The sequence below is a fragment of the Hyperoodon ampullatus genome, assembly GCF_949752795.1.
Source record: "Hyperoodon ampullatus genome assembly, contig: scaffold_416, whole genome shotgun sequence".
Lineage (NCBI taxonomy): Eukaryota > Metazoa > Chordata > Mammalia > Artiodactyla > Ziphiidae > Hyperoodon > Hyperoodon ampullatus.
In genome coordinates this window covers 1-71,621 of record NW_027641067.1, presented here as the reverse complement: position 1 = coordinate 71,621, position 71,621 = coordinate 1, and the positions used below count along the sequence as shown (strand labels likewise).

At 43.9% G+C, this 71,621-nt stretch overlaps 3 protein-coding genes and 1 pseudogene across 8 annotated transcripts in view; all 4 read right to left on the bottom strand.

Annotated features, from left to right (window-relative positions):
• LOC307069976 (spermatogenesis-associated protein 31A6-like) overlaps positions 1 to 226 on the bottom strand; it is a gene marked incomplete at its 5' end in the record, with an annotated part of 2,250 nt that extends 2,024 nt beyond the window's left edge. The window contains 1 exon segment of the mRNA XM_079728602.1: positions 1 to 226. This exon segment is cut by the window's left edge and continues 1,382 nt beyond it. Coding sequence (XP_079584728.1) covers positions 1 to 226 — 226 coding nt within the window.
• Positions 227 to 14,566: 14,340 nt separating this feature from the next.
• On the bottom strand, positions 14,567 to 42,288 carry LOC307069980 (centrosomal protein of 78 kDa-like; annotated as a pseudogene). The gene is made up of 14 exons: positions 42,265 to 42,288; positions 41,869 to 41,941; positions 40,702 to 40,811; positions 38,294 to 38,468; positions 36,182 to 36,295; positions 34,079 to 34,192; positions 31,080 to 31,274; positions 29,842 to 29,891; positions 28,298 to 28,428; positions 18,965 to 19,042; positions 17,331 to 17,497; positions 16,106 to 16,277; positions 15,736 to 15,783; positions 14,567 to 15,197 (listed from the first exon to the last, which is right to left on the bottom strand). The product of its transcript is annotated as a centrosomal protein of 78 kDa-like (transcript).
• LOC307069978 (BCL-6 corepressor-like) lies at positions 42,140 to 63,013 on the bottom strand. Its single transcript, XM_079728603.1, is given in 16 exon segments — positions 42,140 to 42,632; positions 44,062 to 44,218; positions 44,377 to 44,454; positions 44,896 to 45,041; positions 46,192 to 46,358; positions 51,245 to 51,478; positions 51,482 to 51,499; positions 51,830 to 52,011; positions 52,597 to 52,764; positions 52,767 to 52,844; positions 52,847 to 52,924; positions 53,255 to 53,500; positions 58,903 to 59,089; positions 59,555 to 59,608; positions 60,479 to 60,868; positions 62,408 to 63,013. Coding segments are annotated over 16 exon segments (2,439 nt in total). The 5' UTR covers positions 62,411 to 63,013; the 3' UTR covers positions 42,140 to 42,379.
• A 331-nt stretch (positions 63,014 to 63,344) lies between these two features.
• On the bottom strand, positions 63,345 to 71,307 carry LOC307069979 (interferon regulatory factor 6-like). 5 transcript variants are annotated; one of them, XR_013811510.1, is made up of 5 exons: positions 71,096 to 71,307; positions 70,501 to 70,789; positions 69,935 to 69,974; positions 68,997 to 69,230; positions 63,345 to 63,797 (listed from the first exon to the last, which is right to left on the bottom strand). XR_013811510.1 is itself a non-coding variant. In XM_079728604.1 (4 exons), the coding sequence occupies exons 2-4, from the start codon at positions 70,595 to 70,597 to the stop codon at positions 63,530 to 63,532; spliced, it is 405 nt and encodes a 134-aa protein (XP_079584730.1). In that variant the 5' UTR covers positions 70,598 to 70,789; positions 71,096 to 71,307; the 3' UTR covers positions 63,345 to 63,529. The 5 variants fall into 5 exon arrangements, 2 of the variants coding, with proteins under 2 accessions (XP_079584730.1, XP_079584731.1); XR_013811509.1 differs by having other exon boundaries at positions 69,935 to 70,789; XR_013811511.1 differs by lacking the exon at positions 70,501 to 70,789.
• Between the last annotated feature and the right edge of the window lie 314 nt (positions 71,308 to 71,621).

Genomic DNA, 71,621 nt, shown 5'->3' with positions numbered 1-71,621 from the left:
AGGGTTCCCAACCCTTCAAGCAGTATCTTCCACAGGCTCCAGCAGGCACTACTTTGCACATCTCACCAGGAGGGTCTTGACATGAGAGCTGATGAAAGTTGCCCTTGCCAGGAAGCCTCCCCAGGCAGCTGTAGGAGAGCAGATGGGGCCAGGATGGCTGGACAGGACAGGCAGGGGTGGGCACCTGCAGCCCAAGAACCCTCCTCTGCCCCCACACTGACTTCATAATGCTCCTGCTCTCCCTCACCCTAGGGCTTTAGCCACGCCCTCCCATGGCTCCCCCTCCCAGGGCTGGGGTCACATTATAGGCTCTGGGAGGAAGGACGACCCAGGAGAGAAGGGGAAAGATTCTTTACCTTTGCAGAAGTGAAACCAGGTTGTGAGTCCCCTCCAGTTCTTCCAGGCAATCTCTGCAAGCTGGAAATCAGGAGACTGGGTCATGGTGGTGAAGGCAGAGGCCTAAGAGTCTTTCAGGAGGCTGAGTGCAATGGCCCTTTAAGGGAAATCTTTGGAGGATTAGACTCTGGAGCCCGAGTATCAGTGTCCAAGGCCACATGTCCCTGACAGTGATGGTAAGTCTCACTTGAAAAGGGTTTGTCCTTTGCAAAGTGCCTCCACGTTAATTAACCCCTGTAGCCCTTACAACTGCCGTGTAGGGGAGAAAGGTCAGTGGTCATCACACAGAGGAATCTGAGCAAAGTTAAACAACTTGTCCACAGTTGGACTTGGAGGTCCCACTTCCCAACCCAGGCACCAATGGTCCACCACAGTCCACACACCCCATTTCTAGGTCCTCATGGCTTCATTCTAAGCACAAATTTCTGGGAAGTATCTGGGCTCTGATCTCCTTCCAACGAGCCTTCCCAAGGCTCTGTTTCCTGAAGAATAAGCTCTGCCACTGGCATCCTCAGAGACCGTGAAGCTGGGCCCTCAGGATTAGGAGAGATGGAAGCTAGCTCTCGGGGGCGCGCAGGGCTGAACGGCAAAGGCTGACCTTTCAAAGATCCACTTTTCTTCCTACTCCTGCTCCTCCCCTTCAGCTCTACTTGATGCTGAGAGAGAAGAAAAAATGAGGGGCTAACACCCAACTCTCACTGTCATCTATCTAGGCAAGCTGTGTTCATGAACAACATGACTTTCTACATTTAACTAAAACTCTGTGGGGTTTTTTCCCCTTTTACTTATTTTTAAAGTGGATAAAAATATTTTCAGTTTTTCTTCTTTGAAGAGTGCAAAGAAGGATTTTTTTTTTTTTTTTTTTTTTTGCGGTACGCGGGCCTCTCACTGTTGTGGCCTCTCCCGTTGCGGAGCACAGGCTCCGGACGCACAGGCCCAGCGGCCATGGCTCATGGGCCCAGCCGCGCCGCGGCATGTGGGATCCTCCCGGACCGGGGCACGAACCCGCGTCCCCTGCATTGGCAGGCAGACTCTCAACCACTGCACCACCAGGGAAGCCCAAGAAGGATTTTTTAAGTATTAATCACCATAGATTTCTTCTGTCACTGTTCCTCTGATCAAGAAACACACACATTCTCAGACCTAAATGCCCACGTGAGCTTTGTCAGATAGGATTCTGCTTCCCAAGGCCAGACCTACACTCCAGCCTCTTCTCTCAGGCTCTCAGGGGCTCAGCATTGCCCTTAGATCAGCCCCAACACAGAGGAAGGTCTCACTTGAGACACCCGCTGTGGGAAGGTGGCTGGTGAACCAGGGCTCAGGGGTCAGCCTTCCTGCAGAGATTGAACTCTTAGTAATCCAGTCCTTAACCATTAGTCACTGCACTGGGGACTTGCCCTGGAGCCCTCTACCATACCTGAACTCCTGGTCTACGATCTTAGGCTAGAAATCCTCATGCCCACTCTAACCCCTCTCTGGCCTGGCTTTTCCCTAGAAGGATGATGTTCTATACTTTTCTGAGAGTTCCCATCTCAGGAGTCTCTCTAGGTGGTTTAGAAAAGTGGAAATAAGAATAAGAAAAAAAGAGAGAATCTCTGCTGGGATTAAGCCAAAGGTTTCTTACCTTCCTGATGTTTCTATGTTTCCTAGGTGGTGCTAAGAATGGATTACTCTGGAAGCAGGGGAGTAACATTAGGAAGAGCCCCAGTCCACACAGGATCCCAAGGATGATATCAATCACCCAGGAAGTTGGGCTGGATCTCAGCCAGATAGCACCAATGTTTTTCAAAGAAAAGAGATTCTCCATCTTCTGAACTGCATTGCTGCCCTCAGGCAACAGAGCACTGGGAGTTCACTTGATGGCAGAACCCCAGGCCTGCATCACAGAGCTGTGGCTTTGTCACAAAGGGCTCCTGAGTGTGGGGGAGGGGCAATAAGAGAAAGAGGCTGAATCACTACCCCTCCTTCCCATCCAGACCCACAGACACCTGCACCCTCCTGGGGCTTCCAGATCCCTCCTTCCAACTACTCTCATCCTGTCAGAGAGACCTTAGCCAATTTTCTGTTCATTCCATCTGGAACCTGGTTCCTTCATCCATTAGAGACCTTTACTTGAGGCCCACCAACTTGATAACTCTTGAATATCTTAAGCTGACCCTGGAAGACTGGCTGTTTCACAGACATTTTTACTCAGGATTTCCTTTGTCCTCAGCTCCAACTTTCCCACATCATGTTTGTGTCTTGTGTAAACCCAGGGATAGAACTTGAATTTTAGTTTTGTGAATTTTGAATAGTGTATGTTTTGCCTCATTTTCTATCAGAGGGAACTACACACAAAAATTAAAATAATTTATTTTTCAAAATTCATAAGTATGAAAGAATTATAAATAGTTATGTAATAGGGAAGAACAAATCTGACTCCACATCAGATCTTTTTTACTTTAATCTTTATGCTTTGTTGCCTGAGCTAACTCTGTCCATCCCTGTGACCCAGGCTGGCTCTGCACTTTTTGTAAAACAATGTTGCCTAGAGCCTGAAATATACAGGATAGCCTATTTCTAAGGCTCTGACTTTTAAGAGCCCATTCATGGAGAGAAAAAGTTGCAGAACAGAGAATAATAATTGTTTTGTTGGAGGTTTACAGGAACACATGACCTGACCAGGATCTGACCCATCTGGCCAGCTGCTAGAACAAAGGATCCAACACCAAGATATTTGCAACAATTAGCCATGCCCCTCCCTCACCTTGCCTTTAAAAAGGCTTTGCTGAAAGCCTTCAGGGAGTTTGGGGTTTTTCCTGGGCATGAGCCACGTGTCTTCTTGCATGGCACTGTGTAAACCTTTCTCTGCTCCAAACTCTGATGTTTCAGTATTTAGCCTCACTGTGCATCAGGCACACAGACTTGCATCTGGTAACAGTTAAACCTTCAAATGATATTTTTGTAAGTTTGTAGTGTTTATAATTCTGGAGTTAGTAAATCTTTAAACTGCACAAAAACTTTTGGGACACACTGCAAACACGCACACACACACGTACTCATTTTCCTTAACCAATCTAGTACTTTCAAGTCCAATAATCCATAATTTTCTACGTAAAAAAAATCTTTCCTATGTTGTCTCAACCCAACTTCTTAGTTTGCAACGATAAGACAGTCCCCACTCTCCAGATAAATTTTGAAGTATGTGGTCTTAATCCATTAGGGCTGCTATAACAATATACCATAGACTGGGTAGATGAAAGACAACAGACATTTATTATCACAGTTCTGGAGGCTGGGAAGCCCAAGATCAAGTCACCAGTATGGCCACCTCATAGTGAGAGCTCTCTTCTTGGTTCACAGCTGGAGCCTTCTCTCTGTATCCTCATATGATGGGAGGAGGCTAGAGATATCTCTGGAGTCTCTTTTATAAGGCACTAATCCCATTCATGAAAGCTCATAAGCACTTTTGCATGGCCCCGCCTCCTATCTTTAAGAGGTAGGATTTCAACATGTCAATTTTGAGAGAACATTAACATTCAGACATGTGCACTCATTCTATACCCAGAAGCTAGGAATGGGTTAGGGTGAGCCAAGGTCCTGACCCCAAAGGGCTGTAGGGTGAAGAGTAGGACTAGGGGTCAAACCCTTGGGGCTGAGCCAGGTCTTGAGCAGCCCCTTCAGATATCCCTAGTGTGTTATGTATGTATTCTCTTTTCTGAGTGCGCCTTGCCTTTCCTGCCCCATCCTCCCAGGCCCCTGAAGCTTCAAGTCCAGCCTGAACCATAGAGAAAGGGAGCTTTGAGTCTTACACAAAATTCCCTTATGACACCACTTCCTATCCCTTAGCAGTAACACAAGATTCACTGAAGGATTCACATGGTAAATATGTCTTAATGCCCCATGAGGGCTTTAAAATAATGTGTATTCTCTGCTTGTTGGTCATAATTTTATACAGTTTTAGTGGGAACGTGGGCATGTGAGTTTATTTGGCTATATTGCCATGAATGTGCACTTTCACAAACATATCTCCTACATCTACTATTTTTCCTACAGTCTTTTCCTCCCATATGATAGTCTCACCTTAATTCAACCTTTTATCAAAATTTAGACTTAGGTCTGTCACCATGTGGACATGCTTTGTAACAAAATAGCTTCAACCGAGGAGGTCAGTGGAAGGCCTGGACCGGCTATCTTGGTTCCATGATAGTAAGCAAAGGATCGCAAACTCCCATGTTAAGCTTAAGCAGAAAGCAAAGTTTAGTTAAGCATAGGTACACTCTCAGAGAGGGAGAGAGAGAAGGAGAGAGAAAGAGCAGGCTGTTTCTGAGAACAGGCTATTTCAGCGAAGTGAAGCAAGCCCAAAGCAAAGTATATGGAAGCAAAGGTACACTCTCGGGGTGGGGGGGATGGGTGTACTGTTTCTGCAAATTGAAAGCAGCATTCCTATAAAGGCTTACGGGCGCTTTTAAGGAGCATTTTGCAGAGAGGTGGGGGTGAGTGACAAGGATCATTATTTGATTGACAGTCCTGAGCTATGGAACAAGTTTTCTGCTGCGCATGCTCTCATCCTTGAATCCCCAAGAAATGCCTACTGGGTGGGGGGAGGGGCAAAACCGCATGTAATTTATTGTAATTATGGTCGAATGAGTCTGGATTTACTATAGGTTATACGCCTGTCTGGTCTGGGCATGCACAGCCTGGAGAAGTCGCCTTGTGTTACTGTGCCTCTCTTTATCAGGATAAGCTGCCCACCACCCGACCATAGTTTCTCCCGTTCTGGGTGGAGTCAAGGGAGAGTCCCCAGATGGCTGGGTGTGACTCAATTTCTTCTTCTTGTCTTTCTCACCACTGTCACCTCCTTGCTGCTAATGTCTGACTTAACTACCTAACAGGTCTTCTTTGCATTCATATTTGCTCTCTAAATTTTCTCTATTACTTTATTTTCAATATGTTTTGTTTGATGGGGTTTTTTTTTGAAATTTAAAAATCTTATGATAACATTTACCTTGATTTATTTAATTATTGTTCTACTGTTATTGATTTCTGCCATCTTATTTTATGCTTTATTTTCTACATTTTCTTTATTGTTTCTTTTTTTCCCTTCTTTGGCATCTTCCATTTTACAGGTCAAGGGTACTTATGTTTGTTTGACATTTGGGAATTTTAGTATTGTAATGGTTTTATATCTTGAATTATGTTAATTTTCTCCTCAATTTCTTACCCGTGGATGAAAAATGTTCCCTGCCATATCAGTAGACAAAGGATGTTGCAGTCATCAAGTCAGACGTCAAAGCAGGAACCCTCAACTGTGCACCTTGAGGGGATTTGGGATGGAGAAAAACAGGGTACTGGTTCTAGAGTTAAGGTGCATATCAAAGGAATGATTTCACGGAGCCCAGATTCTTTCATCTTTTCATACATAGAAAAGTGCTAAAGTCCTTAACTTGAGAGGTCTAGTTTTCTTTAATTAATAATAATCTTTTGATGTTCTGACTACCTGGTTTTTGTTGACTCCTCCCTTAGGTCTTCTGAGCAGTTCCTCAGAGTGATCTGACAGGCTGTGTTCTGGGCTTAAGTCCTCAGAAAATCTGCCAAATAAAACATAATTCTCCTTTTGGGTTGTGCATATTTTTCAGTCAGCAGTCTTGGCAACCAATGAAGGGGCCCAGAGCAGACTTTTCTTCTTTGCCTGAACTCTATGAGGATCCAGAGTCCTGGCACCAGCAGAGGCTTCTTGGGCCTGTCCGCTTTCTCAGAGAGTCCAGACGAATTTGGGTGAGTATCTCCTGGTTCTTGGATCTCCAGTTTTGGTTGATGATCCTAAGTTTTATTCAGTGGTGTTAAACTCTTCTCTTGAGTAGTAGGTTATCCTTGAAACTTGGTTTCAAGAAGAAGTACCTGGGTCATCCTCAGTGAAAGACACTGGGAAGATTTTTACTCAGTTTAAACACTGAGAGCTTAACCTCGGTAGAAAAACACTGGGAAGACTTTTGCTCAAGTGGGTTAGCCTCACTTAAAAGACACTGGGAAGATCTTGCTCAGTTTAGACACTGCGTGGTTTATCCTCAGTTGAAAGACTGGGGAGACTTTGCTCAGGTGAAAGACACTGAGTAAAAGTTGGACTGGGTAATTAGGTGGAAGACTAACCTGTCTTCCTTGAATTGGCTACTTTAATAGAGTTTGTCAAAATAAAAGTGATCTTCACAAATTGAACTCAGAATGGGGAACTTAGCTTTCAATACAAAAAGAAAAGGAACAACAACAGATTTCCAGCCTCCAACGGATATCCTGGCCAGGTTTATGTCCATACAAAATTTACATTTACAAGTGCTTACTTTCTTGGGACTTAAAGAAAATCTTGCCCTAAAAATGACTAAGATAGGACTCTTTTATTGCATATGCAGTTAAGTTAGAAAAAGCTGGCTTGATAAAAACATCTTTTCAGAATTCTGACTTCAAAAAAACAAAAGGCTTTCTAGGGGAAACTTGCATTTCTCTTCCTGTGTCTTTGAAATGTTAAGTGTTCTGATATTCTTCAGTGTGTGTGTGAGTGTGTGTGTGTGTGTGTGTGTGTGTTTTGAGAACTTGGTCACTACCATCCAAAAGTACTTATATGGTGTACATTTGCCAATTTCCTCACTTCCATTGTGAAAGGAGTTCCCTATTCCTAAGAAAATGGACCTATGTCCGACTGACACAGAAGATGGAGATTTATCCCAGTGCATTTATATATGTATATCTATTAAATTTATGTATATATATATATAATGCCTAATGGAAACATCTCAGATGTTCTCTTTGGTATTTTTCTTTAATTTTACTTATAAAATTGTGACCGTTTTTTAACTCAAAAGAGGAGAACCTTAAAAATTAATTAAGAAGACATCCTCAGTAGTCTAAGGTTCAGAGTGACTTGGCAGAGAAAATTGCTGAATGGTTAGATAATAGTGCTGGTATGCTTGGCTATTGTAACACTTTACATTTGAGTTTCTCTTCCTTGAAATTACAAGAACTATATGACTCAAGACAAAGAATGATAATTAGGAATATTCTGCTTGCTTTATTTTATTTTATTTATTTTTTTTGTTGTTGCGGTACGTGGGCCTCTCACTGCTGCGGCCTCTCCCGTTGCGGAGCACAGGCTCCGGACACGCAGGCCCAGCGGCCATGGCCCACGGGCCCAGCCGCTCCGCGGCATGTGGGATCCTCCCAGACTGGGGCACGAACCCGTGTCCCCTGCATCGGCAGGCGGACTCCCAACCACTGTGCCACCAGGGAAGCCCCTCTGCTTGCTTTTTATATAGCCTATTGAAGAACATTTTAATTATTTGGAGGTCATAGGAAGGAACCTTCATGATCTAAGTTTTGAACAAGTAGTGTTGCAACACAAAGCTATGACTTAAAAAGGAAATTTGAAATGACCTATTTCTTTTGGCATCTCAATCCAGATATCTGTCAGTAAAATGAGTCACTTTTCGGTCAAATGGGTGCTCAGCAATATAATTTTTTATTGGGAAGCTGAAAGGCACCATTGCCAAGCAGAGCACCTGCAGTGTTAACATCTATATTTGAGCATCTTTCGTTTTCCCAAGGGGTGCAAGTGAAGAGAAGGCAGGCAGAGAAATGCACTTGAATAAAGCTTTTCAAGATGGATAGAACAGAGAGCATTCCCAGAGGCAGGTTAAGTTCAACCCAAGAACAACTCTCTCAGTGCTTTCACAACTAGGTAAAATACAAGACCAGTAGTAACTCAGCTCTCAAATGAGTGCTGAAATCCAGCAGAAGGTTGTTAATATTGATACGGTTAACATACATCAAATAGGATTACTGAATTTTCTGAATCCAACTGAACTCCCAGGATTGTTTGGTTTCAAAGGCTGTTGGGCTCAAGATGCATTTGCTTTTAAATAATCCTTCCTAAAATGTTCAGCTTTCAGTCTAATATGATTGAAACCCAGCTTGAGTGTGTCTTATAATACACTGAACTGGAAAGACTATGGGCATTGAATTATTCAAAACATGGCAGGCAAAGGAGTGATATGTGGGGAGGATGTGATCATAGAAATGAGTGAGACTTGATATGTCTTGTTATCTCATTTGATTTACCTGTTAGAATTCTTCCAAATATTAGAGGAAAGAAATCAATATCAATTTTCACCTGTCACGTTCCACACTTCAATGATTAATGAATGTCAAATTTGACCACAGTTTTCTGTACCACCTGCTCTGAAATAATATTTCTGGGCCTTTATTAAAAATGTAAAATTTTCATTGAATTTCCAAATATGATTCTGCAGTGGCTAATTCAGCTTGTTTTATTAGTAAGCAAGTTCTGATGAGTAATACTAATTTAATAAGCCTGCATGTGAGGTTAAAGTGTAAACTATTCCTGCCGAAGGTGATGAGATATGACTGTGATGTGGTGGTAGGGCACTCACCTTCCTGAACGAACCCTGCGAGCACACAGGTCTTGGGAGAAACCAGTACAAATCTGATATCATTTTGCATGTCTCCTGTAGCAGTGGAATGCACACACATACAAACATGATCATGGGTGAAAAAACACACATGCGCACCTTAGAGGCTTACATTAATTTCTGAATATAGTTCTCCGGAAAGAAAAAGCTTTACTGATGATTTGTATTTTTATAGTTTATTGTTTTATCCATACTAAAACACTTCATGAAATCACTTCCTGTTTTGTTGTCCATGGAATCCTTTCAATTTTGAGATGCTAAATATAAATCGAAATAATGATTATAGTCCTTGGCCATGAAAGACTAAGTTACAGAGAACCCGGTGACTGGAGGTCAGAGCTGACACGGAATTATTCTCTGCTCCAGAGGCCATCAGAATATCACTGTGTACCCACTTAAGGATAGAATGCTGCTATTGAGAAACGAGCTCTCTTTTATTTCTACTAAAAGGAGAGAACAGTAGGGGACCTTGGCTGCGCGAGTGTATGAGACTTTCTCTGTTTTGGACAATAAGCCAAAAACAATACATGAAATAGCCTCACGCCTTTTGTCTTTTGTACCCAGCTCCTTCCTGTATTGCTCCTGATCAATTACACTTACATCAACAAGAGTTGCTTGAACATTTTGACAGTTATGTTCCCCATACCCTGAAGCATTTTTAAAGGGTTACTGAGATAAAGCTATTTCAAAAATACTCCCTCCAAATTTTTTCAGGGTGGCATCAATGAAAGTAACTTCTGAGAGGAAAAAAACTTGAGTTCCTGGCCTACCACTCTAAGGCCAGGCAAGCATAAACCTTCATAGCAAAACCTAAGTTTGCTCCCAGTTGAGAATTTGGTTTCCACGGTCTTATATAAAAAGTATATGGAGACTTTAATTCCCTATAAGCCCTTTCCAAAGAGTGAATACAGTTCATCATTCGTAAGAGATGATGGAAGTTACAATTTTGTTGAATAGGTGGAATATATATTACATATAATATACATATTTATTTTTAATATATACATAATATATATATAAAGTTACTATTCAGAGTCCTAAAACGTGGATTTTTCTTACTTATCAAGAATGAACAGTAACTTGATCTCTAAACAATAAAGCACCTGGTCATAACAGAATCATAACAAATATTTGATATCAGAATGAATTCACTGTTCAGGTGTAAAGAGGGAATAGCTTCAGTTTTCCTCTTTCGTGCACCCCATTATTGCATCCTGGACAGAGGGGATTTTCTTGATTTTAATCTAAAGGAGAAATGGTCACTTTTGTTGAGATGGAAATTGACCACCTCAGTAGGCAGAGGCACTGTTTTTATTTGGCTGAATTCATGTTTCTAGTGATAATTCAAGGTGTAATAGGGTTTTCTCAGCCACTCCAAAATCTGAAAATGATAAGCATCTCACCAGAGTTTCAGGATGGCCCATTACCTATTCTGTGGAAAGGATATTCAAAATACCATGCTTCATCAATGTCTTCTTTGACTTATTAATGAATGGACAACTACTGAGTTAAGACAGTGTCTTATCCTTGCTTCAAAAAAATAAAAACAAAAAACCCCCACAAACACAAAGAAACTGTTAACAATGAAAACTTATTATGCCAGGCCTTAGTATGGCCTGACTTGGAAATTTAGTTTCAGAGGCTTTTGTGAATATACCAAGGAAAGAGGACCTAGGTGTACCTTATTCTCACAGGCCGCCAATAAATATTTGCTTAACGGACAAAAAATTAATATATAGTATAGGAGAGAACCTGACAGATGCTTAACATTATTGAGTGATAGCAATGCCCAAACTCATCTGTGATCAAACACTATGAAAGTATCCTCCTAAGGATAAACTTATTACAAATAAGAAGTGAAAGTTCAATTATGCAGATACTTTCAATGTCAGCTCTGATATGCAAAAAGCATGGAAGTTGTCACTGTATCTTGTCCTTACACGATAATGCTGTACAAAATGAAAATCAGTGACTTTTCTCAGACGTGATTAATAAAACATGTAAGTATGAAAGAATTTTCAAACGGTAATTATGTATGTGTATATATGTGTCTCTGAAAAATCTGTGTCAAAGAAAACTGAGGCTATCAGTATAAACTTATTTAACTTCTATCTCTTCTTACCTTTATTTCCTCCCAAACTTACCAGTATCCATCCAGCTCAAAGGATACAAGTGATTTTTATATACTGTGCAAGGTTTTTTTTCTTATTCATATGTCCATGTTTCCCCAATTCTCTAAATTATCTACATCTTCAGGATCTCCTTTAATGGTTCCTTCATTTCAACATATAAAATATAAGTCCTTCTCATTCTAAAAAATTCTTTTTTGCTAATTATTTTCTCTTTTCATCCAAACTCCTTGAGAGTAGCCTATTCCCACTGTCCTCACTAGCCCCGCCTGGCCTGACAGGCAGCCCTACACCCTCAGTTTATTGCCATCTGGCTTTTTGTCCACCACTTCACTGAACTGCTCTAAGGTCACTGGGGACCTAACTGCCCAAATCCAATGGACACTCACATTCTCTGAAGGATGACACTGTCATCTACTTCCTCCTGCTTGAAACTCTATCACCTCTCTCCTTCCCAGAATTCTTTCTCTGCTTATTACTTAAACGTTGTCAGTACTCACAATTCTCTGAAATCTCATCCATTTTCATGATTTTAATGACTGCTGCTATGTGCTGATGACATTCAAATTTTTATCTTTCCATGTCTTCACGTGCATGTCCAGTTATCTACCAGTTTGTCTTCTGAATTCTACAGGTGCTTTAAAATTCTACATGTCCAGAACTAAAGTCTTTTCCCCACTTCAGTTCTTTATCCCCTATTTCCAAACTCAATGATACCACCACCCAACCTTAGTCACACAGATGGGGGTTCAGCCTCCGCCTCCTACTTCTTCCTTACTTCCCAAGGTCAAGTCTTGCTGCTAATTTCCTAAATACAATTAGAACTTATTTCCTCCCTTCATCTATACCTTATTTCAGACCCCTTTCTTCTTGCTATTACCTGGTCTAGAAGTTACGAAATTGCTGTTTGGTGGAACCACTTGTTAGACATTCTATTAGAAAAGGACTCTAGGGTCAAATAGCTTTGAGGATGGCTGTGTACCATACGCCTGCTGTGACGATCCAGAATGAACATTAGCCTACAGCAGCCCCGAGAAGCTGTACAGTAAAGGAACCTGATTAACTTTACTTAAGCCAGGTTCTCCCTTCTGCCGGTCTATAAACCTTTCATTAGGGACAGGAGAGGAGGTGGCAGCGTGAAAATCCCACTTGAAAATATAAAGCACTGCTCCTCAGAAGAGTGGGGCATAATTATCTCCAGGCTTCTTCAGATTCCTCATCCATTCTGACGTCAGTGGTCTAAAATGCCACCTGAACTTGTCCTTTCCATTCTTAGCTATTTTCTGAGGAAACCAGCTCCACGCACATGGATGGTTAAGACCTGCTCTCCTCCTCCTCGCTGCCTCCTTTAGGGGCACTTGCCGCTGCCTGGGGACACTGCACTGATCCTCCAGAGCCTGTGCCTGTGGCTCTGTAACACACCCCTCGCACACTCACGGCTCTGGACTTCCGCTGTCCACTCTGCCTTGAGTATCCTTGCCTTTCACCGGCTGACTCACCAGTTTCTCACGAGTCCTTTAAGACTTAGCTTAGGGACTGCCTCTTTTGACGACTTTTCTTTGCCTCACGGCTCCCCCTCTTCTTCCACAAACACTGACTAAACGCCCTGAATATGCCCGTCACAGCATGTCACGTGCAGGATGAGACATCTGCTGTGCGTCTTCCCCTCTCACTCCACTGCTAAAGGGCCAACAGTACATCTTGCTCGTTGTTTCACTCCTCTAACACTCAACCCATGACTAAGGAACTAACTAGTACTGTAGTAGCCCTCTTAGTAACAATCAGGCAGGACCTTCTACAAGAAATCTGACACTCCAGCTTTTCTCTGATCTCACCTTTCACTCTGATTGAACTAAAGACTTATCTGTACATGTTTTACCAGGGAGACATCATTTAATCCAGAGATGTGTCATCACATACTCTTACATACTCTGCCATTTAAAAATTCTGCTCACGATGGGGGAAGGAGACAGGTGTGCTTTCTGACAGCCCCACTGTTCTTGCACTTCTAGTGGTCACTGGCTTCTCTCTCAGTGCCTTCCTTAAACCCTTCTTCTCTTAACAAGGAAACAGGATAACAAAGTAATTAAGAGCCTGGTTACAGCCTATGTGTGAACAGAAACATAACCAAGGACATAGAGAATAGACTGGCGGTTGCCAAGGAGGAGGGGGTGGGAGAGGGTTGGATTGGGAGTTTGGGATTAGCAGATGCAAACTGGTGTATATACAGGATGGATAAACAAAAAGGTCCTACATGGGACTTCCCTGGTGGCGCAGTGGTTAAGAATACGCCTGCCAATGCAGAGGACATGGGTTCAAGCCCTGGTCCGGGAAGATCCCACATGCCAGAGAGCAACTAAGCCGGATGTCACAACTACTGAAGTCCAGGCACCTAGAGCCCGTGCTCTGCAACTAGAGAAGCCACCACAATGAGAAGCATGTGCACCTCAACTAGAGGAAGCCCGCGTGCAGCAACAAAGGCCAAACACAGCCAAAAATACATACATACATACATACATACATACATTTATTTTAAAAGAGTGCATGTATTTAAAAAAAACCCAAAAAGGTCCTACTGTAGAGCACAGGGAACTATATTCTATATCCTGTGATAAACCGTAATGGAAAAGAATATAAAAAAGAATGTACATAAATGTGTAACTGAGTCACTTTCCTGTACAGCAGTAATTAACACAACACTGTAATTCAAGTGTATGTCAATAAAAAATAAAATTAAAAAAAATTGCCAGAAAAATAGTCACATAAGGGGAACTTCCCTGGTGGTCCAGTGGTTAAGACTTTGCCTTCCAATGGAGGGGGTGAGGGTTCAATCCCTGGTCGGGGAGCTAAGATCCCACATGCCTTGAGGCCAAAAAACCAAAATATAAAACAGAAGCAATACTGTAACAAATGCAATAAACACTTTAAAAATGGTTGACATCAGAAAAAATCTTTAAAGAAAAAATTCACATAAATCAGAAACAAATGAAAGATAATAAAGTCCATACATTAAAAAAAAAAAAAGAGCATGGGTTGGGGTCACATTGCAACTTCCCACTTACTTATAGCTGTGTAATTCTGGGAAACTCACATGTCTCCTCAGACTGTTCATCTATAAAATGGGGATGGTAAGAGTTCCCTACCTCAGAGCGTTGCTGTAATCCATAAACACGGTTAAGTGCCTTGGTAAATGTTTGAGGCTCTCTGGTTATTATGAATTAAAATATGTCAATGGCTTCTGGCCGTGTGATTTATAATAGTTTGATGTTTAACCAAATGGTAAAACTATTCCATTTATTATTCCCATCTCTTTTTAACCCTTAGCCTGCTTTGTTGTTTATGTTTTCTCCCACCACACAGTGCTAGTTCCAGGAGAGTAAAGGCTTTATTTTGTTCACTGCTGAAAGCAACAGCACCCAGAGAAGTCCTGTACATATGAAGCCCTCAGTAAACACTAGCTGAATGAATGGTGCAAAGTGTTACAAGGAAAAGTACACCCAAACTTTCATTACAATAAAAAAGTGTAGATAAAAAAATCTTTCTCTAATGGCTTCCAGTCAAGTAACTGAAAACACCATATGCTATAATAAAAACATAAGTAATTTATTAAAATTTGAAGGCAAAAACATAATTTTAAAAGATTTAGACCTATGTTAGGCGTGATAGAGTATGGATGCTTTCTTGAAATTCACAATCAGATCCAAGAGTATCACTTTCAGACTGTTCTAGTAGACTGAGTTTACTTTTAGTTGTCTTTGATGAAACAGTCACTATTCTACTCTCTTTCTTAACAGAAATGTGTTTTTTCGAAGACTCACTTTTAATTGGTTTATTAACCAAAGAATTATTTTGCCCAATTCCTTTGCTTTTCTGCTTTACAGGTGAGTCAGAGCAGGAATGCAGGTCCTTCCCAGGTTGTTTCTTAGCAGAGTAGTTTTTGGTCTATTCACCTGCTTTGCTCATTTTCTCTGAAGAAGACCTGCTATTTCTAGATAATTCCTCGTCTTTTCTTTGACTTCCAGTTCCAGAAATGACGTCTGCTGAAGGAGAACATGTTCTAGCAATGAAATCTTCAAAAGACTCCTGCCGCTGCTCTGTGACTGGGACCCCCCAGGTTGTCTTTGGAAGTTTCTAAGGCCTCCTGAGTAGACGCTGGGACACGGAAGGAGTCGAGAGGCAAAGGAATCCTAGCATCACCTGTAATTTTCGGAAAGTGGAGGGGAAGACAAAAGACAAGACAAAAATTCAGTGATGAACAAAGCCAACCATTAAAAAGTAGAGTTCAAAACTTCAATGTTACTCTGTAATCTTATTATTAACACAGTCAATTGATTAATCAGAAGATTTCAGAGCCAGTTTTTTTTGTAATTATATCTTGCCAAGTGATTCTCAGCTTAACCTAGCTATAACCAAGGCCATGTCCGCTACGTTTTCAGACTTTGGTGATTGGGGTAGTTATTACCCATTTCCTTTCCCTCACTAAAAATAAAACCCTATTCTGTAAGATAATTAACTTCTTTTCTATCCTACAGGCACATGTAAACCGTATATAGTTTGTGACCAGACTGTGTTCTCAAGCTGTCAGTTCCCAAGACCACTCTGAGATTGGCTGATGGGGGCTCCAAGTAAGGCTAGAGGAAAAGCTGACAGGTTTTCCCCTCCCATTCCCATAACCAGGTGATTCACTCTAATATGTTACCTATTAGCTATGTCTGGATTACTTATTTTAAAAATTATATCAGTATGTGTACCTTCATTAGTGTTCCTTCATTGTAAGCTGACTGCATACAAATAGAAACCTAGATAAAATATGAACAGAATAGACATTTATACAATTTAAAATCTGGAATATTTTCTCTAATGTCTTCTTTCTTCATTAAGGATAGTTTGCTTTAACTCATAAATTTTCTAAAGAACTTCCAGTCTCCTTATTTACAAAAGTACAGTATCATGAAATGGGCACACATTTACTAATCTCAGATTTGGAAAGGACTCCAGAGTCTTCTAGCTCCCGAGCATGTGAACCATTAGAGACTGATCATTATTGTTTTCTCCCTGACTTGGTCAATTCCTTTTTGCTAATCACTCTTAGAATCATTAAGTGCTGTTCTGTCCATTTACTTGGCTATTTTGCATTTGTTATGGGGCACCCTGTTTTGATTCTGATTTTCCTTCTTCAAGTGCCTTCTTTTCTTCTTTAGGTGGACTACTAACAGTAGAATTCATCTGGGGACGACCTAGTAAATGAAAATCTGACTGATCTATACCAGCCATTGTGGCCAACTGCCCAAGCCTAGACGAGAGGAGGAAAGGAGAAAAGACAAAGGTTATTATAATCACAGAAGAACAGTTTAGATTTCCCCAGAACTACAATCATGAAATACTTCTAAAATCTTTTTTTTTTTTTTTTGTGGTACGCGGGCCTCTCACTCCTGTGGCCTCTCCCGTTGCGGAGCACAGGCTCCGGACGCGCAGGCTCAGCGGCCATGGCTCACAGGCCCAGCTGCTCCACGCCATGCAGGATCCTCCCAGACTGGGGCACGAACCCGTAGCCCCTGCATCGGCAGGCGGACTCTCAACCACCCCGCCACCAGGGAAGCCCTACTTCTAAAATCTTAAAAGCCAACATCCTACTCCAGACTACAAGCCTCTCTCTCCCCCAAATCCTCAGCCCTTTCCAGATTCATCCTCTAGGAGACATCCCACTGTCTCACTAGCAGCTTCAATATGTACCATGCACCCTGTCCACTGCCTGTCACACCTCCATTCCCACACTTCTTTACCACCTTTCCTCCAGTTTCCAAGAATGTGTTTGTTCCTTCCTTCCCAACACCAACACCAATTCATTCACTGACAAAACACCACTCCATCAACTATCAATCTCCACTTCCCTCTTTCAGCAAAATTGCTCCCGGTTGAGAACCACTGACCTATATATCTCCCCTGCAGATTAATAATCATTTTTATGTCTAAGGCAAAGATAACTTTAATTCAAACTTATCAAACAAGCAAAAGAAGTGAAAGATAGGAAAATTCGTATGCATTCCCGACTATTTTCAATGAAAACTGCCTTTAATTTAGTCTTTACAAAACAACTATACCTACTAATCACTCTGTCTACAGGTTACTCTTTTATAATGGGCTCCCCACTCTACCAAAGCAGGCTTCCCTATTTGCATTTCTTAAAAAATTTAATTCCTCATTTTAAAACGTCAACTATATTACCTATAATTACACTAAATTTGGCTAAATATAGCCACGTAAGTGATGAAAATTGCTCCAGTTCCTCAGCAAACTACCATTATAGTCGCAAAGAGAAGAATGCCATGAAGAGAAATGAACTAACCCAGCATCTTTAAGGAGAACCAGGAAAGCATGGAACTTCTGAAAAGAATTCTCAGTGCTGCCCAAAACACCTTCATCACCCAGGATCATGCTTGTCAATGAGTGGGCATGAAGGGCTTCAGACAAAGAGAAAGTTGAGTTTCTTAACTGGGCATTTTCATGTTCCAGCTATACAAGAAGACTGAAAACGTCTGACATGATTTTTTCTCATTGTCATCAAAAGTAGTCTTGCCTTGGGCTTCCCTGGTGGCACAGTGGTTGCGAGTCCGCCTGCCGATGCAGGGGACACGGGTTCGTGCCCCAGTCCGGGAAGATCCCACATGCTGCGTAGCGGCTGGGCCCGTGAGCCATGGCCGCTGAGCCTGCGCGTCTGGAGCCTGTGCTCCGCAACGGGAGAGGCCACAACAGTGAGAGGCTCACATACCGCAAAAAAAAAACCCCAAAAAACAAAAAACAAACAAACAAAAAGTAGTCTTGCCTAGTTTCAAGGAACAAAACTAAAACACTCAAAATGTAATTAATTTATAATTAATGTAACCCTCCGCCAGTAAAGACAGAGACCATATCACATAATAACCAAAACCCACAGGCACCCAACAAAGTTTCCTATATAACACTTAGGTGGTATATAAATAAACCAAAGTTACCGTTTTATTAATGATCTTTCACAAAAGATCACATTTCTAACTGGTTCAATTCATAATGGAGCCTCATTCCACATTAGAAAATGACCTGCTTTAAGTTTCCCTTAAATTAGAAAGTGAATTATAGAATCTGATTTGAACAAAACATATTACAACTCTGCTGAATGTTAAGAATTAACTTTAGTGAGTAAAATGTCTAATGCTTACGTTTAAAAGTCCTAAATCATACCCAACCCAATTTATTAAATGTACGATCACCAGTATTTTCTTTGGCTTCTTGAAAATATTCACCCCCGTGCACTCTTCCCCTTCCGCTCATCATCTACGCACTTAAAACCCCCTGTAAGCTCAACTCTCGTATTTCTCAGAAAGGCCGTTAATGTTCATGATGCCCCTTTTGCCTTACATGAGCAGGTGCTCAACGTTTATTGAATGAGTGTCTGCCAATCCAATGGATGCACTTTCAAAAATTCCTCCCTACACTCACCCTGTGATAAATATTTAGATAGAACTTTTTAGATTATGCCCTGCTTTCATGCACATTACCTAATGTAATTCTCATAGTATATATTTTTATCTTTCATTGCATTCTTGGAAGTTTTCCAATATCTTAAATTTATTTAAATGATTCACTTTCCTAATTCATTGCCAGGAGAGTCTCATCATGTCTTTTATGTTACTGTATATACAATATATGCACAGAAAGTGCCTTCTTGAATCAAAGAATCATGAACAGGAAATAAGCTAATGTCATATAAAAGCACACACACACACACACACACATACACAAAACCAGATTTTCACATCTTTAAAAACATGCTTTCTGGAATATAGATCATATGATCACTAAATACCAGTAAATGCAAAAGTCCATATGATACAACCAATTTGCATCATATTACAGTTTTAAAGCTTACAAAATATGTGTATATGGCTTAAAATCAAATCAAAATAAAACCAAAACACTCAAAAGCAGATGAAACGTGTTTACCTCACTGACTCGTCTATCAGCCTTCAGTCTTATTACTCTTTCCTCCTTTAACTGCTTTAGGCACTCCTCCAGGGTTTCCTAAACAAACAGAGTCAATATTATAAGTAATTCATAGTATAATATCCAAAAGCCTTTCCAGCTATTGGTTTCATCAGGATTTAGGGGCAGAGCCAGAAGTGAACTCAGATTTTAGTCTGCTACTGGTCATAGCATACCATGCCAGTGAAATGAATGATCAAAATGTATCAAATTTGCAAAGATTTATTTAAATTCCACTCTTTCCAACATAAATCTGTGGCAGCCCACCATAAAAGGCATATGCATATAACATAGTAAGTCAGAAATAAGAAGTTACAACCAAGAAAGAAAAATTCTATTTTTCTTTGTGGGTCTCTTTATAGCAGGAAGTCCTATTAACGAACCTACTTAGCATACCTGAACTGCATAATTGCAGATTCAAAAGCATGTTTTAAAAAAGTAATCACTTTTAAAGCAATTTACAGTCAAGCACTGTTCCTGGAGTTCCCTGGGTATTAAATAATCGAATCATCAAAACCCTAAGAGGGGGCTTCCCTACTGGCACAGTGGTTAAGAATCCGCCTGCCAGTGCAGGGGACACGGGTTCGAGCCCTAGTCCAGGAAGAACCCACATGCCGCAGAGCAACTAAGCCTGTGCGTCACGACTACTGAGCCTACGCTCTAGAACCCACGTGCCACAACTACTGAAGCCTGCGCGCCTAGAGCCTGTGCTCCGCAATAAGAGAAGCCACCGCACCACAATGAAGAGTAGCACCCCGCTCGACGCAACTGGAGAAAGCTGGCCAGCAGCAACGAAGACCCAATGCAGCCAAAAATAAATTTATAAAACAAAAAACCCTACGAGGAAAGAACGATCACTAACTCCATGTTATTTTACAGATGAGGGAAACAGAGGCAGAGAAGTAGAGTAAGTAGAGCAGCACAGCCAAGGTCACACCACTAAGTAGCAGAGCCACACTGTGGACTCAGGAAGCTGGCTGCCATTCCTGCTCACGGAGGTGGTAGTCTTCCCTTCACCAAGGTCACTGAAATAAAATGAACACTGATAAACTATCTTAGGAGTTTTAGGAACTAAGACACTTCGGTCCTTGAAGTGGGGACACTGCTTGCAATAGGCAGAATTCTGACAGAGCCCCCAAGATGACCACTTACTGAAGTACACAAACCTTCACCTTCCACTTATCCAATCAAATTCTAAATGTAGGTGCTGTAGTGAAGGGATTTTGCACATGGAATTAAGGTTCAAAATCAGTTGATCTTTTAAGATAGGGAGATTATTTTAGGTGGATGTGGCCTACTCAGGCACCCCATGAAAAGGACCTGAACTCTTCCTGAATTGAAGTACAAAAGGGACAAGAGGGAGACTCTCCATTGCTGGCTCTGAAGAAGTCCAATGCTGCGGCAGGGAAGGCAAGCGAGAGGCCTCTAGGAGCTGAAACTCTGCCCCGACTGACAGCCAGCAAGGAAATGGGGACCTCTGTCCTGCAACTGCAGAATCTGAATTATGCCAACAAGCCGGAAGAAGCCTGTAGGCATTCTTTCCCAGAGCCTCTGGACGCTAACACAGCCAGACTGACATCTTGATTTCACCTCTGCGGCCCACACAAACTATGGTGAACATCCAACGTTTGGGGCTCAATATCTTACACTTAAACTTCACGTGCTTTAACACTCTCAGGAGGGAACCCACATGTTCCCGTGTGTATCTGAGCAGGAAGCCCAGTCACGCTGTGCCTGGACTTCTGACCTACAGAACTCTGAGCTAGTCAAATAGGTATTGTTTTCAGTCAGTAAGAGTGTAGTAAAAGAATTAATATTCTACTCAACCTCCAGGTTCGTGAACAAAATAAATGATTGTCATTGTTTTAGGCCACTGTTTTGGGGTGGTTTCTTATGCAGTGATAAACAATCATAATACCTATACTTATGAAAACAGTAAGGTATATTTATACATGTTAACTGCTTTGAACAATCACTTAAAGAATGAGGAACTCTATTACCTGCCATCATTGGGAGAGGAGCTGGTATCACTTTCTGGACAGTAGCTTTTGGTACCTAACAACGATCCTACATCAGGAGTTTACCCTAAGGAAATCAAAGATGTGGGCAAAGATTTATCTACCAACATGATGTCATAAGATTGTTGATAACCAAACCCTAGAAGAAAGCTAAGAGCCTCCGAATTGGGACTGGTTTAAATAAAAATAGCTCATCGTCTGAAGGAATGCGCTATGAAGCCACTAAGAATGACAAGAGGTCTCAACCAGAGTTCATGAATGGGCTTCAGGAGTGCTTCATTCAAAATGTATCTGTGCGTTTTTCCTGGGAGATGATGCATAAGCTTAATCAAATTCTCTGATGTAGAAGAGTAGTTAGTGACATGGCAAAATATTTCGGATACTTTTTTAAGACAAAAGAGCAGATTAGGTGTGTGTACATGCAGAGGTGGCTTTTATTTCCTTCAAGAAGTTGTTCATTGTTTTCAAACATTTGCTCAATGAACATATATTTTTATATTCAGAACATGTTTAAAAAACTGAGAGTCTAAGAACTTCAAATTCTTTAATGTTTCATTACTAAAGCCAGTCAAGTTTTCAATGGGGAAAAAGGGAAAAAAATTGCAAAATTCCTCTACTTGTTTTTTTTCTTTTTTTTTGGTGGTACGCGGGCCTCTCACTGTTGTGGCCTTTCCCATTGCAGAGCACAGGCTCCAGATGCGCAGGCTCAGCAGCCATGGCTCACGGGCCCAGCCGCTCCGCTGCATGTGGGATCCTCCCGGACCGGGGCACGAACCCGTGTCCCCTGCACCGGCAGGCGGACTCTCAACCACTGCGCCACCAGGGAAGCCCCCCCTCTACTTTTAATATAATGGTTTAATCAATCTTCTAAAACTGATTTCAAAGAAATTCTAAACAAATAAACAAAAAAACAAAAAACCCTCAGCATGGTCAGAGAAAAGTAGACTAAAATTCCTGACTGGTTCTAAATAGCACATCAAAGTGCAATTACATGCAACAGTTTCTCCCTCTAATGGAGGGAATTAGAACACAGTGTTCAATTTTTGTGAAAAAGTGTACCCTCCTCCTACAAAGTATTCACAATTCATGTCCCTTACATGGAAATATGGAACCAAAAACGTTAGAAAGTAAAATTGTTTGATATTCTATTACTTAAGTAAGACTAATGATAAGGCTTTGGAATAATTTTCCTTCCTGCCATCTGCTCTCCTTCCTCCCTTCTGTACACTGGCTAGGGTGATTTTTCTGGGACAAAGCTCCCATCATATTGGATATCAAATTTTATGTTCAACTTTTCTCCATTTAACATTGAAATCAATCATTTCTCATATAATCAGGGGATTCATAACCTTGATTTTTTGTGTGGGCTACAAAATATTCCACTGAGTGGGTTTACTGGTTAACCATTTTACACACTTAAATTCTTTCCAACTTTTCAATATTATCAGACAAAATAACCGTTTTTATGCATGAAGGCTTTTTTCCATATTGAGAATAACATTCTTACAATAAATCCATAAAAATGAGTTTGAGATCAAAGCAAATGAACATTTTTAAGGCTCTGAGGTACCTATCTCCAGACTTCTTTCCAAAAGATTTCTGAGATTTTACACTGCCATCAGCGATGTATCACTTGGTATATAACCTCTACTATAACTGTTGGCTTACTTCCTCACTTAGAGTGCAAGTTATTTGAAGATAGGGGGTGTATTTTATTAAGTGTTTATCCCCAGCACCTGTGCCTAGCACAACGTAGACGGTCAATAAATAATTGCTTAATAAGGAAAATCCCTGCCACACACGTACATATAAGATGTACGTGTGTGAAAGACAGACTGTGTGTTTTTCTCTAACTGGATAGATGAAAACTTGTCATCTTCTTTAATGGCAATTTTTTTGCTTATAATTAGTAATTAAATTTCTCTTTTAGATTATATTGTAAATATTCAGATTCTCTGAGGCAAATGGGCCTGGCACTACCCATTAGCTACATAACCTTGGACAAGTTCTATAACTCTAGGCCTCAACTTCCTCATCTATAAAATGGAGATAAGCTCCCATATTACAGAGCTCTTGTGAGAATTACATGAGTTAAAACACATATAAAATTAAAAGAGTGCTTGGTACATAGAATATGTGCAATTAATGCTGAATGAATGAACATGCGAATGCAAACAGTAGTGAAGGGCTTAAAATGAAACGGTCTCAGCCCACTCCCACATCCAGCACTCAAGAAGCGACCAATTCTTTACGCAGTTTTTAATTGTAAAATACGATATGTGTACTGAGAAGTGCACAGAACAAAACTGTCAATGTGACAAATAAAAAGAGAATACTTACATAAGCACTACTCGAATCTGTCAGCATCGCAAAAACCCCCCATATCCTTTTCTCATCACAAGCTCCTTCCCTCTTCCCGGTTAAACACCAACCTCACTTCTTGACAGTCATTTCCTTTAACCTGCATGCATCCCTAACAAAAGAGTTTAGTTGTGTCAACATCTAACTTTATGTACAGGATCATAGTATATGAAGTCTTTTCTATCTTATTTCTTTCTCTCAACCTTGGTTTAAAAAATTCATCCACATTGCTGCCTGTAGCTCTAGTTCATTCCATTTTATTGCTGGATAGTTTTCCCACTGTACAAATACACATCATTTATTTAATTTTTGACTCTTAATGGACATTTGGTTTGTTTTCAGTTTGTGCTAATGCAAATCATGGACAGGAATCCTGCTGTACCCATTATTCTGGTGCATTTACATAGGGCAGGGGTGAGGGCTGCTGGCTCACAGGCTATTTATATACCTTCAGTTGATGGAGAGGGCTAAATGCTTTCCAAAGTAGTTGTGTCGATTTATACTCCAGTAGAAACAGGGTAGAAGATTCCCATAGTACTTCAGGTCTACAATACCTGATACTACCAGACTTTTTATTTATGTATTTGTCAATCTGATTGACATGTAGTTTCCTTGGTTTTGACTCACTTTTCACTTATTACTTAATGAAGTTGTACACTTTTCTGTGTTTACTGGCTGTATGGATTTCCTTTTTTATGAGGTTTACGTCAAATATTGTTATTTTTTATTATTTTATTATTATTATTTACTTTTGGCTGTATTGGGTCTTCGTTGCTGCGTGCAGGTTTTCTCTAGTTGCGGCGAGCGGGGGCTACTCTTCATTGCGGTGGCTTCTCTTGTTATGAAGCACAGGATCTAGGCGCGCGGGCTTCAGTAGTTGTGGCACATGGGCTCAGTAGTTGTGGCTCACGGGCTCTAGAGCACAGGCTCCATAGTTCTGGTGCACGGGCTTCGCTGCTCCGTGGCATGTGGGATCTTCCCGGACAAGGGCTCGAACCCGTGTCCCCTGCCTTGGGAGGCAGTTTCTTAACCACTGCGCCATCAGGGAGGTCCAACTATTGTTATTTTGAATTCTTCTCCATTTCCAAGTAATACTCTTACATGACTATTTTCTCACTAAATTGGAGGCATTATCTGTTCACTTTCTAACTTACTAATAAGTAAGGGTTTAGTTCCTCTACACTCTTTCCTATGTCCACACTGCTCAGTAAAGTTATGTCAGCATGAGTTATTCCACCGCTCATGATCTCTTTGACTTGTAGTGATATACTTAGAAACCTACATTGTTGATCAACTAGAAACTCTCTCAACGTCATGCTTTGTAAAATGAGGACATTCATACCATCTTCCCTTTTTTCTACCTCCTGTCTACCTTCCAAACCTAGCTGTTACGTTGTCAAAGTTGAAATTTATATTCTGTTCTATGTGCAGTTAAGTCTTCTGTTATTTGAGAGTCAGTACGGAGTAAGGTTTAAGAGAACATGCAGAGAGCCTAAACTCAAAGCCTTGATCCAACCTTAAATTAGGTACAGCCTGGGCAAGTTCCTTCCCTGTATTAGCTTCCTGTTCTCAAAAGTGGGAATGATATTAGCACCAACCTCATAACGCTATTCAGAGGATTAAATGAGTTAATATATGCAAAAACACTTAGAGACTAATATATACTAAGTACATACTAGTACACAATACATTTCAGTACATACCAAGTTAATACTAACACATACTAAGTATAGTTTACATTAGATATTTGTGATTACATGCACGTTGACAATAAAAGCTGCAAACCAAGACAGTATTGCCATTATTACAATGAAATTAATATTGCCCACTGCAGATGTACTGTGTGTCTGTGTATAGATTACACCTCGTTCCATACTGTGCCAGTGTCACTGCCCTTGTGCAGGGTGACCACATACCCCAAGCCGCCTTGGGCTGTTCCAGTTTATACCTGTTGTCCTGATGTTACAGCATTAGAGTGCCTCCTTACACTATTGAAGTGTAAGGAGTTTGGACAAGTTCTGGTTTGGACAACAAATTAGATACGTGGTCATTACCCCTGTGTGTCACTGAAAAGGGGGCCATCTACAGTGTCAAGTTGAAGTGGATTCTTCCCTTCCTCACCAATAGTAGCTTAAAAATCAACCATAGTTTAGTGTGCTTCAGGTTTATGTCCGTATAGCCTTTTCTCCTCTGGAGTTCAAGTTCCTTCTCCTCTTCCTCTCCCTCCTCCCTTCCAACAGTGCCTAACACCTAGTAAGTACAATATGCCTCAAGGTGTTTCTATGCTCTCAATCACACAATCAATAGAAGCCTCTCCACTCTAGACTAGCTGCAATCTGCACTGAATCCCCTATTACCTTCCTTCTTGGTTTATTGCCTCATTTGGCTGGATTATGTCTATAAATAGCTTAAGGTGTAGCACAGGAGGTCAATTTTTCAAATTTCTTTCTGTACGAAATATCTTCTTCAGCCTCCACTTATGACTCATAGTTTGGCTGGATACAAACCCCTAGGGTGAAAATTATGTGCCTGAGAAACTTTGGAGGTATCTTTCTAATGCCTTCCAGGATCCATGGTGCTCATGACAAGTATGATAAAGTCAGGTTTTAACCTTTTTTTTTAGGTGACCAGTATTTTTCTCTCTGGAATGGATGTATCCTCTCAGTATTTTATTCTAATTTATTTTTTCAGTATTTTAAAGTTTCACAATGAAGGGTGCCTAGGTATGAGTCTATTCTTGCTCATCTTGCATAACTTTTTTCAATCTGAGGCCTGATGTCTACTTTCAGCTGTGGGGAATTTTGTTGCCCTTTGACAGCTTCCCTCCATTTTTTTTCTGGGTCTGGAGTTTCTAATAGTAACATGTGGGATCTCCCAGATGCAGCCTCTCTAACATATTTCTATCACATTTTCCATTGTGTCTTTCTTTTTTATATACTGAGAAATTTTTAAAATTCCTACTGAATTTATTTCAGCAACCATATTTTCATTTCCAGGAGAACTCTCTTGCTTTCTGACCATTCTCCTTTTCATTAATACCCTAGTCTTATTTTATAGTTGCTAGCTCTTTTTAAACCTCTCTCAGGATACTAATTAGGGTTTTTTCTTAAATTATTCTGTTCCCTAAATTGTCCCTGGTCCTACTAGGATATGTTTGCACTCTTTCCCCCTCTCTCATGTTGTAAGCTTTACTCAACTAACAGGCAAATGACAGTTATTTTCTATTTAAGAATGAGCGCAGAAAGCTCCCTGAACTCAACGATTGATTGGCTTCTTATGCAGGAAGAAGCGGGGAGTAACTGTAACAGGATCTCCCCCAAACACAGTTTTCTAGGGTGTAAAAACTCATACGAGCTGCCCCAGTTCTCGCCAGTTTCACTGTTTTCAAAATGAAAGCATCTCATTTCAGGAGCGTGAGGGCGGGGCTGGGAGTCCACTCCCCCAAACACATCCCTTCAATGAGCTCCCCTATTTGTCACACTTTTAACTAACTCCACCCTCTCTCCTACATGCGCACCTGAGCATGGGGCTACTTTTTCAGGTGGGGTCAGAATCCTCCTCAGTTGCACGTGGTCCCTGTGCATATTCTAGGTGATGCTTTTCCTCTGTTCTACTGCTTCAGTTTCACACTCTTCCACCTGTCTTCTGTCTTTCAAAACTATGTTGAAATCTCTTGATTGTTGTGGGCATATATACTTAAACACTTTGATACCATCATTGTAGTGCCCTGTCAAAACAGAGAAGAGCTAAAAGGGTTCTCAGTGCATTCTGAATCTGCTATTCTGTGGTCCCAGTGTTTAAACTTCTTGGACTTCCCCAGTGTCTATTACTGCTTTTACAAATACAATCTCGTGGTCTATTCGTGAAGGAAATGAATACACCACATCTAAAATAACAAAGAATGGGGGTTAGATGCTCTAGGATCTTGTCATACTCTGCCATTTACTAATAAACCACTTACATTCTACAAATTGTAGGTGCTCATTTATAAAACGAAAGGGAGTAACTCTACATGAACTATAGACTTCTCCTACTCTAACATTTCATAATTTTCTAAGTTCTTTTCTTAAATTTTCTCTATATTATCATTAATTTTAATTAAAAAATAAAAATCTAACTTTCTCTTTTGAAAATCAAAGAGTAATTCCCGTAGTCCTACAATAATGGGATAATTAGTTCTGAAACCTGTCAAGTGTCATGTTTCATATGAAGAGAAAGTCATATTAAATAATTTTAAAAAATTAAACATGGACTTTGTAGCACAAAGACAAGGTCCCCCCCAAATGGTGTTCCTTTATTTACTAGAAATGTTCAGCTCTGCATTAAAGTTGAAATAAAATAAATATATTAATTTTGAGGTGCAAAAATTTCTTATAAAAATCAATTTTTCTTTTCTGTCCATACAAACAAAAGTATGGAATGACATTAGAGGTCAGGTTTATTTGGTAATAGAATGTAGCTTCTTGATATTTTTGATTTTAGGAAAGAATATCAACATCAAAACTTGTTTCAACTTTACTTTTATTTAAAATGAGGCCATATTTTCCTCTTATAAAAAGAGAGTTCAACTAGAACTGTCAATTTTCTCATCTGTAAAACAAGAGCACTGAATCAGCTGACTGTATTCATTCAGAACTCAATTTCCTTATCTTATGATCACTAAGGTTCTCCCTAAATCTAATATACTAAGGTTCTAAGCAAAGGAAAATATATTACTAACGACATGTTTTGATTTTAGTTTCTTAGAGTTCAAATGTCCACCATTCACCTTGGTCTAAGCTTAAGGAACCATTCAAGGGGATACAATGCAGATGGGAGGAGAAAACAGAACCCTCACACAAGCTGTGCTGTGTTGCAATCAGCCTTCCGTTTGAAAAATAATCTTCTCTATAGCTTTAAAGTGATAACTTTGTACCTGCAATGCTTCTTGTTTCGAACGGATTTTCTCTGGCTCTTCCTGAACACGTTCTGAGGAATCATCGACCTCTTCGATTTCTGAGGAGGAAGGACTCTCTACTGTCACAGTCACAGGAAATTCTGATGGACCTGAGTGTCACAAGAAGAAGATAGGAAACCACAGAGTTGTTAAACTAAAGTGCAAAAAAAGAAGACAAGATTGTATAAAAGACAACACAAGCCAGATACCAAATATCCAAATATTAGAGGACACTTAACAAAAGTGATCTGAGGTATCATTATTTATAAATGTCTCTCACTGCTCTTTAGTGTAAAACAGGCAATGACTAAGTAAAAGTACAGTAACTTATTTTTGCTATGTTACTGTACAGACCTCTGTTGTACGTGGTTAGGATTAGTAATGGGAATTGCCCATATTATTTTATTAAGTTTCTTTCACAGAAGCCAAGTGAAGATCCAAGGTAAACATTTTTTCTCAGATCAACTTTATACTGCAAATGAAAAATTTATTCTTCACCATCAGACAAAAACAGTCTGGAAGAAAATGTAGTTTTTCAGAGGAAAATACATCAGTAAAGGGACTGATGAATAATCAGAAAGTCAACATATCTAAGCTGTGAATAATAGACATTAGAATTTTAAAAAATAAATCACATACACATACACAACTAAAACTGACCCATCAAAAATTTCATCTTCTCACCACCCTTAAGCCAAAACTAGGGCAACAATTCTCCCAGCAAGCTTCACTGCCACTGCAATGTTGTTCAATAGGGCATTTCCAAACATTTAAAAACTGACCTGGCCACAACCCCATAAAAGTCTACAGATCATAAAGAACTGTGCTGGGATTACATAACCACGCAGAAGACAAGTCACTAGGACATCATTTTGACAACAAGCAGCAAACCCTGCAGCATAGGAAAACCCTAACAGGAGAACAAGGTGCACACCCCTCTCTCTGGGAATGCAAGGCCAGGACTGACACCCAAGATGCTCTTCTCTCAACCTCAGCAGTGGTGCCATTCACAGAGCAACTATGCAGTCTCCCAAGACCACTGGGAAGGAGAATCTGATACTGACAGTATTAGCTTGCCACGAGGCCATAAGCGAGGGAATGTCTGTGGCCTTGGTGAGAGAGCAGAGGTTTGGGAGATGTTGCTTTATATTGGCTTTCAGATCAGGAATTTGTACATATAGCCCGCAAACAACGTTTCTTGAAAACATGTGAACATTCTTGAGTATGACAGCTCCATGTGAGGGGTCAGAAATGGCAGTCAAGTTCGTTTCACTGGGTAACAGCTGATTTGCGGACTGGAAAACAGGCTTCCTTGTTTACAGACATAGCCACAAGGCTGCCAGTTGTGTGCCAAATCCACACAACTACACAGTTGCATTGGGAGAGCGACCAAACATGTTTTACATGGATTTATTTCAGAGAGGGAAATGCTTCTTGTAAGGCTCTGTCAGTTTAAAAAGCAAGAAGAATGACCATCCACCTTTCCCAATTCAAGCCCTATATATCGTAAATATGATAGCTACACACCACCAACTGATTACATACATCAGGAGCTTTGATGAATGGAAAGCCCCTAAAGAGATATCAACAAAACGAAGTTAGATCTTCATGTAAATACATCACCAGTTAAACCCAGTTAATACAACTATTTAGTATTATGTACAGTATCCATACAGAATTGTGTATAAAAATAAATAAGCTCAAAACAAGGACCTGGAGGGCTCTGCTACGGAGAAAACAGAACAGAGTTCAGCCTACTGGCTTGGTAATAACTCTCTGAACTGCTGAGAGGCCCCTTCAGCTCCTATGTTCAGGATGGTTGAGATTTCAGTCTCTCTTCTTTAAATGGTGATATTAATCGTTCTCTAATTTACCCCCCTGTGTGAGGAGGATGGACCTGCGATTAAGTGTCTCAGGAAGAAGACAGGAAACCACAGAGCTGTGAAACTCAAGTGCAAACACTGGGGATTCAACACTATAGTTTATGCAACAGCAATTCACATTACCATTTGCAAAAAAGTAGTCGGTTGTCCAGTGGGGATTAGAAACATCCATTTAACATGAGCAACTGAACAGATATTTTACACAGTAACTACTTCAAGTACTATTTAAAATCAATTCTTTGTTTTCTTAAGCAATTGTTAATCCCCAATTTCGTGATTACTGCCAAGTAAGTCACCTGAAGATCATCTAGAGCCATCTATTTCACTTAGCAAGCCTAAAGCTATAATTCAACCATTTTATTTACTGTTCTGTGACAAAAATTACTATGAACAGCTATCCCCTGGATAAGAAATCAGCTAATGCTAGTTTGACTCACTAAATCTGATTTACTGAGTTAATAAGCCAGTTGATTTAGAATAGGTCTAATGCATATTTTTCATCCATTCTGCATTAAACTATTTCCCATGCCTAAAATGTCTTTTTTCCCATTCGTACGTATCCAAATTCCTACTTCTGTGCTGTAGGGCTTCGCTCAACTACACCTGCCTTTAATCAAACTTTTCTCACATGCACAATTGGTGATCATTTTAGTCTCCTCAAGACTCCCACGGAGTTACCTCTGTTGTGACACTTGAGAAACAACTTGAAACTCCCAATTACTTTTAATTTTTCTTCCTTAGAGGGCTCATTAGGCAGAAGCCATGTGTGAGTTACCTTTTTTCCTCTACACAAAGCACCAGAGACCACCCACATAATACAAGGTCCAAAATAAAGAACTCTAAATGACTGAAAAAGACAGGGAATGCAAACAGGTTACCTGTTGCTTTTTGCACTTTCTGCAGGACACAATGGCCGGAAACCAGACACTCCAGGTGGTAGCGGTTCAGGAGGGCAACATTCTTTACCAGCAGAGTGTTTCCTTCCATTACTTACAGGCTTCTTTGAGGCCAAGACTATGTTTGACAAAGCATGAAAAGAAGGAATCAAGATGCACCAAAGGTCTACAGAGCAACTGTCACACGTGCACACGTCGAAAGGAATCAAAAAGGCACTTGACAATGATGCCAAGCCCATTAAAAAGAGGATCGGTTTTGTACAAAGATTGTACATAAGCCAGCATTTTTAAAAAATATAAGTTCTCTACAGTAACAAGTTCTTTTAACTAAAACAAAAGTATTGAGATGTGCAGAAATGCAAAAATAAAGTTTAAAAAAAAATCCCAAAGTATGATACATTTTACGTATCATGCAGAAACACTCAAGTTTCCTGAATCTTAGAACACCTTTGGCATTTCAGAATCTCAAGGACACAGAAACACAGATATACCCATGACTTCTGCCAAACAGAATCTTCAGAAGTAGACCAAAAGTTAAATTGAAGATGAATTTTTCTATGTAAAAACAATACAAGTTATAAGGCTGCAAGTTGCTGGGGGGTAGGTGAGTCAATTTCACCCTCCTATAAGCCTGTCAACCTTCACTGCTCCTTTGATTTCATATAGAAAACACACAAAAAAACAAATGAAACCCACTGGATGAAAGAGTGAAATGTGGAGACTTACCCTATATTTCAGTAGTAAAGAGGCAAGTATCTTTATATGAAACATTTGGTTGCAAACACTAGACCTACGTGTTAATATTTTACTTAGAACAAGCCATATATTAAAATTCACATTTAAATATTTAATTTGAATTTACTGAAAACAAACATCATAGGTTAAAATGGTTATATTTATCCTTCAAAGCTACTATATTTTGTTATTTTATTTATTTATTTTAATAGACCTTGATTGGAGTATAATTGCTTCACAATTCTGTGTTAGTTTCTGTTACACAACAAAGCGAATCAGCCATATGCATACACATGTCCCCATATCCCACCCTCTTGAGCCTCCCTCCCACCCTCCCTATCCCACCCCTCTAGGTCATCGCAAAGCACCAGGCTGATCTCCCTGTGCTATGCTGCTGCTTTCTACTATATTTTAGCAGCATTAGGATGCAGGGTAAAATGGAGTGTATGCGGTAATACAGGACAAATATTTCATAGAGTGTAGCTTATTGATAATCACCACACGATCCTCTGTGATTTACATGCCTCTTAAAAATATATAGGAGCTCAGTTCATTTTGTGCTATTTTATTGTGTTTTTTAACTTAATTGCCATCAAAAAAAATGTTTGTATGCATATGGTTTGTATGTGTATACCCTTCCTTTACTTTCAGAAACTAATGCAAATACATTTGTATTAAAATTTTTTAAAATTACACTTTTCTTGTTAGGAGATTAAAAAATTTCTAATAAAAGTTCCCATCTTTTATTAGGCATACATAAGTACAATATAAATGTGACACAATTCACACCATTATTTCACCCCTATACTCACCTGGATCTAGGTATATACCCAGATACTGATTTGGCTTACCTCTATGTCTCCAAATAACTGAGGCAAATACAAAAAAAAGCCCAAGAAATAAAATTACTCTTAAAAGAGCTCAATGAGCTTGTATACTTCAGTTACATTTCCACTTTGTTTAATCATGCTAACTAAAAAAAAATGTTTAACTGTTCTCATTCCGTGATGCCCTATTATTCTGTACAAATTTTACAGAATTCCTAATATGTTTGACATATACATGTTTTATTTATATATATTTCCATTTCTAATATCATAGCAAAAGTCAATGTAGCTATTTTAAGAATGCTTTACATATGATATAAATTTTTAATAATATCTAATTAGTGTGATATCACAAATCTTAACTTCTTTGAATGTACTATTTGATTATTAAAATATCACTCTCTTGAAATAACAATTGGCAGACGATCATAAGCTTTTTTTTGACTTCATAAACACTCTTAACAACTTATTTAATACACTATTGTCCAAGCAAGTTGATGAATAGAGAATCAAAAACATACAACTTTAAGTAGAAAAAAAAAGTTGTATTTATGAAGATGTTTACAATAGTTTATTCGAGGTTATTTCCAATTTTTCACCAATTTAAAAAATTGACCTACTCAATGAAACCTTGTGAATGCAATGTTAAAGTATAACTATGAATCACAGAATTTAAATTTAGTATGAAAAGAATGGCAAATTATATTGAAGCTATGTGGAATTATGTTTATAGACAGCAGAAAGAGAAAATTAAAATGTAAATATTGCTTGATAGGATAATGGGATTAGAGGTGGTCTTTTAAATTTTTCATTTTTATGCTAATACAATACCTTTATAAAACCCAAAAATCTTCAAACAACACATTTTTTAAAAATTGTGGTAAACGACACAAAACAGAAAATTTATAATTTTAACCATTTTAAAGTGGACCGTTCAGTGATATGAAGTCAACAAAGTTTTAAAACTTTCAGAGGGCACCTGAATAAAAGATGTGTTGTCCACTGGTGATTTTAATGTATCTGGTATATAACTAAAGTCACCACAAAACTCTTTCTGGGAAATTGGCAGATCATAAACATAAAAAATTTATTTTGCTTTTTATTAAACCTTATTGTTTTGCTGTTTCAAAATTCAAATTTACTCACAAGAAAGAGTCAGTTTCATATTACATTTGGTTTCACAAATGCTGCTCCTGCTATTCATTCTTATCACCAAAAAAAAAAGACTATTTGTGACTAACGATAATATGTTACAGAAAATAAAAAGTTAAAAGGTTTTCAGTCTGCATATCTGGGAACCTAAATTAAAGCATTACACAACATTTTCAAAAACAGAAAAGCCATTTGATTTGACTAAAATCTTAGTTTTAAGATGGCAGAAAGTACCTTGATAATTTTCTTTTAAGAAAGAAAGAAAACCAAGCCATTAAAGAGAGATTCTTCCGAGAGAACTGAAACATGTTATATACCTCTGACTTGGCACTCCTTCCACCTGGAGAACTTTTTTGGTAACTGTTTTCATCACAGAATGATCTAAAGTAAAATGAATTGAAATTAGAGTAATTATTTTCCAATGAGTGGCTATTTCCATTTAAAACCAAAAGCCAACTAATTATTGCTTTTCCCATACATTTAAATATGAAATCTACATTATATAATTATACACTTATTTCCCCCTTTGTGTATTCTAATTTCTTCCTCAGAAACCTAAGATGCCATCTTGCAGACTGCCCACAGTGGCTACTATTTTGGCAGCAGCAAAGGTCAACTTTAAACATTTTGCATCTAAAGTGGCTTTGGATACCTTTGGATACAAAGTACAGTCTGAGCACCGTCCAGACGCTTAGATACCTAAAGAGCATCTAAGATATCAAACCAGGGCATCCAAGATAACAAACCAAGTCCTGATATTCCCTCAAAAGCTGCTCCTCCCATCAGCCCCCTTCTTCTAAGTGATACTACCCAGTTGCACACATAATCATCAACGACTTGTCTCCTTGGTACTATTTCCTTCATACCTCACATCTATCTGCAGGTCTTGATAGCTACACCCTCAAAACACAACCTGAATTCAACCACTTTTCACTTGCTGCAAACTTCCAACCTAACCTAGGCCATAAACATCTCTTATTTGGAGCACTGTGATAGTCTCCTAACTGGTCTCCCTGTTCCTCTTCTTTTTTTTTTTTTTTTATTGCGGTACACGGGCCTCTCACTGTTGTGGCCTCTCCCGTTGCGGAGCACAGGCTCCGGACGCGCAGGCTCAGCGGCCATGGCTCACGGGCCCAGTCGCTCCGCGGCATGTGGGATCTTCCCGGACCGGGGCACGAACCCGCGTCCCCTGCATCGGCAGGCGGATTCTCAACCACTGCGCCACCAGGGAAGCCCCCTGTTCCTCTTCTTGATCCTCCCAAGTCCCTTCTCTATACCAGGTCACCTTATTCAGATACGATTTGGATCATGCCTTGTTCCAGTTCAAACCCCTCTACTCATTTAGAATAATCCACATCTTTACTCTGGCCTTCAAGACTTTACAAGAGCAGACCCCTGGCTAGCTCCTTGACCTCATGTCATACCACACTCTTCTTCACTCGGTACTCTGCCCAGATTGGCCTCCTTGCTTTTCCTTAAATACTCTACCCACCTACATGCCTACATACTCATTGCCTCCTTGTCCTGGAATGTGCTTACTCCACATCTTCCATGGCTTGCTCCTCTCTTCATTCAGGTCTCCGTTCAAATGCCCCTTCTCCAGTGAAGCTGTCCCCTAACAAACCTATCCAATGGAGTCCTACCTGCTCTCCCTCACTCTCCTTACATTAAGATAGTTTTGCACTTCCTACTCTCTAAAATTATATTACTTCTCTGTTTACTCATTTCTATCGGATCTCCTTCACTAGAATGTAAGCTCCATGAGGGCAAGACTTTTGTCTGTCTGGTTCACTGCTTTATCCCTAGTCCCTAAACCCGTATCTGGCACACAGAAGATGATTACAAAATTACTTGTGAATCTGACAAATGAATAAAGTACTCCTGGCAAGAATTCAGAGGTTGCACAGGAAAGAAATAATGCTCTTGGTGGAAGCAGGCTTAGTATCTAGGTTCACCTCTATTCAGAGTAGAGATAAGAAAAATTTACAAGTATAATTCACTTTAATTAGTACATTAGCTGCTAAAAACATAAGGGAAGTGCAACACTAGAAAAGTACAGTTGAAGCTTGAACAACATGGGCTTGAACCTCGCGGGTCCACTGACACACGCATAGTTTTCAGTACATATGTACTATCGTCCTACATGATCCAAGGTTGGTTGAATCCACAGATGTGGAACCACTGACTATAAACTTATACCCAGATCTTCAACTGCGTAGGAGTCGACACCCCTAACCCCACGTTGTTCAAGGGCCAACTGGATATGATGAGGAAAGTTAAACACATTAAGTTTTAAAAAACTGTCAATACCTGAACAAATTCTTTTTGTTTTGCTATGTGTTCATCAATTTAAAAAAAGTGACCACATACCAACAAGCAGATTTTTTCTTATATCCAGAACGAGCAGAGTTCTGTTGGTTTCAAGGGCCTTTAGTAAAGCCTTTGCTCCTTCACTGGTGAGGCCGCACTGCTGCAGGTCAAGTGCTTTCGATGAAACACAAAAGGTCACTTGCTAACTCTACAGATTTAACATATAGACAACTCTCATTTTCTCACGTGTGGAAGAGTCCTGCACAAGACAAGTCATGGCAGGTTTGTAATTTGGGGTATGGAAAAAAACAGAAACATATACGCACACACATAATGCATAATCCAATTTAAAAACCTCTTCTTGGATGTGCAATGATAACCCTGGCTTTAGTACCAATAAATCAGACAACATATTTTACAATTACAGAACTGAAGAATAACTGTATATAACCTATGAGCAAAAAGCATCACAAAATGAATCTCAGTTCATAATTAGCAAGGGCGGCAGGGGCATGTAAACCTCACAAGCAAAACCTGGTGGAGCTCAGAAATGCACTGCATTCTTTTGATCATGATCTTCAGCTCCAAATCACACTTGAAACTAGTTCAAAGGGGAAAACAAAATAGAAGAAATGTAATAACTGTTAGTTTTAGAGGAAAAAAAGACAAGTCTAAGAGGATACAAATAATAAAAACTTTCAACAATGTGTGAATAGAGAATACATACTAAAAACCTATCATGAAAGTATGATGGTCAAGAACCCTCGCAGTAAAAGGTCAGACAAAAACCAGAAAAACTGATCATGAATTCTAGTAGTTCTGGGGCTGAACAACCTATTCATTTAAACCAAAGGGATCATCACTAAAGCACAAGTATTAAAAACGATTACTTGAAAGGAAACTATCATGAGTCTTTCGTTTAAGTGTTGTGTGGACCATCACATTAAAATAACTGGAGTCTTTCAACACCCCCATGACACACAGAAATAGCAAGTCAGACATACGGATCTGACAGGATGTGATACAACCCTTACAAACTCTCACTACAGAAGAATGGACACAGGGTATAATTAACCAAATAGCCAAATTAATACAAACAGCCAGTAAACTGCACCAGTCAATCAAATGAATACAAAATAAAACAAAATGTGGTTATTCTCCTATCAGATGAAGCCAAGATTCTGTAAGAAAAGCCTTTAAATAATGTCTATACCCTTTGGATCCAACAATTCTCTTTCTAAGAATTTAACCCAAAGAAATAGTCAGAGATATAGGTAAGGATATATATCAGAGTACTATTTGTAACTGAAAAACTGGACAAAGCTTATATACAAGAATGGATAAGCTATGTGCACTGTGCCATATTCATATAATGGAATACTGAACAATCACAAAAAATGATGTAGGAGATGAAAATTTACTGACTTGCTAAAATGCTCATACTAAATTAATTGAAAAAAGTTATAAAATTTGGAGTAATCCCACTTGCATAGAAAATGGAGAGGTACTCATTTTTGTAGTTTTACATTTTTTTACAAGTGCTACAGGCCAGTGTTTGTGAGAGGCAGGCTTCACATCTACTGTTGGGGTGGACTACAAATTGGCATAGCCTTTCTGGGTGGTAATTTGGCCATGTGTATCAAATGTCTTAAAAATATGTCACAGTCATTCCACCTGTAGTACCTTATTCTACAGAAGTAATCCCGATGGACACAGAGATGTATATACAACGTATTCACATTGTTTCTGACAGGGAAAAGCAAACTGTCTAAATAGAATTGCAAAGAATTGATTAAACTATGGGACATCAATACGACGCAATACTACATGATACATCATTAAGTGAAAAAAGCAGGAATATGAAATAGCAAGTATACTACAATTCTACTTTTGTAATCCCTAAGTGTACATATGTATTTCTAGAAAAAAAAAGAAAGTATATACACCAAAATGAACAGTGATTATATCTGGGTATTAAAATTATAGGTAATTGTTCTCTTGTTACTCTGTATTTTCTATAAAGGATATATGCAACTCTTAGAGAAAGTTTAAAAGCAAAATAAAAGCTATCAGTACAATGAGGCTTTAAAAAAATCCTATCACAATAGTATCATGCCAAAAGCTAAGCATATTTCATATTAAAAATTCAATATTTTCAATTTTAGAATTTCCCTCTAAGCCATAAATCCTCACTAAGAGATTCTGCCAAAGCACTTGCACCCAGGTCACCAATGAGCGTGTTGCAGTTCAGAGTGATGCGCCTCAAACCAGCCATGCAGTCAAGATCAGGTCTCCTGGAATGAAGACTCTCAGCCCAGGTTTCTTCATGCCTTCTGGTAGTCGGATACTTCAAAGATTTAATGGGATGAAATTAAGATGCTTGAATAAGGAAACAGGGTGTGCCTGAGTATGGCTTATTATGTCAGAGATTTACACACACACACAGATCAAGCATATATGCCAGGAGCATCAACCTGAGAAATTCAATAGTCACTTCTGGTTTACGAGTCCAGTGAGTGACCCAGATTCTGCTCGGTCAGTGATTAGATTCTAGCCACTGCATTTCCTGTTTCTGAACACTTATGTAAAGTTGGACAACTCAATTACAGTCTATGAATTATTTTCCTTATCTTCTAAGTCAGGGAATTGGTTCTAAATTCTATCTTTGCTGAGGCCCTATATTTCATCATCCTGTCCTCCAATGGCCTCCAAACACCTGACTGGGCAAACCATAAGCAAACTTTTTAATATGCATCTTATTTATTAACAAATTATATACACAAAGTTCCATACATATAATTTATGTACATGATAAACTACACAGATTTTTTAAAATAATACAAAGGTAAAAATGTTCTAATATTTTCTTTTCCTAACTCCTAAGGCATTATTTTATTTTACTTATTTTTTATAAAGATTTATTTACTTATTTGTTTGTTTGTTTGTTTGGCTGTGCCGGGTCTTTAGTTGCAGCATGCCGGATCTTTTAGTTGTGGCATGTGGGCTCTTAGTTATGGCAGGCACGTGGGATCTAGTTCCTTGAGCAGGGATCGAACCCAAGCCCCCTACATTGGGAGCACATAGTGTTAACTGCTGGACCGCCAGGGAAGTCTCAAGCATTATTTTAAAAACTATATTTACAAAATGTCTCTCACCTGCTACCTAGGGTGTGCACACCAGCTTTAGAGGCCTGGACTCTGCAGAGCCAGTTTGATGTGACTTGGGAAAATAATGGTTTGACATTTAAGCAAAAGTGCTGTCTTGAAGACATTCAATTCTTTATATTCATAAAGTAAATTTTGGTAACAGGGAACACTGACTGTAAATGAAAAAAGTCTTATTACATTCCTGAAAAAGTAAAAGACTCAAAGTGCCTTTGTTACTCTAAAAGGAAAATCATTCGTGTCATTTTTCTATTAACAATAACTTATTAAAGTTCCAAGCAGAAACAACAGCAATCACTTACACAGTGCTTAGTATGTGCCAGGCACTATTTATACAAATAAGTGCATTTAAATCTCATAATGAGGCATAGAGGTTAAGTGATTTGCCCATGGTCACTAGCTATGAAATGGGAGAAAGGGAATTTGAACCTAGGCCATTTGGCTTCCGCACCCAAGTTCCTGACTGTTTTCTACCTCAGGGGTCAATGGACTTGCCCTGTATAGGCTCAAAGAAGTTTTCACTTTTTAAAATCTAAATTTAAACATTTCCAGATTTGTGGGCTATACAGTTTCTGTTGCAACTACTCTGCCCCACTGGTGTAGGGTGAAAGGAGCCATAACTACCATGTAAACAACGGGTGCGACTATGTTCCAGAAAAACTTCCTTTACAAAGCCAGGCGACGGGCTGGATCTGGCCCACCAGCCAGAGTTTACCTATCCCTGATCTGCACCATCAAACTATTAAAAAGCCTCATGTCAAATTATTAACTAACTTTAGGCCTAAATACAGTCATTATAACCACTGTAAAGTTGTTAAGGCATTATTTTAAAAACTGTATTTACAAATTGCTGATGTACTGACTTTTATTAGTTTAAAAACTACAACAGCTAATAAACACTTGATTCATTTAAGTCTTGAAGACTAGAATGGCATAGTTTCTTCACAGTATTACAATAAAAGTTTTCAGTAAAAAAACATACATAAAAGTATTATTAGGTATTATATATTAAATCTCTTATTTCTAAAATTAAGTGGACTATCATTACTAAATGGTAGAATCCCAAACTGAAAACTGGTCATATTCTTTCAGCAAAATGAAAGCTGCGCTCACATGTATCAAAAGACAAAAATTAGGGCTTCCCTGGTGGCGCAGTGGTTGAGAGTCCGCCTGCCAATGCAGGGGACATGGGTTCGTGCCCCGGTCCAGGAAGATCCCACATGCCACGGAGCGGCTAGGCCCGTGAGCCATGGCCGCTGAGCCTGCGCGTCCAGAGCCTGTGCTCCGCAACGGGAGAGGCCACAACAGTACCACACACACACACAGAAAAAAGACAAAAATTAACTGCCTTCTGTATCAATATATTAATGTGTTTCAATCACATATGTTTTCATGAAAGTTTAAACATAAAATCACCTTTAAGATCTAGGCCATGTGATGTGCTCCTTGCCATGTCAGAATATACCCCTTGACGTTTACTTAACTTGTCTTAAGTGTGATAGAATTCTTTATACCTTGACAAATAACTAAAAGGAAAAAAAAAAAAAACCCCACACACAATAAGATGAAGAGCCTATACATTTGTCAATCTTGACTTATTTGCTTTTCTTGAGTCAGTTGGAAGTTTATAGCCACATTCTCAAAATCATTAACTACAATCTTCCCAAACAGGTAATTGATGAACAGATGCATTCTAAAACTTGTCAGTAACAAAGTGCTATTCCAGTTTACAGCAACAGTTTAATTCTATTTAGATACTAAAACTGAATACACTGAATACTGCAAACTTGATTCCCAACCACTCAGCAAAGTATTACATACCTTTTCAGATATAGGGAAAAAAAGAAAAAAGAGAAAAAGCATACGATTCTTCCTATTTTCATTTCCAAAGATACATCCCAATCTTAATGATCAATCAGCGATTTAAACGTCAACTATAAACCCAGCATACTGCTGCTATGCAGTGTACTAGAGCAATAGAAGAGAGAGGACCTCAAACCCTCTGTTCCCTCAAATTCAAAGGCAGGCTTCCTGACCCCTCCAGACCACTACTGGACACAGGGAAGGCACACTAATGTTTCAGGACCCCAACCAACAGTCACCTGCTTTGTGATTACTTCCATGACACACCCTCACCAACACCACTGAGTTTGCTGCTCCTACGGGACGTTACATGTATTTCCTATTTTAACACATACCACAGTGCATCATAATTATGATTGCAGATAGATGATCTAACAATTGAAAGAGAATGATGACTTTTTTGCTCTTTACATCTTGCTATTTCCCGTCCCATAATATTTCTTGAAGCGAAACCATAAAATATAGACAAACACAAAAAACAGAAAATATACAAAACGTGTGCTTTGCACCTTAACGCAAACTTAAGTAAAATTAGTTCTGACAGTATCCAGCATGACAAACTTCCATGGTACAAATGAGAATGGACCAAGGTTTGAGCAGGTACAGGAGACAATCCAGGCATGAACACCACCAAGGAAAGGTAGACAGGAAGTAACATGGTGTGTAGGAAATCACGAGACCAGTCTGATGGGAAGAGACTTAAACAAGACTGAAACTCACTTTCTAAACCTCCATCTCCAACTGGACAATTCGCAGGACACAGGTGCACCAAAGTGGCCAATTTATTCAATCCCTTTAATATGGAGGAAGAGTTTAAAATTTTACTGGTTTAATTTGCCCCAAAAGCAACTCTCAACAGTTATGGCCTCTGTCGTCGGAGCTTTGTATGAAATTAAGTCAAAGTGTGGAGCTCCTTTGCCTTTTTTTTTCTCCTTAAAAAAGAAAAGAAACAATTGTTCCGAGTAAAAACAAACATATTCCAAAGCATGTGTACATTGAAAAGTAAAGAAACTTTATTAACAACTTCATAAAAACTGACTTAAAATTTTAAAAAGAAAAAAACATGTTTTGAAGTCCTTCCGACTGGAGTCGTGTCTCATAGTGTCCTTTCTTCACAGAAATAGTCGTATTATGACACATATGCACAAGGATTAACACCATGACACACTGTACACGGCGGGCCCCAGCGAGCTCACCAGTCGTCGTCTGAGTCCAGGTCTCTGGGGAGGATTCACTCCACGGATGAGCCCAGCAGAGTCTGAAGCTCGTTCGTGAACTCCACCAGATCTAAGAGCTCCTTACTTTCTGGATTACAGGACTCCAGGTCTTTGGGGCAAGAGAATAAGAGACTTGCTGACACTTGCCGGCAGAACTCGGCCTCCGCGATGGTGACAATTTCCACATTTGGGAAATTGCAGCGGAATATGCAGGAGGACATTTGCAGTTTCTTGAGCAGGTCTGAGAGCAACAGCCAGTTACGAGGCCTACACCAGAGAAAGGACAGTGGTTTGAGTTTCCGGCAAAATTAGAGGCGCTCCCAACTATGAACTACCCGTCTCCTGGCGGTGAAAGGGCCTGCTACTTCCACTTTGATTACCCCACCCCCACCCCACTTCTCACTGTCCTTAGAAGATCTACTTCTTCTTTTTTTTTTTTTTTAAATTTTATTTATTTATTTATTTTCGGCTGCACTGGGCCTGTTGCGGCGCACAGGCTTTCTCTAGTTGTGGCTCGCGGGCTCTAGAGCGCAGGCTCAGTAGCTGTGGCGCACGGGCTTAGTTGCTCCGTGGCATGTGGGATCTTCCCGGACCAGGGCTCGAACCTGTGTCCCCTGAACTGGCAGGCGGATCCTTAACCACTGTGCCACCAGGGAAGCCCGGAAGATCTACTTCTAGCAGGGGAACTCTGGACTCATGTGCATGTGTTAAGAGACCACCTAGGGCGGATCAGCCAACTTAGACAAAAGCAGGAGCAGCGCCCCTGAACGAGCCTCGTTGCAGGCCACCCCAGTGCTGCCTTGGCTCTGGTCACAACTCAGGTCACCCCTCTCCAAGTAAGTGCACCCCGTTCTAGTCACTGGGGAAAACCAGTCTGTATGCCAACCCAAGGGAGATGGCAAACACCTCTTTGACCTCTCCTCTCCTCCGGCCCTCACGGAGAGAGCATGAGAAACACTCGAGGTCACCTGGCTTTCCTTTCCTTTCCCACACCTCCAACCCGCCCCTCAATGCTGCCGGGAGTGAAGCTTTTTCGAGAAGGGAGGTGGTACAATCCTTCCTGATACCCTGCCACGCTTTATGATCTCTATCCCGAATACAGTGTCACCACAAAGGCAGACACGTTCCCAGCCTCAGAGTCCAAGGAGGATGCTACTCCTTAAGCACCGGGGTCAACACACAGCAGAGCAAGCTCTCCTGATGTGTTCACTCCGAAGGGCTGGTCATGGGGCACAGTGGCCCGACCGTGGGGACAAGACTCGATCTAAGCAAATCTGAAGACACATAAGATGCCAGGTGCCACATACGGCTTTCTCTAATCTTATACGAGAAGAGGGTACACATCAGTATCGTCCCGTGGACCTCACGCGCCTTGGAAGGCCCCTATGGTAGCCGTTTGGGGAGGATCCCTTCCCCAAGGGTTTAGTGACTGAAACTGTGCAATTGCAGTCGCTGACTCCCGTGTCCTTTGGGCTCTAGGGGTGTGTTCCAATGAGGGCAGTTGGCTGGGGAGCCCTCCAACCACCCAAACTTTTCTGGAAAAGTTCCACTGCATTATGTGAGGTCGGTGGACACTTGGTGAGGAATTCACTCACCCCCCAACCCATCCACCCTCATCTGCTGAAGGGGACTTCTAACTCCTGCCACCCCACAGAGCAGCTGGGCTGGCTCTCGACCACACGCTGGCCACGCTCACCCCTGAGCGACGGACACCTGGACGTTATAACACGGCAAAAGGGGGTCTTCAGAAAATTCAGATTCCAATAGGTCACCATAGGCCTCGTTGCTGCCATCCTGGTCCTCCGGTCCTGGGGGATTTGCTAAAACATCGTAACCACTTTCATCATCTGGTTCTAAACGGGGGGGCAAACAAGAGAGAGGTCAGTAAGCTGGAGCAAGATTCCAGCTGTTCGCCAAAAAGGACCCTGGAAAAATTCTTTCCCAAGCAAGTCCTGCTCACAGCACCACCCCCACCTCCACAAGCCCAACTGAAACGAACAAGGCTGCTCACCACACACACAGCTGCCAGAGAACTCCGAAGAGCAACCGGGGCTACCATCGTCAGGAGCCTGCAGGTTATTTAAACAGTCTGGAGAGAGAGGGGGAGAGAGAGAGAGAGAGAGAGAGAGAAACAAGATAACGCCTGCTGGTAAGAGGCAAATGCTGCTGGAGTTCGGGAACATCTCACGCTGGGGCTGGTGTCACCTCCTGATAAGTCCCACTGCACACGCCTCCAGGTATCTGACTGAAACCTCCCCACGCGTCCACCCGCCTTCCTGAGGGACTGCCCGCCTCACCGCCCCAGCCTGCCAAACAAAAGCTAGCCTGGCTAGCTAAGAGTTTTCCAGCCCCCCACCTCGCAAAACTCAAAGTATGTATCTCTTCTTTGACAGACTAACGTTGGGCCGCTTTTCCCAGTAAAGGGTCACTTAGAGTAAACGGGGGGTGGGGGTAGGGGGAACCCAGGTGAAAGGCTGTGAAGTCACCGTCTAGATGCTTGAACAAGACCGTGTCTTGACCTCTGCTGTACCTGTTAAGAACTTCTCCAGAAGTTCGCTGTGGTTCACTTTCTTGATGGTTCTACCTGAGTATGTAGCCAGGGTAGGATCAGCACCGTAGGAGAGGAGCAAGCAGACAATTTCGAGATGATCATTCTTGACAGCATCGTGGAGAGGCCTAGGAGAGGTGCGGGGGATTACACCCGTGCACGCGACGCTTGCTTCTAAGGACACGGGGCAAAATCGAGCGTGTGCGGCCAAGCCTCAGAGGCGCGCTATTTCACCGAGGAGGTGAGTGTACGGTCGCTGCGACAAATTACTCTGTTATTTCAACACATAACCCTTTACGGGACAGGTGAAGGGACCATCTCAGGCTTAATTCTTCAATGCACATCTCTCTTAATGCATGGCCCAAGGAGGAACTCAGGCCACGATGAAAACGTTTCCAATGAACTTAAATAGTGACAGACTGTAAGAAGGTAACGTACGGCGGGGTGGGGGGAAGAACCCCAGCACCACGGAAGCAGATACGACAAGCCATTGTTACACCATTACAAACAAAACCCAAAAAGTGCAGTTTGTAAAAGAAACTAGGGGCAAAGCGGAACCTCTCCTGAAACCAACTTGGAGATGCGTGATCAACCCTCTCGCCCAGAAGCAGTCGACAGGCAGGGCGAGTTCTCAGGAGGATACAGAGTCCTCCTGCCCGTGTCCGCTGGGGTCAGGAACACTGTCCGCAGTCCCATCCAGAAAGGATGCTATTTGGAAACCATGAACCACCAAATACCTTACGGTTTTGCTAATTTTATGACTGCCAGGAAAGCCCCAGTGCCCTGCCTCGTGGTGGCATCCCAGGTACAACCGGGAAGATGCTTGGGCTGACTCAGACCTGGGCCTCTGGCCAATAAACCAAGGTCAAGGACAGAGTGGGGGCCAGGCCCGGGGATGTGGGTGGACACGGCAGGTCCTATCAAGCCAGTTGCCACTGGACCTGTCTGTACTCCTGCAACTTTCAACTCACATATATGTTCAAGATTGAGATTCAACAGACGCTGGTGAAGAGTCCAGGGTCTTAAAAGAGAACACCCCTGATTATTCATGCAGGCTCAACATTTTCAGGGACTTCTGTCCATAAGAGCATCACAGAGTTTTAAAGTTCTATGTAAATTTGCCAGAAAGATCTGTCCGATTCCATTCTAGAGGACTCCGCCATCAGTGTGCTTACATGGCACTCACTCTCCATCTTTCCTTCTGGGGTTCCCCGCACACCCTGAGAACCACTGCCTATGCCCCAGCAGGGCCAGGCCAAGAGCAAGACCGCCACTGACCCGGTTCCATCCTGGGCACTGCAGTTGACATTGGCGCCATATTCAAGGAGGTGTCGTACGATGTTGAGCCGACCTCTTGCACAAGCCTCGTGCAGGGCACAGTAACCCGCGTTGTCGCGGTGGTTCACATCACAAATCTTGTTCTCCAGGCAGTACAAGACCACTTCCTATGGGGAGAGGAGAGGAGAGGAGAGGAGATACCATCAGACACCATACAGTGAACCTTGTAAGCGTGACCTCCCCATAGCTTGGCGGTGCCCACTTTCAAAGGCATACATCCTTGGGGCCAAAAGCCCACCATGGCGCGGGCAGGCGGCAGGCATCCTGGTGGGGGGCGAGAGTGCGTGAGAAGGGCTTGGAGATGCAGACAGTGTTGTCTAAGGCTCTGCTGCACCAGTGGCCTGGCCATGGGCAAGTTACCCTTGAACTTCTCCAAGCTTCCACAGGGCTGCTGAGAGGACGCATTCGGATAGCGATTCGGATAGCGATGAAAGCCCTCAGCCCAGGGGCCGACATGACCAGTACAGAGGTGTCACGGCTGCTAACATCTTAGATGACACATTGCCAAGCACAGACCATTCTCACTTGATGGGTCTGTTCAGTCAGTGGCAGTGGACGATAACACAAGTTTAGATAAAAGTATGGATGACCAACACTTAAAGAGAGCTTAAATCAGCCAGAGAACATTCCCCAGCTTAGAGAAGCAGGGACACCCAGGTCAGCTACATCCTCGCACCCCTTGTTAAGACCCCAAATCAGACCCTGGGCCTCAGATGCTCTTGTCTGTACGTTAAGTGGAGTTAAAGAGAAGCTCTCTCCCTCCATCCTCGAGGAATGACACAAAATGCCTCCAATAACCCCACCCTCTATTTTGCCTCACTCCACCCTCTCGAGTAAATATGAAAATTTTAGACTGATTCTGCCCCAAGTTAATGACAGGAACCTGATACACCACAGGCTGCAACCTCCACATTTCAAGAATCAAATAAAACATTCACCCCCGCCCCCGGAGATGTTCTGTGTCAACACTGTGCATTAGAATCACTGTTATTAACCTTATTTCTTTGGCTTGTTAAAATATTAATATGAACCACTCCCAGTAAGCAGAGCAGGAATTTATTCAATGTTTTATTACCTTAAGAAAGTTTTCAGACACATCGAAAGCATTTGCCACCAGAAAACACGTTATACTGTTTATACTGGGTAAGTTGTGCCCAGCAGAGAGCCGTCAGGTTCTGAGAGCTGGGAGTAGGCAGAACGTGCACGTGGCCTAAAACATGGTCTGCAGGGTAAGGGGGGATGGGATGGGGTCAGAACAGGCCTCCTTGTGACATCTCTCAGGTAACTCATCTGTTAAACCTAAAACGGGGGTCATTCTAGCCGCCCATAAGTGCGAGATGGGTTCTGTAAAACCTTTTATGCCCTTTGGAGGACACGCCAATCAAAGGTGACCACTCACTTGGGAGCGAACTAGAATGTTCCATTTGCTTACCACGTGAACCCAATGGGGCATGCTGGTAAACCTGGCCATCGGTGCCCTGTTACTTCAGGTCACTGCAGCAGCTCCCTTCCAAAACAAGAGGAAGAGAAAAGGCACGCCCACGAATGCGTGTCTCCGTTTACATCCCAACCTGCCAGAAAGCCCACAATCCTCTGGGCTCCCAGGCCACCTGCCCCGAACCCTGGTATCCAGGATACCGCATGAAGCTGCTGCTCTTTTAGCAGGCCCTCATTAGCCAGACTTGAGTGGACGGCTGCAAGCTAATGAGTTGTGTGCCCCAGCCAGGGAGAGGCCCTGTCACGTGGCTCTGGGATCAGTGCTGAACGCCACCAACTGCTGTGCACACATCAATTTACTCAACCCAGGGTTTATTTGCTGTGACAATCATGGCCTTCACCTGGAAACCTTCATCACTACTAGGGCAGATTCAAGGGTACCTAGAAATGAAAGGCCGTCCAAGCTGATGGGTAAGTCAACTCTCTTCTCCTGGAAGATGGCAGCAAAGGCAGCAGTAGCCCCACGGCCAGGTCAGACTTTTTGCCACGGGCTGTCCTAACTCAACCACGTTGATCCCACTATTTACACAGTGCTTCTCATTTCCCCAGATGAGGACGTCTTCTGTCACCCACAGGAACCCAGGAGATAGCAGGAAAGGAAGGTAGTACTATCCTCATTCCACACTTGGAAACTGAGGCCCAGAGGTATTAAACCCCAAGTTCAATTAACATGAAGTACTAGACCTATAACTCAGGTCTTTGGTACCTGGTCAGCTGGGAAGATTCAAAAGGCCCAAGAGGGCCCCAGTTAGAGGGATGCAATCCAGCTGTGACGAGCATCCCACAGGCCTTCTCTGTTGGGGGTCAAGTGGGCTAACTACACTCTCCTAGCTAGGAGGGTGATGGCCTCTAAATGGATGGCAACCGTCGCCACCAACACTTTCTCTAACTGAAAGGTGAAGAGGCGGGGCGAGTCTGTCGACGCAACACATTCCTTGGTTTCTTTTCTCCGCTAGAAATAAACGGGAGTGTCTGAAGGGCAGCCCAGCCATTCCCGAGCAAAGTCAAACTGCTTTTGTCGGACAGCTCTCTGTTCAGCGGCTATAAGCCGAATGCCATTACCCGCAAAATGTAACCATAAAGGCCATAAGCCCGCCGTTGTTAGTTAATTAAATGCCTCATTAACTTTTTAAAAAACATGACTTATTCAATTCATAGAAAATTTAACCATCACCGCTAAAGGCACAAGCATGTGCTTGCACACTGGCGTTTTAGCCTAAGAAATAGAAGCCTTTTTGCAAGGAGGGAAAGGATTGAGGTCTTTGGCCACGCAAGTGATCTATTTAACGCGGATCTGAAGCCAGAGTGTGTTTCTAAACTTCCAGAACCAGATTATCATGACATAAAGCTCAGACAGCCTTTATACTGCACATGGTATCTTTGGCTAAGCAGAAGAAAATAACCAAGAATGCTGAAGACAAAACTTCAGGAAAACCCTCCCAAACCACACCCTTATCTGGTTAAGCAAACTGTCCTTCAATTTTACAAGGTTTAAGCTGCCACATCTCCCAACTGGGCCATCATCCCAACATTTAAAATTCTGCCCAGAGAAATCCCAGAAAGTTGGATTCAAAGTTGAAAGCGTTCATCTACTTGTCACAATGTTCAGCATCAACACTGGTGATCTGTGGAATCTACATATTGAAATTTACATTTGAAGAAAAAAACAAATCCCACCGTAAACATTCCCAAGGCTTCCTGTGCAATCAAAGGCCAGGTAGCCTAAAAAAGTATGGATCAAGTGCCCCTTGGTCCAGGCCTCAGAGCCACCAAACCAAAATGGAAACTGTCTTAGAGGACCAACGAGGGTCTTTTGACGTCTCTGGTCCCAAAGGGAGGCTGCTGGAAATGATGCCAAGTTCACAGGTGGGGCTCGGAGCCCCGCCCTCCACGGCGGGTGCAGCAGCACCCCGCCCCCCATCTCCAGCATTTGCTGGAAGCGGGAGTCTACTTTCTCAACCCTAACCCAAAAGTTGGGGTTAGGGGTCTCCCCCCCACCTCCAGCGTTTGCTGGAAGCAAGGAGACTATCTTCTCAACCACGGGGGGTCTAGCTCAACACTATGTGCAACATCTGCTCTGTCCTCCTAGGCGCCCGCTCTCAGCTCTTGGGAAACCAACTGGGTGCTCCTTGGACTTCACCTGCAAGTAACTGCGCTAACTCCCAGAAAGTGCTCTCTAGCTAATGGAGAGGTCTCCAAGAGACGTGTAGATATAAACAACAGCACATTCAACCCACAACAACAACAACAAAACACCCCCAAACTAAGCATAGCCCTACTGCTTCCAACTTCCCACCCACAGTCATGCCTTAGGGCCAAGGCAGGCACACTTCCAAGGGCTCACGGCACTATGGACCGGGGTGGGGGGACACGACAGGAGACGGGGGACAGGGGCACAGAGCTGGCTGAGGGTGTGGGCGCCAGGGCTCCGGGCCAGCCTGGGTCCTGCCACCCCAGTGCTCAGCCACACCTCCACGCTCAGCCTGCTGAACCGCGTTTTACTGTCACCATTCAACTCCCAGAGGGCTGATGCCAGCACAGAAAAATGCCTTTGCCCTGTGGGCTATTACATCACAATTGCTACTGACAAGTATGGTGGGGGAACTGCACAGGGCAGAGAGAGTCATCTGTCTCACAGAGGTTTTGAACTGTAAAAAGGGCAATTCCAGTGTGAGCCAGTCTTGCTGAGGAGCGTGGTGGGCTGTGGAGCACTGCTGGATTGCTACCTGTACGGGTATCAGCTAACCCCTCTGAGGCTCCGTTTCCTCATCCGAGAATGGGCTAGTACTCGTTACTCCCAAGTGAAGATGTTAAAAGGGTGAAAGGAGTTACCACGGATCACACGGGCTTAGGCAGGTATCAGCTATCTTTCTATGTTGCTCTAGCAATAGAGGCTATCACTGTCATCAGCCGTGCTGGCTTGGGATACAGCAGTGTGGACAGGGAGTTTTGGGCAAGGCTCAAGCCCTGCTCCCCGCCCATCAGCCCTCGGCTCCCGTGCCCTCTCAGAAAGAGACTGCTCAGGTCTGCCCCACTCCCACCCCTACTCTGCACAGACACTTCCCACCCGCTACCCCACAGGGGCATCACTCTGCCCCAAACAGCACAAGTTAGTAGAGCTAATAACTACTCTCCTTCTTGCTATTCAGAATCCAAAAGGGCTCATTAAAATTCCCCTGGTTGCCAAGCCCTGGGTTAGGTCAGATTTTATATCAGAGATAAGTGAGCCGGACTGGCTGAAGTAGCCTACCTGCCTGAACGGGAACGGAACATCAGAGAGGCCTGCCTTTCTTTTCACACCACGACTGAACAAGCCACCAAAGAGCCCGCAGTGTGAGCGGGGCCAACGCAAACACCCTGCTGGAACACCCAGCCCAGCCCGCCACGTGGAGGGGGCTGGGCTCTGAGACCCAACCCCATCCCCAGCCAGTGTGTCCCCCACCCAAGGAGCAGCAGCCGGCGGATCCTGATCCGGGGCACCCACAAGGATGCTCACCTCGTAGCCAAGCCAGGAGGCCTGCTGTAGGAGGGTCTCGCCCGCGTTCTTATTGACAATAAGTCTCCGCGCTTCCGGTGGCATCGGGCGGGACTGGGTGGTCTCTGGAGGGGAGCTTGAGCACGTCAGCTGCGAGGCCTGGGAAGCTGGTAACAGTTGCTGCAAAGGGTCCAAGGGCTTCTGGTCCTGCTTGGCCGGCGAAAGATCATAGTCGGAACTGGGCTCAGGCCGCTTTCAAAATCTCCGGACGGTCACCTATCACGAAACCAGGCAGCGCACACATTTCAGGCTGTCCTTCCACCACCCGCCTGGTTCGCCTCCTCCCTGAGTTACAAACCTGAGTGGAGGAAAGCACTTTTCCTCCTCTCTGTCTGGGGGAGGTGGGGCGCGAGGAAGGGGTTGCATTTTTACTAGCTGGAAACTTCACCACCACCCAGGAGACAGGTCCCCTAGGAAGGGGCAGGGACGTTTTGGGGGGAGGGGTTCAGGAAAAGGAAAGCTTTGTCCCCAGAAGCAGAGAAGTAGGCAGGCGGCATGTGCCTGCACAGGCCCGGGGGGCGGGGGAGAGCCAGAGGCAAGAGGTACCTTGCCATCCGCATTGTCCACGTAGGAGTCCCCTGGCAGCGGCAAGCCCCGCCTGGGCTCCTGAGGGATCAAATGCTTGGTTTTGCACGGTCGCTTCCCGGATGGTTTCTCGCTGTTGTCGGTGTATTTCTGCGGCAGGGGCGAAGGCTGCGGATCCATTTCTTCGTCCATGAACAGCACATCTGTCAGGGGGAGAAGAAGCGGGCGTTACACAGTTGTAGCCGGTGAGGAAAGAAAAGCCCATTGTTAGCACTGATCGTTGGAGCAGCTTCAGTTTTTAAAGATATACCAATTATGTTTTCAAAGCACTAATATTTTAATTATCCCACATTCAACCGGCAAATAGGCTAACCCACGAAACGCCAAATGGCAAGTCGCTTCAAAGGGCTGCAAGACAGGGCAGAAGCCAGCCCTTCGTGCGCTCCCGTCTCCACCCGTGGGGGGCCTGGGTGCTCGGGACAGGGCAACTGGGGACAGACAGCCTGAGGCTGGAATGAGGGCACTGACAAGCGCCCGGGGTCACCCAAGACTTCCCTTCCTGCCCAGCCGCGGGCTGGGTGATGAGGAGCAGCCCAGGAAGTCGAGCTCCCGCCTCACTGTCCATTCCATAAGGAAGTGTGCAGGCTGAAAGGACCTCATGAAGAAAACTCCCCGCTCGCCACACGCTACTCTTGTCAACTTGGATGGCGCTCAGGTCCCCTCCAGGGCCGTTTCCCACAGAGGGCGGGTGATCCACCCTCCAGGAGCGCCCCCCGCCCCGTGCGGACCTTGTTCATTGTCACTGCATTTAAGGGACTCCTCCAACCAGCTTCTGTTGCTTTTGGCCTCTGCCCTTTTCCTGCCAGGTTTCTCTTCGGAGATGCTATTGCTGTGGGGGGTGACCGCAGGCTGAACCGCCTGGGTCACTTCCTTCCTGCCCTGCCGGCCAGGTTTGCTCTCTGCTCCCGCCGTTCTCTAAGGTGCAGCAAGCGGTGCTGCTTTCTGGGATGGAGCCCTGTTAATTCAATGCACACCTCAGGTTGGTCAGCTCACTATAATGTGGCTCTTCTAAGTGGTTAGAGGAACTGTTTGTCATTTCCCTCTCAGGCCAGTCAGCTAATGGAGAAATAACTACAAATTAATGAAGAAGCCCCCCCGGGGCGGGGAACGAACTGTCTTACACATCACTAACAGGGGTGGGGGAGGGGAGGGGTGTGGTCACTGTGTTGGCTGGAACTTGTCACCAAGTCTCGGGAGGGGGCCTATTTGCCTTTGGCCACCTTTGGGCTCCAGCCCCGGCACCTGGCTTTGCGGGGGTGGGGGGTGGGGGGTGGGGAGGTGTGAGTGGCTCCCCCCAGGGATCCAGGGTGGGACTGGAACTTTCCACTGCTCCGCTCCAGGACTTCCGTAGGGTGCCCTGCGGGCCCGAAGCGAAACCGAGCTCACCTTTGGAGACCCGTCTCCGCTTGGCTTTCAGCAGAGAGTCCTCCGGGAGCACAGTGGTCTCAGTGTGGTTCCTATCGCCAGACACCTTGCGCTTTCTGTTCAGCCGGAGGGTGGGGCTGCGTGACGCGTCCGGGGCCGCCTGTTTGGCGGGGGACTCTCTGGGGGGCTCCGTGTCCATGTCCTCAGGAAGATCACTGTCTTCTGGGGCTTCGAAGGGGTCAGGTTTGCTTCCATCGTAACACTCCCCTAGGGGAGGGGAGACAACCCGGAAAGGAGGGAACAAAGGTCACCAGGAGCAGGCAGGACCCCCATGCCCAAGGCAAACTGCTACCAACAGACCACCCCCCTTTGGAGACCAGGGGCCTCACACGCTGGAAGCACAAAACCCTCAGAAAGACGTCCCAAAGGAAGGACAGCTGAACACAACCAGCAAAGAAAGCAGAAAATGAGGCGCGTAGCCCACTCACAATCCATCCTTCAAGGGTCAAGGTGAGGCATCTACACCATCCCTCTATAAGGCATGTGAGATAACTCCCCAACTGCTTAACTCTCCAAGGTGGCTTACTTTTAAAGGGGGGGTGAGTGACCTCACAGTAAGATCCAACCAATCAGGGCGGAGCTACAAATGACTATGGAAACAGCTGCTAGTAAACAAAAAAAGGCTGATGTCATCAAGAGACCAAGTAGCCCCCAACTGCCATCTACACAGACATAGCACCAATGTTCACTTGGGTCAGCAGGGGCGAGGGTGAAGAACAAGGGTAGGGAAAGAATGGTGGGAGGCTGGGAAGCTGGGGAGACCAAGGCAAGAGGAGCCTGGCAAAGGGAAAGGAAAGGCTTCCTGGTGCACACACAAGGGTCAAGGGCAATTTCAAAGAACTCAACCAGATTGCTACAAGTCCGTCTGTCCTCTTTCCACACCCGTGGGGGGAAAAGCATTTCACTGCCATCGAGGGGCTGCTCCTATTTCCTGTCTAGGAAGAAGGCCCTCAGTGACACCAGTCACCCACCTGGCACGTCTCCACGCCTTCCTTCCCAGGCAACAAGCATCTAAGGACATTTCAAAGACAAGACTCCAACCCCCTTCATGGGGGTGGGGGGTGGGGGGGCGGCGGGCAGGGCTGAACTGCTCACACCCCAGCTCCGCCTGTGTCGCTCCTGCCCCCTCTGCTCAATCTAGCATCCACTTGGGGCTTTTCCTCCAATCACCCCAGCCTAACATCACTCCTCACTTTTGCTCTAGCCAAAGAAACAGTTCAACTGCTTTGCTAGTCACATTGTTTCTAACACACAAATAATTCCATAATGATCACTGTGCTGTTAAAGAGTTCCCCGAAGATGACCCTGTGTCCATCACCGGCCGGGGGTGGGGGTGGGTGTATGAGTTTGGTATTTCGTTAACACCTGAGCTAAGCTCCCACAGCCCGTTTTTCTAGATGAAATCATGGACACACCCCTCACATGCTGCTCGCATTCCTCCTCCTCTCCCTAGACCACTTCAAGTATCACTCCCACTTCTGCCCAGCCGGCTGGTCCCCTGATCAGCCTCTCTTGGGGGCATTCCCAGCATTTAATGGCAGCCAGTTGTGGGGATGAACCTCACCCTGGCCTGGGCTAGCCTGACCTGTGTTCTCAATGGTGGAACACACTTAGCTTTTCTCCAAGGGTATCCCAAGGTGGGACAGATCCCCATCTACTCTTGCCGGAATGGTGGAATCACCCCAACCGCGAGGGTCTCCTGCCATGGCAGCAGGAGAAACCCCAAACTCCTGGCCTGTGCTTACGGGTGATGCAGCCCAGGCTACCGCAGGCCCGGTGAAGACGGCGTGCTGCAACTCTCACTCCGGCTGCTCTGTGACCCTCTTAAACACTCGGGCAGGAATGGCGCCGCTTTACAACTCGGCCCCCTTCACTCGTAAAGTGAGAATGTTACTGCTAGCCTCCCTCCAGGGGTGGGCTTCATAATCACAGGCCGGGCTCAGCACAGAGAAAGGCTGGAAAAATCCCTTTAACCAAAAGATGCCAAGACTTTCAGACCAGCCTGAATCTCAGGCCTGAAATGTAGGAAATTTTAAGAGGTGAGCCCTGCTGGTTACACCATTGGACTTCTCTGGTCCAATCTGGTCCAATCAGACTTCCCTAAAAGCTCCGTGGGAGGGGATCCATGGAGGAATGGAAGGGCTACCTTAAGAACCCCCATGTCCAATTTGAAAGTTTCTTTTTCCAAACTAGGTCCATCCACCCTTCTCCCAACCCCGGAGCCTTTTAGGGCAAAGATCTCAATTTCCCTCAGCTAAGGCCCCCCAAGACCTTACGCTAGTGTGACCTTACCCAGGCCAGTAATAACCCTGAAGGACACCCACCCCGACTGCCCAAGATACCCATGGCCACCAGCTATGGGGTAGAGGCTCCGTGTCACTTGGAGCTTCTCAAAGACTGTTCTAACCACGACCCACAGGAGGATGACCCTTGAGGGCAAAGGAGATGGGGAGATAAATAGATACACGGGGATCCTAACCATCAGGCTTTGCCATCATTGCTACTTTTGGCCCTTCTAAAAGTGGGAAGCCATGTGCCCTTGGTCACCCAGTCTAAGCAAGATGTGAACGTGGTCCCTGCAGCATGGTCCTATGACTCACAGCACATATATCCCAAATTCATTATGGTTGTACCATAGCATCACCTCACAGAAGCATCACCACAGCAACATTTACAAGTCACTGTGGCAACAAAGCACCCTCACCACTGTTGAGCCATGCCCAGTGAGGCCTAAACAAGGTGAGAGGGTTCTGAGTCGCTGGAAGGCTCCCCAGGATTAAAATCCCCTTCTCTGTAGCTTAACTATAATAGCACCTCCAGTCAGGGCTAACCTTGTTAAAAGTTACACCTGCTACACAAGGAGTGCAGGGGATCTCTGTTCCAAAGTAGTTTACAAACGTGCAGGTGCTCAGCTGGAAGAGAAGTTCCCTGAGCAAAGAAGTTTCATGAAGCCCCTTGACTGAGGCTTCCTCCAGCTCCTGGCCAGGCACTGCCACTGAGCAGGTCCTAGGCCTGTCCCAGCCAAGTGGTTGGCAAGGGAGATGGTTACCCCAAGTTTGAGAAGGAAGGGACCAATGCCTCCTTGCCCCACCCCATCTTCAAATGCCACTGAGGGTTCCTAGTGATGAACTTCCAAGTCTGAGGAACCTCCAAACTCATTTGGTCAACTTCCAAAATAAAAATTTCACTCAGCCACCCATGTGATCATAAAGAATAAATGAGTATCTCGGCCACTGTGTTTTCAAGTTAATTTCTTTTTTAAACAAGCCCCTAGCAACAAGATGCACCCGCACCAGGACAACCAGGGCCACGCAAACAGCACCCACCACCTTAGAAGCTCCTGGTCCCTCCATGGGTAAGGGCTGCCTCAGAAGGGGGAAGGCATCTTGAAGGCGTCCTGGACCCTCTCTGTGACCCCTGCCCGCCCCAAATCCCCGCCCCAGCTCCCATGTGCTCACAGCTCGGCTCTCGGCCACACCGACACCCATGAGAAGGACCTGAGCCCATATCAGCTCAAGACATCATGGCCCAAGAACAAGAAGGCCCATTCATATCCAGCTGAATGGAATGAACACCTGCCGTGCCTTGGATGTGGAGGCCGCAGTAAGAACAGTGGCCCCTTCAGGTCACCTTTCCTGACCAGCTATTTACAAACCCCACGTCTCTACAAGACAGAGGGTGGATGGGGAACCCACCTCCGTTGCCCCAATCTTTCAAACGGAGCCCCTCACCTTCCCCAACCCTTCTCCTGCCCTCCCATGGTGGCGATTCATGGCTCACTGGGCCATGTCCCGGGTGCTCCAGGAAGAGACCCGTCGGTCGGTCTGAGATGGGAGGCAGGCGGTGGGGGGAGGGGGCTTTCGGAATCATCTGGGGCTCAGGCCCTGCTCCCCATCAGCCACACCGAGTTCTCGTCTCCACGCTCAGCAGGAAAGACTGGGAAGGACGCACACAAACGTCTCTGGGAAGAAGGGCGGGTGAGGCCACTGAGACGTGAAGGGCAGCGGCCACCCTGGGTTTGGCCACGTTGCTGGAGAAAAGGGCGAGAAGACTCGAGGCCGGTTAACTGCCCGCTCCCTTCCTCCAGCCTCCCTCACCGTCCACCCACAACAGGCAGATCCCCTCCTCAGAAAAGTGCAGCCCCGTGAACTTGGCCTTGCCCACTTTCATCACATCTCTCTGAGAAACTTCCCCAGGAGCTGAGTTATGAGGCCACTCAGGAGGGTAAGGGCTGCGTGTCCGCTGTGAGCACAGGCAAGGAGGGAGGCCTTCTTGCTGCTTCACTCCAGGGTGGCCTGGACCCTCTGTTTTTCACTCCAATCCCGTGGGGGAGGAGCTCGGAATCGTCTACTCCAGGCACATCAAGAGCCCCATCCCTCGGGTAAGGCCGCCACTGACTAGCCCCAGAAATGCCCTTCTACGGGAGCCACGTAGGACAAACCGGTCCCGGTGTGGCTTACCCAGAACCCTGGCCACAGGCCTTTGTCTGACCCCAAAGGTGAGCTGGGGGAGGGCAGTGCTCCAAGCAGCAGAGAGAAGCACACGGTGCTGCTGACCACAATTTTCCCGAACTGCATCAGGCACCCACGACCCAAGCGTGCGGGCGAACGCCGACCCTACGACTGGGTCCAAGGGCCTGGGCCTCCCAAACGTGCCCACCACCCCCGACTGTCCCGTCTCAGGAGGATTTCACGCCCACCCTGTCCTCGACGTTCACCTAGGTGCCCTCACTCACCATCACCGGTGAGGTTTCTGGGGTCCGGAGCAGGCTGCAGGCCACAGGCCACAAGCACGCACACTGAAGAAAGCAGGAGAAAGACCTCCACTTGCTGCCAACACATCTCATTAGCCCAGGAAGTCTCGAGGGCAAAGCCCGAAGTCAACCCCAGTGGGGGAGCAGCTGATGGGACCGCAGAGTGTGACTCGAGGCAAACACTAGCTTTCTCTCCAATTTGGCCTCCAAAACATAATACACCCCGTCTGGTAGGAAGAACGCCCTCGTTTATCCCACGCCTTTGGAGCGTGCTGTCAACTCCTAATGACTGCAAACAAGCCTGCCACAGAAAATAATTATGCTCATCTCTCTGGTGCCTTCATCAGCCCTTATCTCATTTTAACGAAACCTCTGCCTTTGGAGGAAGAATCCGAGTACTCTCCACTCCCTCCCATAGGAGACTGTCACTCTGGAGGGTCTGGCTCTGGCTGCAAGTGTCATTCCACTGCTACCAAAAACCCGTATCCATACCTGCTACAAAATAGAACACATACCTGCTACGCTGGAGGTCTTGCACTGCCATTCCTCTGCTCTACTGTATCAGACTATTACTAACTACAGGGCTAGCATTTCTCTGGAAAAAGGAGATGCGTGCCAGGAAACAACATTTCATAGGTGCTTCACTCCTGGATGCCGCAACGCTCAAAAGGACAACCAGCCTTGCAATCCACAGCTGGGAAGGGTGGCCAGAGCAGCCCGTTCTCCGAACAGCCAGCACCCAGACGCTGGGCCGTCGGAAGCGTATTGTTTCCTCTCACCTCCATCGGCACTGGGAGCAGAACCGCCCCGTTCCCACCGACGTGGTACCACACGCGAGCCGCCTGGGTTCACTTACATCTCTCACTGTCGTTCTGGTCGGCAATGGCCTCCTCCAGGGCGACCGACTTTGGCTTTTTGTCCTGACTTCCTTTCAGCCTTTCCCAGTCAGCGGGGCTGAATTTGCGCACCTCGGAGTCTTTGGTCGTGGGGTGGCCACCTTCTCGCTCTTTCATCTCCAACTCTGAGAAGCGCATCACTGCACGCTACAAAGAGAACGGAGATGGAAAAAAGACACACCTTACCACCAAAGCTATTTCACTGCCCTTACCTTAAAGGAAAGTATCTTCAAAGAACAGTTTGCCCAAAACCAACCACAATTTATGATACAACTGAGATATTTTAAAATTGAACGATAAAAACGTAAGAGTGTCTATGTGTAACTAGTCACACACTCTTTATTCGTAAAGCCATATGTATGTAGAGATATATGTGGTGTGTATGTATAGCCATACATACACCGTGGCATAGAGACAGACATTCTCTTTCGAAGGTAAATAAAACAAAACACAACGCAAAGAAAGCGAAACAAAAACACAACAGAAAAGAAAACAAATGCACAATGAATAAAGACGACCATGGCCCACAAACTTCCCTTTGTATATTTGGAAATGAAATTTAACTCGAAAGGTTTATGGAAGATTCTAGTAATAAAAATTTGAAGAACTGACCTCACAGTAAGCAGCGGGTAGACATAAAATACTGTCCTCTTGTAATCCTTCCATCTATGTAATTAAAATGGGCACTCAATGGATCATTTAGATAACTTCATCCATTTTTTTTTTTTTTTTTTTTGCGGTACGCGGGCCTCTCACTGTTGTGGCCACTCCCGCTGCAGAGCACAGGCTCCGGACGTGCAGGCCCAGCGGCCATGGCTCATGGGCCCAGCCGCTCTGCGGCATGTGGGATCCTCCCAGACCGGGGCACGAACCCGTATCCCCTGCATCGGCAGGCGGACTCTCAACCACTGCGCCACCAGGGAAGCCTTCATCCATTTTTATATGCATAAACTAATTTTTTTCTTAACATTGCAAAACAATTTGGCTTTGTCTTCTAATTAAAAGTAAAATATCTTAAGGAAATTCCTATACAACATCTATCATTCACTAGCAAGTTAAATACATACTCTATCCCTTTAAGCAAGGTTTTTTTGTTTTGTTTGTTTGTTTGTCTTTTGGGTGGAAAAAAAAAATTGCACGAATCTCACAGACATGCGGCCGCTACACACCTCCACCAAGTATCACGTAAGGCATTCTAAGCAGCGCTTTTAGGTATATTTTTAACGTACAGTAACGGCAGAGAAATCAAAGCGATTGATAGGTAAATGTCATGCAGTCTTTTAGACATCCTTCGCAATAATTAAAACTTCCGTTATCAGCATTCGAGTGGAGTTCGCTTAAAATCTACAGAATAACTTAAAGTATCCACTTACGTCCCCTTACTGGACACATTTCAAACATTTAAATTATCCTAAGCTTCATTAACCAAATCAGCCCGGCATCCTGCCCTATCATACCCCCGGCCCCCTCCTCTTCACACATTAAAAAAACCTGACAACTGGTCAGGCTCCTGAAATTCGGGTGGGGGGCGCTCACCTGCAATGCCCGCTGCTCCCGGCCGAGCTGACTGGAGTCTGCGTACAGTCCGGTAGCGACACACTTGAACCGGTCACCCATGTAACCAGCGGAGTTTGCGATTCTCTTTGCCAGCTTAGATGGCTTCGGGTTCAGAACTTTGCCATCGGTTGATCCTGCCTCGTCAGCTCCGTCTTTGGTGTAGGTGGGGGTGACGTCCACACTCGGTGGGGCACTGCCCACGCAAAATGGTTTGGGATCCTCTTGGGTTTTCCCGAAAGTGACCGCAGAGCCGTCGCTCCCCAGGGTCGGCTCCAGGAATGGAGTCGAGACCGGCGTCGCCAGGTTCTCCTTGTTGGTTACCGCTGGAACATTCTCCTTGCTTAAGCCGGAAACTGGCTGGCCCGGAGCCTGTTTGAAAGTATAGGCTTCGTGGAAGTCACTCATGCGCCCCAACTCCTCTCTCAGGGCAATGAAATCCCGGTGTGGCTGTAGGGCCACATTTTACTTTTTTATTTTTAATATATGTTCACATGTTTCCATAAAGGATCCAAGGTGGCCCATAACATAAGGACACACAATATTAGCTTTAAAAAACCATGAGGAAAAAAAAAAAGGGAAATCATGATCCTAGAAATGGGTTGTATCCTTTTAAGGGGTGAGAATAACAGAATGAGTGAGCCAAAGATTTGGGAAAGGATCTCACATTTCCAAATGTCCAAATCTTAAAATTGCACCAAGTGGGAATGTAGCTGTGGCAATATTAACCTGAGAGAGCTCTATGATCGTTGTCTTTACTCATCACTTGGTTGCAAGGTTACAAGTGACAGGGTAAGTGAAGGAGGGCAAGTAGACAGATAAGAGTCATTTCCTGATTCTCAAAAGAAGGGGCATCACCTAGGGAAGGGTACTCCAAAATCCTACAGGAATCATCTGGATATACTAAATTTTCTAGGTGGCAAAAGTATCTCATTTGACCCTAGCAGCCAGATGGAACTTAGAAATCTGTAGTGAAAAGCTACTCAACTGAATGCAAGTCATATGACTAGGAGCATGTCAGTGAACAGTTCAAGTGAAGATGCTGTGGAAGACCACTTCACCTTGTGTCTGAGCGTCCTCAGAATGTGCAATGGGAGACGCAGTACCTGCTCTGTCTCACAGTGACCCTCCAACCTCTAAACGCATCTTTCCTGGGAAGCTGAATTCAAAAAGTCAATTTAAAAAAAAGATAGGGCTTCCCTGGTGGCGCAGTGGTTGAGAGTCCGCCTGCCGATGCAGGGGACACGGGTTCGTGCCCCGGTCCGGGAAGATCCCACATGCCGCGGAGCGGCTGGGCCCGTGAGCCATGGCCGCCGAGCCTGCGCGTCCGGAGCCTGTGCTCCGCAATGGGAGAGGCCACAACAGTGAGAGGCCCGCGTACCACAAAAAATAAATAAATAGATAAATAAATTTTAAAAAGATAAAAGTCTCTAGTAGAGAAATTTTATCAGAGCCTAGTATTAAGAGCTGTAGAGCCACAAGTTTCCCATGATACAGCCTTAGCAGAGGCTGTTAAGGCAGTGACAGAAAATTTGTACCGAGGGAAATAGCAGAAGAGTTTGCCTACAATTCACGAAAATGATCCCTGCACTTGGCCTGAAGGAAATCAGCAAAATTTGTAACAGCTTGTGTATTTGTATGCGGGACTGAGAATGAATTTAATTTTTTAATTTCTCTGAATTATCACGTAAGATTCAGAAGATGCTCTCTCTGCCTAGAAGCCACCCCACTGGGATAACTATGCCTACGGAGTTCCTTTGCCTATGACTCCTACTTGCTAACAGACTGGCAGCCTGGCCCCAGGGCCTGGTCGCTGCTCCCAGTGCAATGGTGGATATGGTGTCAACGGTTGCAAAACCAAAGCCCCTTACATCCTCTCCATGCCTCTGTCCCACCCCCCACCCCACTCACCATTGATGTTCAGGAAGGGGAAGGTGTCCTGGATGGGAACGTGGTGCTGTGACTGGTCCAGCTCATCTTCCTCATCTTCTTCATCCACATCATTATCTTTCTCATCCCAAAGAGCAGATCCAGTGGATCCTACCCGAGAAACACACACACACACACACACACACACACTCACACACACACACACAAAGGTCAAAAGTGAGGCGCTCACGTTGCACTGTCATCCCTGCAGCTGACCCACTGTTCAAGCTAGGCACTGCCAGCACACAGGTTCCTTGGGTTCAGTGTGCACCCTCAATGCCAAAGAGTGGGAACCAAGGGCGTTCACCCCACTCCCAGCTCCTCCTATGGAGCCCCAGTGCAAGCTCTCATCCCCTCCCCTATCCAGGAGCTGCAGACCCTACTCCCTTCTCCTAGCAATCTTTTAATTCCTACTCTAAACCCCTTGCTACACATTCGCATCCCTTCTAAGGACCCAAGGAGCACAGCTTCTCTCCTTTATAAGCTTACTGTCAAGACAGACCCTTCCCTCATGGCAGAGCCTCACTAGATTCACTGGAGGTCAAGTCTAAATTATCTGGCTCTTAGTCGGAACTTGCTAAACATTGAGTAAATATAGGGATCAGGTGGTATTCTCCTAGGAAAAAATACCATACAAATTAAATGATCACTTACCCATCATTTATAAAGAGAACTTAATAGCCTTCATAATGTCATGTCAATGGATTCTTAGAACAGCCTTTGAAATACGCAGGAAAGATGAGAACCCAGATTTTATAGTGGAAGAAGCTGAGGCTCAAAACGTTGAATGACTTGATTCAATGTCCCACAAGTAGTGAAATGGAAAGACCGAGGTTTATAACTCAGACCTTCTAAGTTTTAAGCCCTCCTTCTTCTAAACTACCTGGCCCCTCTTCTCAGTGTTGAGTCCCAAGAGAAGTTATTTTTTATAGAACTCAATACCCCCTCTTCTTTCTAATGCTTTACTGTTCCACTGGGTGGGCAGGAAGACTGTGCTGAGTTTATATCTTTTGTTCTCTGGGTTCTTTCTAGGGACAGGATTTCTTGCTTTATTTACCAGTCTTCAACTTTGTAAGCGAGGCGACTTTCAAGTCGACTATCGCTTTAAGGGTCCGGCCCGGAACCTGGCACACTGTCCACCTTCTCCCCAGCAGCTGGGGCCTCACCTGGGTTAATGATAGAGCCCCGGGGCTGGGGGATGTCACACACTTGATATATCTTCACTGGGTTCATGGGCACCTCCTTGGTGCCGTCGTACATCAGGTTGAATTCCCTGCTCTTGTTGAGCGCACAGCAGAGCTGGGCCTTCCATTTAGCTGCGTCGGGGTCGTCCACCCCCTCCTGGTACTTCCCCTGTCTCCACAGCCCAGGCCTGAGGGATAGGAAACTGCAGTGAGTGCCTGCTTGTTGCCCAGAAACACTGGAAAGTGTGCCCGCCCTCCCTCATACAGACACAGATACACACAGCCCTGCCTGACCGCCCCATCACCCCAACTCCAATTTACAGAGACTGCAGCAGAAAACACCACGCTGGGGACCAGGCAAGGCAGGGCCTGAGACAAATTAAGCCAAATGCAAATACAGTATTTTATTTATTTATTTATTTATTTTTGGCTGTGTTGGGTCTTTGTTTCTGTGCGAGGGCTTTCTCTAGTTGTGGCAAGTGGGGGCCACTCCTCATCGCACTGCACGGGCCTCTCACTATTGCGGCCTCTCTTGTTTCAGAGCACAGGCTCCAGACACGCAGGCTCAGTAATTGTGGCTCACGGGGCCAGCTGCTCCGCGGCATGTGGGATCTTCCCAGACCAGGGCTCGAACCCGTGTCCCCTGCATTGGCAGGCAGATTCTCAACCACTGCGCCACCAGGGAAGCCCCAAATACAGTATTTTAAAAAGAGGAGCCTCATCTCAAGTGCTTGTGCCAGCATCATCTGTCGAGACTACAATGGCCTTAGTGAAGGGTTGAAAATAAAGAAAAATCTGGAACAAGTATACACCAAAATACTAATGGTAACTTTTGGATAGCAAGATTTCAGGTAATTTTGTTTTGTTTTGCTTGCCTTATTTGTTTTTCACATGAATTGCTTATATAATAAGAAGAGAAAGGGAGGTGGCGTATGATATGAAGAATTTAGGCTTGCTGTTCCCTCTCCCTTCAGTCTTTAATCTGATGCACAAATAACTGTTGAAACCAAGTACCTTTAGGAGTAGCAGCCCATAGGAGGGCAGGAAGCACGCTCTGGGGGTTCAGCTGGCCTCAGTGCGAGGCTGAGGGCCTCAAGTCCTAATAAACTCACACCACCTGCCTTTCCCTGCTTCCTCAAACTCCCACATCGGGAACATTGTGCTGGGAACACCAGTGGCTGGTGGCCTGGGCCAAGACCAGTGTGGCCCCGCCTCTCTGGTTTTCAATTTCCAGGTCTAACAGGCATTTATGTGTCTGTTCACGGGATATCAGCCCTCCCCCACTGTTAACGTATCTCAGATGTCTACACTTTCTTCAGGGCCGTGACGTATGTGCTGGTGCAGAAAAGGGGGCTGTCTTTTGCAGAAGACTCAAGATCAAGAGAACGAGATGGACCGGCCAGACTGCTCCCGCTTGATGTTAGGAAGATAAGGTGGCCATGTAGTTAGAATTCTGCAGCGGAACATAGCCTATATAGTCTATGGGTTTGCGGATCCACAACTTTTATTTTTTCAGTAATGCCAACCAAGCTCATAAGAGACTGACATATAATCCAGAATGCCAGTCTACTCGTTTTCAATGGGGGATAAAGCTGGTCAGTGACCAGCATGGTTAAGTCCAATAACCTGGACATAACCATGTATGATCTCAACCAGTAACTCCTGTATCTGGTTTCTAATGACAATTCCAAGAACATAAGACCCACTCAACATTTAAATCCAAATTTTCAGATGACTCCAAAGCTAAGTGGAAATGATTTGATAGTGAACTCTAAATTTGCATTATCTAGATTATCTCTTACCCAGTTGGGTAACCCAGAATCGACAGTAAAAGGCTCCTGCTTTCCCAAAAATCACAGGGCATAAAAATGAAAAGCACTGGAAAGGCAAGACCCCCAGTGAATTTGCAAAGCTGCTCGTGTCTTTTTCTTTTTGACCTTGAAGCCAGGAGAAATTCTAAAAATACAGATGTATTCATTTTTAAAACTTGACTTTACTGAATATTGTTCAGATCCCCAAGCCTACAAAAATAATTTTATTTTTTAAAAAATGCTCCCTGCCTCAAAGGAGTTTACAATCCCTTAAAGGAGACAGATGAGTCAATAGATCAGAAATACAGATACTATGTGAACACCAGTAAAACTGCCTAATCCATAAAGAGTCGGGGGGTAGGTATGGTTGGCCAAGTTTATCAGAATTTATGATTCTAGGGCTGAATCTTGAACATGGGTAGAAGTTAACCAGGTGAGAAGCGTGGCTCACGATACTCTAAGCAGGAGAAGCTTTACGGGCAAAGGCAGAGGCTGAAAAGCACAGTGCTTAGGGGACCTACAAGCAGTTCAGCTTGCGTGGAGGCAGCATGAGATGAAAGTCTGGGCTTGTAAGTAGGAACCATGCCAAGGAGTTTGGACCTGATTCTTAGAACACTCAGAACCACTGAGAGATTTAAGCGGGTTGTGATGTGATCAGATTTAAGTTTTAGAAAGAACCCTCTAGCTGCAGGACTGAAAAGGGTTTGAAGGGAGGCAAGGCATGAAGATAATACATAGTCTCTATATATAATCCATATAATAGTGTTACTAGGGTCTGAACTAAGGAGGTGGCAGTAGGGATAGAGGATACAGGTAATGAATGAGCTGTTAAAGACGTTGACTTGACAAAGCTTGATGATGAACTGATTCCTTGAAGAAGGTGAGAGAGAAATCAAGGATGATTCCCTGGTTTAGGGTTTGGGAGACTGGGTGGGTGGTGATGCTGGCCACTGAGATAGGAGCAGGTTTAGAAAGATGATTTCCCTTTGGAAATGTCGGATTTCAAATGCCTGTGGAAGGCCTAGGGGAGAATGCCCAGCATGCCCAGGGCAGTTTTTTATCCCCACTCACCTCTCACATCACCTGAGGGACTCTCCCTGCCTGCCTCCGGCCTGGAAGAAAGTCCACCAGATTACTGACATCTCTGCCCTGTGGACAAGGACCAATTTCTTTTCATTTCTGTATCCCTGCTCAGGCTTTAGCACACAGTAGGTCAATGTGTATTTGTTGAATTGCCTCAAATTTACAGAAATACACTTCTTGGGGAATGAATAAGTTGCTATTACAGATGGAAGACCAGAAAAACAGCTATGAGCAGAAGGCCAAGGAGACACTGCAGAAAGTGCTGGAGGAGAAAATGCGTGCAGAACAGCAACTGCAGAGCAAACAGGTGTGGGGATGCTCCATAATCCTTGGGGCTGGGAACCCTGGGGCAGTCTGGGTGGCAAGGGAGCCAGCTGCACAACTCCCTGGAACCCCCAAGGCACCACCCTCTCCTCTGATCTCCCTCAGCGGTCCCTGGCCCTGGCCGAGCACAAGTGTGAAGAGTGGAAGAGCCAGTACGAGAGCCACCCCCAGCATGCAACTGTCCCCTACCCTGCCAGCCCAGTAATCATGAATGCCGTCTTCCTTCTCTTTTTTACAATGTGGTACATATGGATTTTTTTTAAATGAGATTTAACCAGCTTTTAAACCTTTCTTCTTTCTAACAATATCAGTACTCTCTGACTCTCCAAATGCGCCTTTTAAAGTTGATTTAATTTATGGAAAAATCACCCTTCATACTTTCCCTTTCTTTTTTAAACCTCCCCATGGTAGTGTAATGTAGTAGAAGGAGATTTGGCCTGGGAGTTTGGACACCAGGGTTCTAGCTGCAGTAACCCACAGTTACACACGTTATATTATTAAAGAAAAAAGTAACTTACAGAAATGTATGAGGCCATTATGCACATACACACAAATATATATTCACTCATATAGCCATAAAAAAGTAGTCTGGAAGGTTCTATAAAATGTTAAAGGTGTTCATCCCAGGGTGGAGGAGATATACGTTAACTATATTACCCTCTTAAATTTTTACAGTAAATATATATTACTTTTATAATTTAAAAAGCCAAACTTTTCATTTTTAAAAACCTAAAACATGAAAGAAAACTGGAAAACCAACAAAATTAAAACAATCCCTAAGTCTGAGGCAACGAGCTTTTTATCCGAGTACAAGTGATGAATGAAAATACTAAGAATGGTGTGTGACACCTTAAAGTATAGAAAAAAATACAGTAAGGCAAGTAGGCATTAAGATAATAGAATATAAAAAGTTACCCAGATATATTCAGACAATGGACTACTATTCCAGTAATAAAAAGAAATGAATTACTAATATGAGCTACACGGATGAGTCACAACAACATGAGGAGCCAAAGAAGCCACGTGCAAAACGGTACTTATTGTATGCTTCCATTCATATGAATTTCTAGAATAGAAAACACTAATACATAGTGAAAGAAAGCATGTCAGTGGTTGCCTGATGCCAGGCCTGGGAAACTGACTGTAAAAGGACAAGAAGGAACTTTTTGCAGGTATTGGAAGTGTTCTGTTTCTTGACTTTGGCGATGACAATATAGATACACACATTTGTCAAAACTTATCAAATTACATGCTTAAAATGGGTACACCTTGTTGAATGTAATTCATACTTCAATAAAGTTGATTTTAAAGTTAAATTAAAAAGTCACCTATGGGGACTTCCCTGGTGTCACAGTGGTTAAGAATTCGCCTGCTAATGCAGGGGACGTGGTTTCAAGCCCTAGTCTGGGGAGATCCCACATGCCGCCGAGCAACTAAGCCCGTGCGCCACAACTACAGAGCCTGTGCTCTAGAGCCCGTGAGCCACAACTACTGAGCCCGTGTGCCACAACTACCGAAGCCCACGTGCCTAGAGCCCATGCTCCACAACAAGAGAAGCCACCACAGCGAGAAGCCGGCGCACTGCAACAAAGACACAATGCAGCCAAAAATAAATAAATTAATAATAATTTTTTAAAAAATAGTCCCCTAGATGTCTGAGTGAGACAGAGTTCCTGTACGCTTTCAATCCCAGCTCTTCTCTGAAGCCTCCCCTCATTCACCCTGGCAGCATGTGACCACTTTGCATCTCTTTAACACCTTATAGTTATCGGTTCCGTTCAGATTTGATGCTTGAAAACTTTTGTATATTTTATGTCTATCTTCCATTAAACTTGGTTCCTCTAAGGCAGGAACAATAATCTCTTTCATAAATTGAGACCATTACAAAAACAGAATTATGTTCCCTTTCCTCCCAATCAGGGGAATTTGAAGTAGGATTGATGAAATCCTGGAAATCATAAGCAAAAATGTCATTTCTGCATTTTTATGGCCAGAGGGTCCTGTGTTTTCATCAGATTCTTGAAGATATCACAGAGCCCAACAATGTTAAGAATCTCTGCTTTGAATCCATGTGCTTTCACCCAGCTCTGTGGTATGAGGCACCCTGCCCCTGGGGCAATCTGTCTGTGGTCCCTGCAAAGATGATAAACCCACATCAAAGACACTTACTCTTCTGCATGTCAGTAGACTCTACTGCCATCTCTTCCTCCACAATGATGTCACTATCGCCATCTTCAAGATTCATTTCTGTCTCATCTATAACACTGTCTTCTTCCTCTTCCTCCTCCTCATCTTCCTTGGAGACATCCTTTAATGTGGCAAGTAGTCTGTTGTAACCAGAAACTTGTTCTGGTTCACTCTATGCTTCACTTTCAGAACTTGAAGTATCTATAAACTCTCTGACTAAAAGGAAAATGGGGATTTTAAAAACAAAAATTATGCTGTTCTTGTTGCTACCCCACGACTATCATCAGGCCCACAGTGGAACCAAGTTCAGACTTTTCTAAATAAAAACTAGCTTTTCTGCAAATATGCAACCCTATCTATTCAACCAGACCTAGCACCAAATTTGTTTAAAACAGCTAATCTAGCTATGATTCTAGAAGCGCTTCCTCTTCTTTGAACTGCTAATGTTCCACATGGGAAGACAGCAAACTAAACACATGGAGCTTTAGGTTATAAGGCGATCTAACCTATGTGTCAGACATTTGGCACCTTTAAAGGAGCAACAGGAAAACTTACAACAAAAAAGTGTACTTTATTTCTGAGTCTGTGGTAATGAAATAAGACCTTTGATGATTTTGCACTCTATTTTATGTTAAGCAAACATGACATTCCCTCTTAGGATTCACCAAGAGCCCTCTGGTAAGCCTCCTTAACAGGTTCTAACACGCTAATCTCTCAGGACAGTTTCATACTCTATACTATATTAGTTATCACAATGGCATTTTGACAGACATCTGCACTTAAAACTAAGCAATATTACTAAAATATAGCTTACATCTAAAATCAAAGAGAGTGGGAATGTAGCCAAACTTTATTACCATACATAATCTTAAAAGTAACAGTCCAGAATCTACTATCATAAAGAAGGTATAAAGCATTACCAGTTGACAAGTCTGTGGTTTTGCTTCCTTTCTGGAAACCCTGAGAAGAAACAGGCAATGTTAAACTTTAACTACTAGTATGTAGCAATTAGGAAAAGTCTAATGATACAACTTTAAATGAACATGGCAGACTATACCGTTATAAATGCATTATATCTATTGTCAAGTAAAAACACCATATGCATTTGGACAGGTTTTGGAAGGATATGCCAAATAGATAATAAGAGACGAATGAAAAAGTCTAACAAGACCACATGACAAATACTACAGTCACACAGTAACAGGCTCTCATCCAAAAGATGGGAAATTTTGGCAAATAAAAGCCCTCGGGGTTCACCTTTTCTAGCAAATTTCTTAAGTAGACTATCCCTCTAACTGTTGATAAAGCAGCCCAAAGGGGTGGGATGAGCACTAAGATCATAACTGAGAGTCTGGACACTTATAGAGGAACCCACAACTACCCAAACATTAGTTTCCTCATGGTCATTGAATAGATAGGTGATGTCGAGGGTCCCAAGCAATTCTTTTTTTATTTGTTTTAACTTATTTAATTTATTTATTTTTGCCTGCTATGGGTCTTCGTTGCTGCGCCCGGGCTTTCTCTAGTTGCGGCGAGAGGTGGCTTCTCTTGTTGCGGAGCAGGGGCTCTAGGCTCGCGGGCATCAGTAGTTGCACCACCCTGGCTCAGTAGTTGTGGCTCGCGGGCTCTAGAGTGCAGGCTCAATAGTTGTGGCGCACGGGCTCACTTGCACCGCGGCATGTGGGATCTTCCCGGACCAGGGCTCGAAGCCCTGTCCCCTCCGTTGGCAGGCGGATTCTTAACCACTGCGCAACCAGGGAAGCCCCCAAGCAATTCTTTAAAAACATATAAAACGAAAACAAGCTTATAAAATCTCTGCCCAGTCGCCACACAGGAGGCGTGCCGTCTAGCATAAAACTACAGGCTCAACGAAGGGTAGGAAGACCGGCGAAGAACCCCATCTCAGGCGGGAAGCCGCCAGGATCCCCGGGCGAGCTAGGCCGGCGCCGGGGCAGCGTGGGACGCGGCGGGAGCTGCCCTGTCACTACCCCCGGGGCACCGGCGGACCAAACGCGGGGACATGCGGGCTCCCACCGGGAAAGGACGCCGGCAGCGCCGGTCCCAGCCTTGCCTCTCCATACCTGTCATAGAAGGGATGCTCCTCGCCGAAATCCCTTAGATGCTTCTTCTGCTTTTTAGTTAGGGAGTTGAGCAGCTGGCTCCGGCTCCGGCTCCGGCTCCGGCTCCGGCTCCCGCGTTTGCCCATGGGGAAGACGTCAAGTCAGCCAACCTCCAAGAATCGCGTTTTTCACCTGGAAGTCGTCTCGTCAACCCACTCACGCGGGATTGCCAACGGCGCTTTACGGCGGAAGCAGGGTGCCATAAAGCAGACCCGCTTTACGTCGCGCTTGTACGACAGGCGTTAGAACTTCCTGTTTCCCATTCCGCCCCCTAGCGAGGTTCTTTGGAAGCACGCGCACGCATGCGCAGCTTTTCTCTGAGCCCCGTAAGGAAGGCAGGCAGGGAGGCTTCGGGCTTCCCCAGGTGGGTAAATGGGTGGGTGTACTTTGTGCGTCTGTTTTGGCTGTGAGAATCAGCCTGCATAAACGTGTAGTAACTGAGATGGTTGAATGCAGTGCCTTTCTATTATGCCATAATACAAATACC

Bases quoted from the DNA above. Each gene is read 5' to 3' on its own strand.
- LOC307069979 (XM_079728604.1), bottom strand. From the start codon at position 70,597: ATGCCCGCGAGCCTAGAGCCCCTGCTCCGCAACAAGAGAAGCCACCTC. The intron at 69,975-70,500 runs GCAAAAATAAAT...GTTTCTTCTCAG, and splicing joins GCAACGAAGACCCATAGCAG to GGTTTCCAGAAAGGAAGCAA. The intron at 63,798-69,934 runs GTAATGCTTTAT...CCTATCCCTCAG, and splicing joins AACCACAGACTTGTCAACTG to GCCTGGGCTGTGGAGACAGG.